Genomic DNA, 71,643 nt, shown 5'->3' on the forward strand with positions numbered 1-71,643 from the left:
ACTTTACTCATTACGCAACCAACCAGAGCACACAATGGAAGTGGAACATCATCTAGTGTAACTTACATGATGTGCTGGTAAACTGTACAAATTGATCAATAAAACCATGCAAAGTGTAATTCTTTCTGTATTGCCATGGAAGGGAAACATCTCTCCATCTGATTTCTTAATTCTGTGACTGTGCTGCACTCTCATGCACTAAAGTTATAGTTAGTGTCACACCTGATTGCAAATACTTTATTGCCTTCTGTTCAGCATCACAAATACCGTTAATGGCTGATCATATCCAATGTTTTTCTATATATATTTGCAGTAAAGCTTGAATTTACAGTGCTAATGACTGTCACAGCGGCACGGATGGTGCAGTGATTAGCACTGCCGCCTCACAGCAAGGAGGTCCTGGGTTCGAATCCCGGTCGAGTTTGCATGTTCTCCCTGTGTTTGTGTGGGTTTCTTCCGGGAACTCCGGTTTCCTCCCACAGTCCAAAGACATGCAGGTTAGGCTGATTGGAGAGTCCAAATTGCCTGTAGGTATGGTCACAAGGTATGGTATGTACTGTCACAAGGTGTGGAATGCTCTTTACCCTGTTGGTTACAGTGCAAAAATATGCTTATGTTGTAATAGATAAGATACAAAAAACAGTTGCAGTTGCACATCGAGGACCGGGGTTTTATTCCTGGTCCTGCCAAAAGTCAAGTTTTGCCGGCTCTTGTGGAGTGGCACAATTGGCTTGCTGCTCCAGAGGGAGGGACTTGGCAGGGTTAGCGGATCACCGCACACAACAGCACCCCGGGCGCCTTGGAAACATGGTCACGAGCATGAGACGAGATGGCTTGAAGAAGGCGTGTTGTTCTCGGATCGCCAGATACCTTCGGGCCGCCGAGGGACGGGGTGTGAGCGGTGTATCCCTCAGCTAACACTAATTGCATGAGATAGGGTAAAACTGGCTACCAAATTGGGAGAAAAATGGAAAAATCTATCCATCCATCCATCCATTATCTGAACCCGCTTATCCTGATCAGGGTCGCAGGGGGGCTGGAGCCTATCCCAGCATACATTGGGCGAAAGGCAGGAATACACCCTGGACAGGTCGCCAGTCCATCGCAGGGCACACACACCATTCACTCACACACTCATACCTACGGGCAATTTAGACTCTCCAATCAGCCTAACGTGCATGTCTTTGGACTGTGGGAGGAAACCGGAGTACCCGGAGGAAACCCACGCAGACACGGGGAGAACATGCAAACTCCGCACAGAGAGGCCCCGGCCGACGGGGATTCGAACCCAGGACCTCCTTGCTGTGAGGCGGCAGTGGCTTGAAGAAGGCGTGTTGTTCTCGGATCGCCAGATACCTTCGGGCCGCCGAGGGGCGGTGTATCCCTCAGCTAACACTAATTGCATAAGATAGGGTAAAACTGGCTACCAAATTGGGAGAAAAATGGAAAAATCTAAAATAACTTTATTTAAAAAAAATACCCAAAACAACACCGTTCCTTCGCTTGTGTGAAATCAGATTGTGTTTTCAAAGTCAAGAAGATAGGAAGCATCTGAGATTTACATGATTGTTCCAGCTGATGGAAACAATTACATTTGTTCTCCTGAATTTATCTGTGTATTAAATGAGATTCAAATATACTTAATGTGGTCTTCCCAGGAACATTAAAATAGTTGTTTCTTGGAAACCTTGTGACAGGTAAACAGTGGGGATGGTGTAAGCATAATGGGCTTAGGCTAGTAATAGAGAGGGAGAATTAGAAAGACAAAATAACCTATGCAGTTGAGTTAATTTTATATTTTTTTACATTACTATGCATATCCTTTGATGTTAGTTTGTACAGTGAGGTCCAGAATTTATAAAAACGACAAAAAAGGCTGCATTAATAATAATCTACGTCAAAGATAGTCAAATCACAGTTCTCGAGATCTGAGAACTGCTGGTTTTCCACCTTTCCTTTACCTAGGAATCAGGTGTGAAGTCTGGCCAATCAGTAGCATAATTTATTTTTTAATTACCATTGAGAATAGAAAACCAGGGACAGATTTGGAAGGTGCAGAATTGATGATGGCTGATCTATATGTTGCAGTATGTTCAAACATATGGGAAAAACTATATACTTTTATTTCAATAAATGTATTTTCATGTTTCAATGTTTTTCCCACGGCTCGCTTATGTGTCAGAAAGATACTAATTCAGTGCATGCAGGGACTCACTCACTCACTCACTCAGGAGTACTATATCATAATTCAATCATTAAATTAAATACATTGCTTAAAGGAACCACAGCTAATAGCAATGGAGGAATTGTGTGTATATTTGCATATTGCATCAAGGCATTATAATCCACGAATCACTGATCAGGATTCCTTTTTTTTAATATTCCCGCCACCACCCCCCCTTGGGAGGTCAACTTTATTTTTAATAATACAAAAACAAACATATATACAGGGAGAGAGAGACCGAAGTAAGAAAACAGTATGAAACCTTTGAGGGGAGGGTAAAACAAAACAGACAGAGTCACTAAAAATAACAATAAATGGAAAAAAAAGAAATAAAGAATAATAATAAAAAGAATTATAAAGTGTGGAAAGAGTGACTTGTGTATACATATGAACACGCAGACCAACGGGCAGATAGACAGGAAGATGAACAGACAAACAGACAGGTGGACAAGTGGGTGGTTGTTGATTGGAGCCTTGAATGGATAGTATGGAAAAAGGGAGGGAAGAGGAGAAAAAGTAATAAAAATAACGATTGGGAAAAAATAAAATAAAATAAAAATGGATGGGTTGGATTAGGATATGGCATTGCATGGATAGTGTTTCTAGAGTATGTGAGTATATGTTGGTTAGGTTGGGTGTTGGGGGGTTAGTCCACAGGCAAATTGAATGATTTTATGAAAGGACCCCAAATGTTTGCCATGTGTTAGCTTTGGCGCTGGTGTGAAATTAGTTCCATGGATATGTGTTCTTTGAGTAGATTAGACCAATGTGTTGTTTATTTTGTGTCTTCTTTTCCAGTTTAAGAGGATGGTTTTCTTGGCGATAGCTAGGGCAATGAGTACAGGTTTGGTATTTTGATTTGGTGGGTTGATTGTTGAGAGGTCTCCTAGCAGACAAAGGGATGGACAGAGTGGAATGCTACAGCTCATAATGAGAGATATTTGGTCTGTGACTTGTTTCCAGAAATGGTGAGTTGGTGGGCAGAGCCAGGTCGAGTGGAAGTAATTATCTGGGGTATTCAAAGAGCAGTGAGTGCAAGTGTCTGAGTCCACAAATCCCATTTTAAACATATTTTGGTGAGTGATACGAGTTCTGTGAATTACCTTGTATTGTATTAGTTGCAGGTTAGTATTGGTGGTCATCGTGAAGGTGTTCCTACAGATTTGAGTCCAGAAGTCTGAATTGTAGCTGATTTATAAGTCTTTTTCCCAGGCTTGGATGGGGAGGGATATTGTTAGGTCTGTGGTTGATATTAGTTTGTATAAATTGGAGATTATTTTTTTGGTGTTGATTATTTTATTGATTTCATCCATTAGCGGAGGTGGTTGTAAGTAGTTGTTCATTATTTTAATTTTATATTTTAAAACAGATTTTAATTGAAAGTACTGGCGGTATTGCTCTTTCCCAATATTATACTTATGGACCAAATCCTGATCAGGATTCCAATGGCTATCCTGTGGTGTGAAAAACACCTTCCTGAATAAATGGTGGGAGCCTACAGAGTGCACAACTTTGTTTTCTCCAATTAGTCTGCAACTCGCAGAATATACAGTTTTTTCAGATGGGCCTTCTGGCAAGAGAGATGTGAGAAACCACAGAAATGTTTCGGGGACAGTATTTATTTCAGGTAGAAGCATGGATTTTTACATACATTGCATGCAAAATCTGTCCTATTTTCAGCTTTGGAATGTTTACTAAAGGCATTTTAACGAAGGGAGGCACAGATGTTAAAAGGAACTGGAGTCAAGGTGGTTCCGATTTCACCTTCCAGGTTTAGCTCTACACCCTGGACAGGGGAGAAGCTGAATTTTTGGAAGATGATGACGAAGAAGAGAAAAAGCTCCATCTTAGCCAGCTGCTCCCCCAGGCACACTCTCTTACCTGATGAGAAGCACCATGTTAATTAACAAACGACTACTTGTCCTGCCTGCAATTCAGTGCATACAATTGTATTCCTGTTACCTGCTGAGAAGGGCATGAATGCATCCTGTCTCACAAACTTGCCATCAGAATCCAGGAAGTGTCCGGGGTTGAAAGTATGTGGTGTCTCCCACACGGTCTTGTCAAACATCACTGAGGTCAAGTTCGCCAATACCGACGTGCCCTAAACACCGAAAATACCGAGACTGCAGTTTCTAAAAAAACTTTGGATTTTTAGAATTGGCAAGCTGTATGCAAAGAAGTGTAAAATATTCATTTAGTTTAGTTTTCTTCACGTTATAAGGGCGTTTGTGCTTAGACAATGGACATTATTCTGTTTGTAGTTTCATAGATGTTACACTGTACACATTCCTCTGTAAATGAAGCAGATGGCAGCAGACATTATATTAAGGTATTTGACCAAATTATTTGGCTAGCAGTTACAAGAAATGTCCTCATTCAAGGGCTTGTACTTTGTGGGCCATTTATATTTTTGTGAAATTAATAGAATTGTTAAAAAAGAATAATTGTGACAAAGGAAGATTTATACCCCTACATTTCAAACATATAAAGTACCTGTTGAGCTTCTTACCTTTGGAAGAAAGTATCCTCCTAGTGTTGTGTCTTTGCTGGCCATTCTGAAGGGATTGAGGGGCACAATGTTGCCCATCCTCTGTATCTCATGTATCACAGCATCAGTGTAGGGCATGTTGGCTCTGTCTGCCATGGAGGGTAAGCGTGACTGCCCAATTACTCTGTCAATCTCCGCTTGGACCTTCTCTGTAGTGGGATAAGTCCAAAATGAATGACCACTTAAAGTAATAAAATTATTCATAAAGTTTTAGCCACAGGCTAAACTATAACTAATTGTGTGTTAAAGTAATAGTAATAAGCAGGTACAGTACAGTACAAGTTGGAACAGTAATTTTAGTTTCATTGTTTATTTTTGTTATTACATATCGACAAATTCTTCCTCCTCCTCCTCTATTTGATCTATTTTCCCTTCCATGATTGTGTGGGATTCACTTGCCTTGAAATGTTCATTGAGGATTCATTAGACCTTTGAATTTTTCGTCGAATTAAATATATATTTTTATCAAATAATTAATACAATTATAAAATCAAACTGTAAAGTAGGAGGGTTGCTTTAGGAAATCTGTTGGGAACCATGCACCTTGGATGTCAGGGTATTTCATCATGTAGAGCAAGGCCCAACGCAGTGTGGTGGAGGTGGTTTCAGTTCCAGCAAGAAACAGGTCCAAAGCACACATGATCAGGTTAAACTCATCAAAGCCGGCCTCAGGGTCATGCTTATTCTGACAAAAGAAATGTGAATCAGATTTTTCATTTTTAAGATTGCAGGTTATTTTCTGCAGCCCAGTTAAATATGATGTGCGCCTTATTTTAATGTAAGTCTATTGCAGAGAAGAGGATTAAATGGTTAAGGTTAACAATTGACTCAACATGGATTTTGCATCACCAGAAGCTTTTTGGTACTTTTGGATTGACGTTTCCCATGTGCTACAGTATGCTTCTTTCAGAAAAATCAGATGTCTATTATAAATATACACTCACCGAGCACTTTATTAGGAAATACTTATTACTTTATTACACCTACCTATTCATGTGATTGAGTGACTTTGACCATGGAATGATTGTTGGTGGCAGACAAGGTGGTTTGAGTATCTCAGAAACTGCTGATCAGCTGGGATTTACACACACTAGTCTCTAGAGTTTGCAAAGAACGGTGCAAAAAAGTGAGCAGCAGTTCTGCAGACAGAAACACCTTGTTAATGAGAGACGTCAGAGGAGAATAGCCAGACTAGTATAAGCTGACAGGAAGGTGACAGTAATGGAAATAACCACACATTACAACAGTGCTATGCAGAAGAGCATCGCTGAACACACAACGCATAATAACTCTAAGTAGACAGGCTACAGCAGTAGAAGTCTAAAAAGTAAGTCTAATAAATACCTAATAAAGTGCTCACTGAGTGTACAAGCAGCACAAAGGAACATGCCAATGTTCACAATTGTAATCCATGATTGATATGAATATGATCATTAGTGCAACAGGAAAAAAGAAACATTTACACGTTCTATCTCAGCAAGGAAGGAGTCCATATAGTCACGTGGGACACATGGGTCCCAGTCCTCCTTGTGCTTCTCCAGTTCCCCTCTCACAAATGTACAGAGTTCTTTGTAATGTGTGAAGATTTCATTATGTGGTCCTGGAAGAAACTTCATCACAGTGGGAAAAGCTTCATAGAGCTGAATAGGAAAATATGAATTCATAGTGAGGATTTACAGTTTCATAAGGAATGTCGCAGCTATTTACAGTAATCTCAGATATCAATATTGCATCTGAACGGGGCATTCAGTGTAGCTGTTATTGTTATTTTTATGACAAATATCCATATATTAACATTAAAGATACTATTATAAACCTTTCAGTGGAAACCGCTCCTACCTGTGCCCATATGGAACCTTCCAACTTAAGTATTTCTGACAACAGCTTCAGGAGAATTTGAAAATTTTGATCACTATAATCAAACCTGTGTCCAAAAACCATAAAGCAGATGATATTGGAGACTGAATTGTTGAGAAGCAAGTGGGGATCAAAGGGGTTACCTATGAATGAAGAGGAAGATAACTTTAATATTCAGATTTAATATTCAGATGTCATTGACATTTACACTATTGTTCGACATACTAAGCCTTTTAAAATTACAGCCTTGCATGAGATGTTGGCTAAGCATTTGTTTCTTCCATCCAACTTAATACATTTCCATGAAATTTCTAACACTCATTGATTTCTTCTTGAAAATGTAACATTAATCATCCTGTAAATTACTTGATCTGGAGACATGATGAACAGATGAGCATACAGAGTGAGTTTGTAACATATTGAGGGGAATCTGAGCCTTCCAATCCTCTCCCTTGTTTAGTTGATGCTTTACCTTGCTCCCGCTCAATCACTTCTTGGAGGAATTGGGCCTCCTCACAGATGACAGACTCCAAGGATTTCTTTCCCAATCCAAAATTCTTCAAGGTGGTGAGAGCGAATCGCCTCTGTTTCCTCCACTTGTAGCCATTGCTCATGAATATGCCTGGGCGGAATTTACATGTTCATTTTGCTTCTGTTTTCATTCTGATCAATAAGGTTCACTACTGTACTGTAGAGTACAGACAAAAAGCAAAATGTTTTGATGGTTGAGGTTTTGGACATCTTAGAACCTATACTGATGGAAATATAGTTCAGTTCATCAGTTCATTATTTGTACTGTTTATTTTATATAGCTTTTTTGCTCATAATTTTTAGAGGAAAATGAGAGATGTGATTGTAGACAGTGACACTTACCTGTTCCTGAATAGAGTCTGTCAGCCATTGGGCTTGGAGGCCGATCCACAAAGTTCTCTGCTTGAGTAACCAATGCTTCCTTCACCATTCTGTACCCTGTCACAAGTACGGTCTTATCTCTACCCAGGCGGATGCTGAAGATATTCCCGTAAACCTTGGCCAGCTTTGAAAATGAGACGAACAATTCATCACCAGTGGTTTAGCTTTCTACGTGTGGATTTAATTTAAGTTACACCAATTTCAAAGGGGATATTAACAGCTTAGAATGTAAACAGTTATCAGGACTTCTGCTTATGTTGGCAGCTTGCTGCAATTTATTTTCTCTGAACATTCCATGAATTTTCTGCTTTGCATAGTGTGAGAAATTACATTTACAGAACTGAGTCTGATATCTCTACAATAGGAAAGGGAAAGTGAAGCCACTGATATTTACAGTAGTGACCCATCTGATACACTACCAATAGATAATAGTTCACATTGGAACATGACATATTGGTATGGCAGGTATGTTATGAGTTGGTAGGAAATACCTCATACATAGCACAGACAGTTTAGCAGTTTTTCAGGGTTTCCCATTGTAATAACTACTACCAAGCATAAACTTATCCATGACTAAGATTACCTCATGTAAACAGTAAGATCAGATGCAACGTAACACAATAAAGCTCCCAACTTGGACTGTGTATATACAGTACGTACACCTAGAATATGAATACACTTACACTATGCATAGACACAAGAACACAGAAGCACAAGATCAGCAAAATTCAGTAAAAAGCTACTTTTAAAAGTTGGGACATAAATTAACATATAGAGCTTGCTGAACACATTTCAAAAGGCAAGTCATTCCAAAGTTTAGGTGCCCTGGTGGTGAAAGCCCAGTCTCCTTTTGGTACCAGTCTTGACTTGAACTGAAAGCAGAGCTTTATCTGAAGATTGAAGTTAACACCTCTGCAGGGCCGCCTTGTAATTAATAAAATAAAGTAAAATAAAATCAAATAAAATCCAAGGAGGCATTCCAGTTACGAGCCTAGCAGCTGCATTTTGGACAAATTGCAGAACAGTAATTAACCAGTTAATACTGAGTAAAGGGGAGTAAATCAGACAGGATGAAATAAAAGCTTGAATAATGTGTGGTCATCAAATGAGCAAAATGAACCAAAATGAACTTAATTTCAGAGATATTTTTTAACTGACCGAACAGTTCCTTGCACTTGTCTTTTGAAATCCGCCCCCTAACAGGACAAAACAAGGACACAACCCAAACCACATACCTGAAATCAAAACAAAAACCTCACATCAGCAACTGCCCAATGCCAGGCATCCAATCTCCTATCTGCATGATTGATGTTTCTATAGAAATAATTTGATAAAAGCTATTCACCCAGTGAAACTAGGAAAAGCATGCGATGGCTTCCACCTTTGTGCAAGCATCTTTTTAGCTGCCGTGAGGCCAACCAGCCAACCACACGCGATAAATCTAGTTTTGAATTGTCATTCGAAATGAGTACTCTAGGACAGCATGGAATATCTCTGCCAACAATATTGGATAAGTTACGGCCACTTCGTTCCAAAACTAATTTGCAGTGAGGCAATCGCAAAACATATGCATGAAGGTGCCAACAGACCCCTGAGGACACAACTCACAGATTTGAGAATGAGCAAGCTTCATGATGATGTGACGATGTTGATGTCACCACTTGAAGAGTGTTAAAGCGTACTTCAAATAGTGGCGTTTTGTATCATTTCTCATTTCTACCTACCACCCTGTAAACCTTACATTAATGGCATTTGGCATCTTATCCAGAGCGACGTACAACAGAGTGCATACCCATAACCAGGGATAAGTGCACTGAAAGATCCCAGAGGGAAGTACAATTTCAATTGCTACCTGCACAACAAAACCTTAACTGTTGTCTTTACCTGTGTTATTTACTTGTGTCATTAGGATGATACCTTTGCTAGCTTTGTTTTGCTAGGTAAGCAGTTTATTCATACATTTGTATTACTATTAATAAATAAAAACTGATGATCAACGCCCTAGTCCTTATCTTTGTTTTACAGGCAGCAGTTGAAATGGTACTTCCCTCTAAGGACTTTCAGCGCACTTATCCCTGGTTATGTGTATGCACTTTGCACTTTGTTGTGCAGTACTGTGCAAAAGGCAGGTGTGAAAAAATGCTGTAAAATAAGAATGTTTTCAAAAATAGAAATGCTAATAGTTTATTTTTATAAATTAACAAAATGCATGAACAGAAAAAGTGAATGAACAGAAGAAAAATCTAAATCAAATCAATATTTGGTGCGACCACCCTTTTTTGACTCATCACTCCAGAGAACCTGGACAAGTGTACCTAGAAGAATTGATTCTGGTTTGAAGGCAAAGGGTAGTCACGCCAAATATTGATTTGATTTAGATTTTTCTTCTGTTCACTCACTTTGCATTTTGTTAATTGGTAAAAATAAACTTTTAACATTACTATTTTTGAAAACATTCTTACTTTACAGCATTTTTTCACACCCACCTAAAACTTTTGCACAGGACTGTACGTCTGCCAAATGCCATTAATGTAATGCAACGTAATGTTATGTAACGTATCCCCACTGCAACGTCATTTGTCTTTGTTGTAACACTACACGTTTATCTTGACACTGCCAGATTACGTGCAGTTGTTGGTTTGTTGGTCTTGCTGGTATTTCTATCCGAGGATGTTGCCTTAGTTATATTATTTTCATTCCTACTCCTTTACAAATCCCCAAGAAGATCAAAGGACACTTTAGAATCACGTTTTAGTTTTGTACGTTACCACTGGCAAAATGATTTAATTTCAGTTACAAAGTAGATGACGGTGATCTACAAACGCGAAGTAATATTGATGTGTGAACATTCCATGTAGCGTATATTGTGGATATTGGCAGGGCTGAACGCAAACTGACTAATAGAGACAATGGACCAGACCCATCCGTTGTACAACCAGTTTCGAAAGCTTAAATCAGCTTTGAATCCCGGCTCTAATTATTATCAGGCATGATGAGTAGTTTAACTGAATTTATTCAATGGTAGATTGATATATGACGCATAACATTCTTACAGGTTATTCTTACCTTTGTCAGGTAAATGTGTGGTTGTTTGGCGTCTATATGGAAGACATTTCCCACGACAGGCAAGCTCCACGGTCCAGGAGGGAAGTTGGGGGGGTTTCTGTGTTTCAGAAAGTCTGTAATCAGAAGGAAGGCAATTAGGAAAACTAGAAGCCCTTTGATATCAAGCCCCTCTAGCAAGGAATACAGCAGCATTTTGAACAGAAAGCACCCCAAGCACAGCTGAAAAATATACTGAAGCCCTCTGTGCTGTAAATCTACTCCAATGGAGTTAACCGTGTCTACTTGCCTTTCGGACTTTACTCATTACGCAACCAACCAGAGCACACAATGGAAGTGGAACATCATCTAGTGTAACTTACATGATGTGCTGGTAAACTGTACAAATTGATCAATAAAACCATGCAAAGTGTAATTCTTTCTGTATTGCCATGGAAGGGAAACATCTCTCCATCTGATTTCTTAATTCTGTGACTGTGCTGCACTCTCATGCACTAAAGTTATAGTTAGTGTCACACCTGATTGCAAATACTTTATTGCCTTCTGTTCAGCATCACAAATACCGTTAATGGCTGATCATATCCAATGTTTTTCTATATATATTTGCAGTAAAGCTTGAATTTACAGTGCTAATGACTGTCACAGCGGCACGGATGGTGCAGTGATTAGCACTGCCGCCTCACAGCAAGGAGGTCCTGGGTTCGAATCCCATACCTACGGGCAATTTAGACTCTCCAATCAGCCTAACGTGCATGTCTTTGGACTGTGGGAGGAAACCGGAGTACCCGGAGGAAACCCACGCAGACACGGGGAGAACATGCAAACTCCGCACAGAGAGGCCCCGGCCGACGGGGATTCGAACCCAGGACCTCCTTGCTGTGAGGCGGCAGTGGCTTGAAGAAGGCGTGTTGTTCTCGGATCGCCAGATACCTTCGGGCCGCCGAGGGGCGGTGTATCCCTCAGCTAACACTAATTGCATAAGATAGGGTAAAACTGGCTACCAAATTGGGAGAAAAATGGAAAAATCTAAAATAACTTTATTTAAAAAAAATACCCAAAACAACACCGTTCCTTCGCTTGTGTGAAATCAGATTGTGTTTTCAAAGTCAAGAAGATAGGAAGCATCTGAGATTTACATGATTGTTCCAGCTGATGGAAACAATTACATTTGTTCTCCTGAATTTATCTGTGTATTAAATGAGATTCAAATATACTTAATGTGGTCTTCCCAGGGGCGGCACGGATGGTGCAGTGGGTAGCACTGCCGCCTCACAGCAAGGAGGTCCTGGGTTCGAATCCCCGTCGGCCGGGGCCTTTCTGTGCGGAGTTTGCATGTTCTCCCCGTGTCTGCGTGGGTTTCCTCCGGGTACTCCGGTTTCCTCCCACAGTCCAAAGACATGCACGTTAGGCTGATTGGAGAGTCTAAATTGCCCGTAGGTATGACTGTGTGAGTGAATGGTGTGTGTGCCCTGCGATAGACTGGCGACCTGTCCAGGGTGTATTCCTGCCTTTCGCCCAATGTATGCTGGGATAGGCTCCAGCCCCCTGCGACCCTGTTCAGGATAAGCGGGTTAAGATAATGGATGGATGGATGGATGGATGGTCTTCCCAGGAACATTAAAATAGTTGTTTCTTGGAAACCTTGTGACAGGTAAACAGTGGGGATGGTGTAAGCATAATGGGCTTAGGCTAATAATAGAGAGGGAGAATTAGAAAGACAAAATAACCTATGCAGTTGAGTTAATTTTATATTTTTTTACATTACTATGCATATCCTTTGATGTTAGTTTGTACAGTGAGGTCCAGAATTTATAAAAACGACAAAAAAGGCTGCATTAATAATAATCTACGTCAAAGATAGTCAAATCACAGTTCTCGAGATCTGAGAACTGCTGGTTTTCCACCTTTCCTTTACCTAGGAATCAGGTGTGAAGTCTGGCCAATCAGTAGCATAATTTATTTTTTAATTACCATTGAGAATAGAAAACCAGGGACAGATTTGGAAGGTGCAGAATTGATGATGGCTGATCTATATGTTGCAGTATGTTCAAACATATGGGAAAAACTATATACTTTTATTTCAATAAATGTATTTTCATGTTTCAATGTTTTTCCCACGGCTCGCTTATGTGTCAGAAAGATACTAATTCAGTGCATGCAGGGACTCACTCACTCACTCACTCAGGAGTACTATATCATAATTCAATCATTAAATTAAATACATTGCTTAAAGGAACCACAGCTAATAGCAATGGAGGAATTGTGTGTATATTTGCATATTGCATCAAGGCATTATAATCCACGAATCACTGATCAGGATTCCTTTTTTTTAATATTCCCGCCACCACCCCCCCTTGGGAGGTCAACTTTATTTTTAATAATACAAAAACAAACATATATACAGGGAGAGAGAGACCGAAGTAAGAAAACAGTATGAAACCTTTGAGGGGAGGGTAAAACAAAACAGACAGAGTCACTAAAAATAACAATAAATGGAAAAAAAAGAAATAAAGAATAATAATAAAAAGAATTATAAAGTGTGGAAAGAGTGACTTGTGTATACATATGAACACGCAGACCAACGGGCAGATAGACAGGAAGATGAACAGACAAACAGACAGGTGGACAAGTGGGTGGTTGTTGATTGGAGCCTTGAATGGATAGTATGGAAAAAGGGAGGGAAGAGGAGAAAAAGTAATAAAAATAACGATTGGGAAAAAATAAAATAAAATAAAAATGGATGGGTTGGATTAGGATATGGCATTGCATGGATAGTGTTTCTAGAGTATGTGAGTATATGTTGGTTAGGTTGGGTGTTGGGGGGTTAGTCCACAGGCAAATTGAATGATTTTATGAAAGGACCCCAAATGTTTGCCATGTGTTAGCTTTGGCGCTGGTGTGAAATTAGTTCCATGGATATGTGTTCTTTGAGTAGATTAGACCAATGTGTTGTTTATTTTGTGTCTTCTTTTCCAGTTTAAGAGGATGGTTTTCTTGGCGATAGCTAGGGCAATGAGTACAGGTTTGGTATTTTGATTTGGTGGGTTGATTGTTGAGAGGTCTCCTAGCAGACAAAGGGATGGACAGAGTGGAATGCTACAGCTCATAATGAGAGATATTTGGTCTGTGACTTGTTTCCAGAAATGGTGAGTTGGTGGGCAGAGCCAGGTCGAGTGGAAGTAATTATCTGGGGTATTCAAAGAGCAGTGAGTGCAAGTGTCTGAGTCCACAAATCCCATTTTAAACATATTTTGGTGAGTGATACGAGTTCTGTGAATTACCTTGTATTGTATTAGTTGCAGGTTAGTATTGGTGGTCATCGTGAAGGTGTTCCTACAGATTTGAGTCCAGAAGTCTGAATTGTAGCTGATTTATAAGTCTTTTTCCCAGGCTTGGATGGGGAGGGATATTGTTAGGTCTGTGGTTGATATTAGTTTGTATAAATTGGAGATTATTTTTTTGGTGTTGATTATTTTATTGATTTCATCCATTAGCGGAGGTGGTTGTAAGTAGTTGTTCATTATTTTAATTTTATATTTTAAAACAGATTTTAATTGAAAGTACTGGCGGTATTGCTCTTTCCCAATATTATACTTATGGACCAAATCCTGATCAGGATTCCAATGGCTATCCTGTGGTGTGAAAAACACCTTCCTGAATAAATGGTGGGAGCCTACAGAGTGCACAACTTTGTTTTCTCCAATTAGTCTGCAACTCGCAGAATATACAGTTTTTTCAGATGGGCCTTCTGGCAAGAGAGATGTGAGAAACCACAGAAATGTTTCGGGGACAGTATTTATTTCAGGTAGAAGCATGGATTTTTACATACATTGCATGCAAAATCTGTCCTATTTTCAGCTTTGGAATGTTTACTAAAGGCATTTTAACGAAGGGAGGCACAGATGTTAAAAGGAACTGGAGTCAAGGTGGTTCCGATTTCACCTTCCAGGTTTAGCTCTACACCCTGGACAGGGGAGAAGCTGAATTTTTGGAAGATGATGACGAAGAAGAGAAAAAGCTCCATCTTAGCCAGCTGCTCCCCCAGGCACACTCTCTTACCTGATGAGAAGCACCATGTTAATTAACAAACGACTACTTGTCCTGCCTGCAATTCAGTGCATACAATTGTATTCCTGTTACCTGCTGAGAAGGGCATGAATGCATCCTGTCTCACAAACTTGCCATCAGAATCCAGGAAGTGTCCGGGGTTGAAAGTATGTGGTGTCTCCCACACGGTCTTGTCAAACATCACTGAGGTCAAGTTCGCCAATACCGACGTGCCCTAAACACCGAAAATACCGAGACTGCAGTTTCTAAAAAAACTTTGGATTTTTAGAATTGGCAAGCTGTATGCAAAGAAGTGTAAAATATTCATTTAGTTTAGTTTTCTTCACGTTATAAGGGCGTTTGTGCTTAGACAATGGACATTATTCTGTTTGTAGTTTCATAGATGTTACACTGTACACATTCCTCTGTAAATGAAGCAGATGGCAGCAGACATTATATTAAGGTATTTGACCAAATTATTTGGCTAGCAGTTACAAGAAATGTCCTCATTCAAGGGCTTGTACTTTGTGGGCCATTTATATTTTTGTGAAATTAATAGAATTGTTAAAAAAGAATAATTGTGACAAAGGAAGATTTATACCCCTACATTTCAAACATATAAAGTACCTGTTGAGCTTCTTACCTTTGGAAGAAAGTATCCTCCTAGTGTTGTGTCTTTGCTGGCCATTCTGAAGGGATTGAGGGGCACAATGTTGCCCATCCTCTGTATCTCATGTATCACAGCATCAGTGTAGGGCATGTTGGCTCTGTCTGCCATGGAGGGTAAGCGTGACTGCCCAATTACTCTGTCAATCTCCGCTTGGACCTTCTCTGTAGTGGGATAAGTCCAAAATGAATGACCACTTAAAGTAATAAAATTATTCATAAAGTTTTAGCCACAGGCTAAACTATAACTAATTGTGTGTTAAAGTAATAGTAATAAGCAGGTACAGTACAGTACAAGTTGGAACAGTAATTTTAGTTTCATTGTTTATTTTTGTTATTACATATCGACAAATTCTTCCTCCTCCTCCTCTATTTGATCTATTTTCCCTTCCATGATTGTGTGGGATTCACTTGCCTTGAAATGTTCATTGAGGATTCATTAGACCTTTGAATTTTTCGTCGAATTAAATATATATTTTTATCAAATAATTAATACAATTATAAAATCAAACTGTAAAGTAGGAGGGTTGCTTTAGGAAATCTGTTGGGAACCATGCACCTTGGATGTCAGGGTATTTCATCATGTAGAGCAAGGCCCAACGCAGTGTGGTGGAGGTGGTTTCAGTTCCAGCAAGAAACAGGTCCAAAGCACACATGATCAGGTTAAACTCATCAAAGCCGGCCTCAGGGTCATGCTTATTCTGACAAAAGAAATGTGAATCAGATTTTTCATTTTTAAGATTGCAGGTTATTTTCTGCAGCCCAGTTAAATATGATGTGCGCCTTATTTTAATGTAAGTCTATTGCAGAGAAGAGGATTAAATGGTTAAGGTTAACAATTGACTCAACATGGATTTTGCATCACCAGAAGCTTTTTGGTACTTTTGGATTGACGTTTCCCATGTGCTACAGTATGCTTCTTTCAGAAAAATCAGATGTCTATTATAAATATACACTCACCGAGCACTTTATTAGGAAATACTTATTACTTTATTACACCTACCTATTCATGTGATTGAGTGACTTTGACCATGGAATGATTGTTGGTGGCAGACAAGGTGGTTTGAGTATCTCAGAAACTGCTGATCAGCTGGGATTTACACACACTAGTCTCTAGAGTTTGCAAAGAACGGTGCAAAAAAGTGAGCAGCAGTTCTGCAGACAGAAACACCTTGTTAATGAGAGACGTCAGAGGAGAATAGCCAGACTAGTATAAGCTGACAGGAAGGTGACAGTAATGGAAATAACCACACATTACAACAGTGCTATGCAGAAGAGCATCGCTGAACACACAACGCATAATAACTCTAAGTAGACAGGCTACAGCAGTAGAAGTCTAAAAAGTAAGTCTAATAAATACCTAATAAAGTGCTCACTGAGTGTACAAGCAGCACAAAGGAACATGCCAATGTTCACAATTGTAATCCATGATTGATATGAATATGATCATTAGTGCAACAGGAAAAAAGAAACATTTACACGTTCTATCTCAGCAAGGAAGGAGTCCATATAGTCACGTGGGACACATGGGTCCCAGTCCTCCTTGTGCTTCTCCAGTTCCCCTCTCACAAATGTACAGAGTTCTTTGTAATGTGTGAAGATTTCATTATGTGGTCCTGGAAGAAACTTCATCACAGTGGGAAAAGCTTCATAGAGCTGAATAGGAAAATATGAATTCATAGTGAGGATTTACAGTTTCATAAGGAATGTCGCAGCTATTTACAGTAATCTCAGATATCAATATTGCATCTGAACGGGGCATTCAGTGTAGCTGTTATTGTTATTTTTATGACAAATATCCATATATTAACATTAAAGATACTATTATAAACCTTTCAGTGGAAACCGCTCCTACCTGTGCCCATATGGAACCTTCCAACTTAAGTATTTCTGACAACAGCTTCAGGAGAATTTGAAAATTTTGATCACTATAATCAAACCTGTGTCCAAAAACCATAAAGCAGATGATATTGGAGACTGAATTGTTGAGAAGCAAGTGGGGATCAAAGGGGTTACCTATGAATGAAGAGGAAGATAACTTTAATATTCAGATTTAATATTCAGATGTCATTGACATTTACACTATTGTTCGACATACTAAGCCTTTTAAAATTACAGCCTTGCATGAGATGTTGGCTAAGCATTTGTTTCTTCCATCCAACTTAATACATTTCCATGAAATTTCTAACACTCATTGATTTCTTCTTGAAAATGTAACATTAATCATCCTGTAAATTACTTGATCTGGAGACATGATGAACAGATGAGCATACAGAGTGAGTTTGTAACATATTGAGGGGAATCTGAGCCTTCCAATCCTCTCCCTTGTTTAGTTGATGCTTTACCTTGCTCCCGCTCAATCACTTCTTGGAGGAATTGGGCCTCCTCACAGATGACAGACTCCAAGGATTTCTTTCCCAATCCAAAATTCTTCAAGGTGGTGAGAGCGAATCGCCTCTGTTTCCTCCACTTGTAGCCATTGCTCATGAATATGCCTGGGCGGAATTTACATGTTCATTTTGCTTCTGTTTTCATTCTGATCAATAAGGTTCACTACTGTACTGTAGAGTACAGACAAAAAGCAAAATGTTTTGATGGTTGAGGTTTTGGACATCTTAGAACCTATACTGATGGAAATATAGTTCAGTTCATCAGTTCATTATTTGTACTGTTTATTTTATATAGCTTTTTTGCTCATAATTTTTAGAGGAAAATGAGAGATGTGATTGTAGACAGTGACACTTACCTGTTCCTGAATAGAGTCTGTCAGCCATTGGGCTTGGAGGCCGATCCACAAAGTTCTCTGCTTGAGTAACCAATGCTTCCTTCACCATTCTGTACCCTGTCACAAGTACGGTCTTATCTCTACCCAGGCGGATGCTGAAGATATTCCCGTAAACCTTGGCCAGCTTTGAAAATGAGACGAACAATTCATCACCAGTGGTTTAGCTTTCTACGTGTGGATTTAATTTAAGTTACACCAATTTCAAAGGGGATATTAACAGCTTAGAATGTAAACAGTTATCAGGACTTCTGCTTATGTTGGCAGCTTGCTGCAATTTATTTTCTCTGAACATTCCATGAATTTTCTGCTTTGCATAGTGTGAGAAATTACATTTACAGAACTGAGTCTGATATCTCTACAATAGGAAAGGGAAAGTGAAGCCACTGATATTTACAGTAGTGACCCATCTGATACACTACCAATAGATAATAGTTCACATTGGAACATGAAATATTGGTATGGCAGGTATGTTATGAGTTGGTAGGAAATACCTCATACATAGCACAGACAGTTTAGCAGTTTTTCAGGGTTTCCCATTGTAATAACTACTACCAAGCATAAACTTATCCATGACTAAGATTACCTCATGTAAACAGTAAGATCAGATGCAACGTAACACAATAAAGCTCCCAACTTGGACTGTGTATATACAGTACGTACACCTAGAATATGAATACACTTACACTATGCATAGACACAAGAACACAGAAGCACAAGATCAGCAAAATTCAGTAAAAAGCTACTTTTAAAAGTTGGGACATAAATTAACATATAGAGCTTGCTGAACACATTTCAAAAGGCAAGTCATTCCAAAGTTTAGGTGCCCTGGTGGTGAAAGCCCAGTCTCCTTTTGGTACCAGTCTTGACTTGAACTGAAAGCAGAGCTTTATCTGAAGATTGAAGTTAACACCTCTGCAGGGCCGCCTTGTAATTAATAAAATAAAGTAAAATAAAATCAAATAAAATCCAAGGAGGCATTCCAGTTACGAGCCTAGCAGCTGCATTTTGGACAAATTGCAGAACAGTAATTAACCAGTTAATACTGAGTAAAGGGGAGTAAATCAGTCCAGACAGGATGAAATAAAAGCTTGAATAATGTGTGGTCATCAAATGAGCAAAATGAACCAAAATGAACTTAATTTCAGAGATATTTTTTAACTGACCGAACAGTTCCTTGCACTTGTCTTTTGAAATCCGCCCCCTAACAGGACAAAACAAGGACACAACCCAAACCACATACCTGAAATCAAAACAAAAACCTCACATCAGCAACTGCCCAATGCCAGGCATCCAATCTCCTATCTGCATGATTGATGTTTCTATAGAAATAATTTGATAAAAGCTATTCACCCAGTGAAACTAGGAAAAGCATGCGATGGCTTCCACCTTTGTGCAAGCATCTTTTTAGCTGCCGTGAGGCCAACCAGCCAACCACACGCGATAAATCTAGTTTTGAATTGTCATTCGAAATGAGTACTCTAGGACAGCATGGAATATCTCTGCCAACAATATTGGATAAGTTACGGCCACTTCGTTCCAAAACTAATTTGCAGTGAGGCAATCGCAAAACATATGCATGAAGGTGCCAACAGACCCCTGAGGACACAACTCACAGATTTGAGAATGAGCAAGCTTCATGATGATGTGACGATGTTGATGTCACCACTTGAAGAGTGTTAAAGCGTACTTCAAATAGTGGCGTTTTGTATCATTTCTCATTTCTACCTACCACCCTGTAAACCTTACATTAATGGCATTTGGCATCTTATCCAGAGCGACGTACAACAGAGTGCATACCCATAACCAGGGATAAGTGCACTGAAAGATCCCAGAGGGAAGTACAATTTCAATTGCTACCTGCACAACAAAACCTTAACTGTTGTCTTTACCTGTGTTATTTACTTGTGTCATTAGGATGATACCTTTGCTAGCTTTGTTTTGCTAGGTAAGCAGTTTATTCATACATTTGTATTACTATTAATAAATAAAAACTGATGATCAACGCCCTAGTCCTTATCTTTGTTTTACAGGCAGCAGTTGAAATGGTACTTCCCTCTAAGGACTTTCAGCGCACTTATCCCTGGTTATGTGTATGCACTTTGCACTTTGTTGTGCAGTACTGTGCAAAAGGCAGGTGTGAAAAAATGCTGTAAAATAAGAATGTTTTCAAAAATAGAAATGCTAATAGTTTATTTTTATAAATTAACAAAATGCATGAACAAAAAGTGAATGAACAGAAGAAAAATCTAAATCAAATCAATATTTGGTGCGACCACCCTTTTTTGACTCATCACTCCAGAGAACCTGGACAAGTGTACCTAGAAGAATTGATTCTGGTTTGAAGGCAAAGGGTAGTCACGCCAAATATTGATTTGATTTAGATTTTTCTTCTGTTCACTCACTTTGCATTTTGTTAATTGGTAAAAATAAACTTTTAACATTACTATTTTTGAAAACATTCTTACTTTACAGCATTTTTTCACACCCACCTAAAACTTTTGCACAGGACTGTACGTCTGCCAAATGCCATTAATGTAATGCAACGTAATGTTATGTAACGTATCCCCACTGCAACGTCATTTGTCTTTGTTGTAACACTACACGTTTATCTTGACACTGCCAGATTACGTGCAGTTGTTGGTTTGTTGGTCTTGCTGGTATTTCTATCCGAGGATGTTGCCTTAGTTATATTATTTTCATTCCTACTCCTTTACAAATCCCCAAGAAGATCAAAGGACACTTTAGAATCACGTTTTAGTTTTGTACGTTACCACTGGCAAAATGATTTAATTTCAGTTACAAAGTAGATGACGGTGATCTACAAACGCGAAGTAATATTGATGTGTGAACATTCCATGTAGCGTATATTGTGGATATTGGCAGGGCTGAACGCAAACTGACTAATAGAGACAATGGACCAGACCCATCCGTTGTACAACCAGTTTCGAAAGCTTAAATCAGCTTTGAATCCCGGCTCTAATTATTATCAGGCATGATGAGTAGTTTAACTGAATTTATTCAATGGTAGATTGATATATGACGCATAACATTCTTACAGGTTATTCTTACCTTTGTCAGGTAAATGTGTGGTTGTTTGGCGTCTATATGGAAGACATTTCCCACGACAGGCAAGCTCCACGGTCCAGGAGGGAAGTTGGGGGGGTTTCTGTGTTTCAGAAAGTCTGTAATCAGAAGGAAGGCAATTAGGAAAACTAGAAGCCCTTTGATATCAAGCCCCTCTAGCAAGGAATACAGCAGCATTTTGAACAGAAAGCACCCCAAGCACAGCTGAAAAATATACTGAAGCCCTCTGTGCTGTAAATCTACTCCAATGGAGTTAACCGTGTCTACTTGCCTTTCGGACTTTACTCATTACGCAACCAACCAGAGCACACAATGGAAGTGGAACATCATCTAGTGTAACTTACATGATGTGCTGGTAAACTGTACAAATTGATCAATAAAACCATGCAAAGTGTAATTCTTTCTGTATTGCCATGGAAGGGAAACATCTCTCCATCTGATTTCTTAATTCTGTGACTGTGCTGCACTCTCATGCACTAAAGTTATAGTTAGTGTCACACCTGATTGCAAATACTTTATTGCCTTCTGTTCAGCATCACAAATACCGTTAATGGCTGATCATATCCAATGTTTTTCTATATATATTTGCAGTAAAGCTTGAATTTACAGTGCTAATGACTGTCACAGCGGCACGGATGGTGCAGTGATTAGCACTGCCGCCTCACAGCAAGGAGGTCCTGGGTTCGAATCCCGGTCGAGTTTGCATGTTCTCCCTGTGTTTGTGTGGGTTTCTTCCGGGAACTCCGGTTTCCTCCCACAGTCCAAAGACATGCAGGTTAGGCTGATTGGAGAGTCCAAATTGCCTGTAGGTATGGTCACAAGGTATGGTATGTACTGTCACAAGGTGTGGAATGCTCTTTACCCTGTTGGTTACAGTGCAAAAATATGCTTATGTTGTAATAGATAAGATACAAAAAACAGTTGCAGTTGCACATCGAGGACCGGGGTTTTATTCCTGGTCCTGCCAAAAGTCAAGTTTGGCCGGCTCTTGTGGAGTGGCACAATTGGCTTGCTGCTCCAGAGGGAGGGACTTGGCAGGGTTAGCGGATCACCGCACACAACAGCACCCCGGGCGCCTTGGAAACATGGTCACGAGCATGAGACGAGATGGCTTGAAGAAGGCGTGTTGTTCTCGGATCGCCAGATACCTTCGGGCCGCCGAGGGACGGGGTGTGAGCGGTGTATCCCTCAGCTAACACTAATTGCATGAGATAGGGTAAAACTGGCTACCAAATTGGGAGAAAAATGGAAAAATCTATCCATCCATCCATCCATTATCTGAACCCGCTTATCCTGATCAGGGTCGCAGGGGGGCTGGAGCCTATCCCAGCATACATTGGGCGAAAGGCAGGAATACACCCTGGACAGGTCGCCAGTCCATCGCAGGGCACACACACCATTCACTCACACACTCATACCTACGGGCAATTTAGACTCTCCAATCAGCCTAACGTGCATGTCTTTGGACTGTGGGAGGAAACCGGAGTACCCGGAGGAAACCCACGCAGACACGGGGAGAACATGCAAACTCCGCACAGAGAGGCCCCGGCCGACGGGGATTCGAACCCAGGACCTCCTTGCTGTGAGGCGGCAGTGGCTTGAAGAAGGCGTGTTGTTCTCGGATCGCCAGATACCTTCGGGCCGCCGAGGGGCGGTGTATCCCTCAGCTAACACTAATTGCATAAGATAGGGTAAAACTGGCTACCAAATTGGGAGAAAAATGGAAAAATCTAAAATAACTTTATTTAAAAAAAATACCCAAAACAACACCGTTCCTTCGCTTGTGTGAAATCAGATTGTGTTTTCAAAGTCAAGAAGATAGGAAGCATCTGAGATTTACATGATTGTTCCAGCTGATGGAAACAATTACATTTGTTCTCCTGAATTTATCTGTGTATTAAATGAGATTCAAATATACTTAATGTGGTCTTCCCAGGAACATTAAAATAGTTGTTTCTTGGAAACCTTGTGACAGGTAAACAGTGGGGATGGTGTAAGCATAATGGGCTTAGGCTAATAATAGAGAGGGAGAATTAGAAAGACAAAATAACCTATGCAGTTGAGTTAATTTTATATTTTTTTACATTACTATGCATATCCTTTGATGTTAGTTTGTACAGTGAGCTCCAGAATTTTTAAAAACGACAAAAAAGGCTGCATTAATAATAATCTACGTCAAAGATAGTCAAATCACAGTTCTCGAGATCTGAGAACTGCTGGTTTTCCACCTTTCCTTTACCTAGGAATCAGGTGTGAAGCCTGGCCAATCAGTAGCATAATTTATTTTTTAATTACCATTGAGAATAGAAAACCAGGGACAGATTCGGAAGGTGCAGAATTGATGATGGCTGATCTATATGTTGCAGTATGTTCAAACATATGGGAAAAACTATATACTTTTATTTCAATAAATGTATTTTCATGTTTCAATGTTTTTCCCACGGCTCGCTTATGTGTCAGAAAGATACTAATTCAGTGCATGCAGGGACTCACTCACTCACTCACTCAGGAGTACTATATCATAATTCAATCATTAAATTAAATACATTGCTTAAAGGAACCACAGCTAATAGCAATGGAGGAATTGTGTGTATATTTGCATATTGCATCAAGGCATTATAATCCACGAATCACTGATCAGGATTCCTTTTTTTTAATATTCCCGCCACCACCCCCCCTTGGGAGGTCAACTTTATTTTTAATAATACAAAAACAAACATATATACAGGGAGAGAGAGACCGAAGTAAGAAAACAGTATGAAACCTTTGAGGGGAGGGTAAAACAAAACAGACAGAGTCACTAAAAATAACAATAAATGGAAAAAAAAGAAATAAAGAATAATAATAAAAAGAATTATAAAGTGTGGAAAGAGTGACTTGTGTATACATATGAACACGCAGACCAACGGGCAGATAGACAGGAAGATGAACAGACAAACAGACAGGTGGACAAGTGGGTGGTTGTTGATTGGAGCCTTGAATGGATAGTATGGAAAAAGGGAGGGAAGAGGAGAAAAAGTAATAAAAATAACGATTGGGAAAAAATAAAATAAAATAAAAATGGATGGGTTGGATTAGGATATGGCATTGCATGGATAGTGTTTCTAGAGTATGTGAGTATATGTTGGTTAGGTTGGGTGTTGGGGGGTTAGTCCACAGGCAAATTGAATGATTTTATGAAAGGACCCCAAATGTTTGCCATGTGTTAGCTTTGGCGCTGGTGTGAAATTAGTTCCATGGATATGTGTTCTTTGAGTAGATTAGACCAATGTGTTGTTTATTTTGTGTCTTCTTTTCCAGTTTAAGAGGATGGTTTTCTTGGCGATAGCTAGGGCAATGAGTACAGGTTTGGTATTTTGATTTGGTGGGTTGATTGTTGAGAGGTCTCCTAGCAGACAAAGGGATGGACAGAGTGGAATGCTACAGCTCATAATGAGAGATATTTGGTCTGTGACTTGTTTCCAGAAATGGTGAGTTGGTGGGCAGAGCCAGGTCGAGTGGAAGTAATTATCTGGTGTATTCAAAGAGCAGTAGAGTGCAAGTGTCCGAGTCCACAAATCCCATTTTAAACATCTTTTGGTGAGTGATATGAGTTCTGTGAATTACCTTGTATTGTATTAGTTGCAGGTTAGTATTGGTGGTCATCGCGAAGGTGTTGCTACAGATTTGAGTCCAGAAGTCTGAATTGTAGCTGAGTGATAAGTCTTTTTCCCAGGCTTGGATGGGGAGGGATATTGTTAGGTCTGTGGTTGATATTAGTTTGTATAATTTGGAGATTATTTTTTTGGTGTTGATTATTTTATTGATTTCATCCATTAGCGGAGATGGTTGTAAGTAGTTGTTCATTATTTTAATTTTATATTTTAAAACAGATTTTAATTGAAAGTACTGGAGGTATTGCTCTTTCCCAATATTATACTTATGGACCAAATCCTGATCAGGATTCCAATGGCTATCCTGTGGTGTGAAAAACACCTTCCTGAATAAATGGTGGGAGCCTACAGAGTGCGCAACTTTGTTTTCTCCAATTAGTCTGCAACTCGCAGAATATACAGTTTTTTCAGATGGGCCTTCTGGCAAGAGAGATGTGAGAAACCACAGAAATGTTTCGGGGACAGTATTTATTTCAGGTAGAAGCATGGATTTTTTACATACATTGCATGCAAAATCTGTCCTATTTTCAGCTTTGGAATGTTTACTAAAGGCATTTTAACGAAGGGAGGCACAGATGTTGAAAGGAACTGGAGTCAGGGTGGTTCCGATTTCACCTTCCAGGTTTAGCTCTACACCCTGGACAGGGGAGAAGCTGAATTTTTGGAAGATGATGACGAAGAAGAGAAAAAGCTCCATCTTAGCCAGCTGCTCCCCCAGGCACACTCTCTTACCTGATGAGAAGCACCATGTTAATTAACAAACGACTACTTGTCCTGCCTGCAATTCAGTGCATACAATTGTATTCCCGTTACCTGCTGAGAAGGGCATGAATGCATCCTGTCTCACAAACTTGCCATCAGAATCCAGGAAGTGTCCGGGGTTGAAAGTATGTGGTGTCTCCCACACGGTCTTGTCAAACATCACTGAGGTCAAGTTCGTCAATACCGACGTGCCCTAAACACCGAAAATACTGAGACTGCAGTTTCCAAAAAAACTTTGGATTTTTAGAATTGGCAAGCTATGCAAAGAAGTGTAAAATATTCATTTAGTTTAGTTTTCTTCACGTTGTAAGGGCGTTTGTGCTTAGACAATGGACATTATTCTGTTTGTAGTTTCATAGATGTTACACTGTACATGAAGCAGATGGCAGCAGACATTATATTGAGGTATTCAATTATTTGGCTAGCAGGACAAGAAATGTCCTCATTCAAGGGTTTGTACTTTGTGGGCCATTTTGATTTTTGTGAAATCAATAGAATTGTTAAAAAAGAATAATTGTGACAAAGGAAGATTTATACCCCTACATTTCAAACATATAAAGTACCTGTTGAGCTTCTTACCTTTGGAAGAAAGTATCCTCCTAGTGTTGTGTCCTTGCTGGCCATTCTGAAGGCATTGAGGGGCACAATGTTGCCCATCCTCTGTATCTCATGTATCACAGCATCAGTGTAGGGCATGTTGGCTCTGTCTGCCATGGAGGGTAAGCGTGACTGCCCAATTACTCTGTCAATCTCCGCTTGGACCTTCTCTGTAGTGGGATAAGTCCAAAATGAATGACCACTTAAAGTAATAAAATTATTCATAAAGTTTTAGCCACAGGCTAAACTATAACTAATTGTGTGTTAAAGTAATAGTAATAAGCAGGTACAGTACAGTACAAGTTGGAACAGTAATTTTAGTTTCATTGTTTATTTTTGTTATTACATATCGACAAATTCTTCCTCCTCCTCCTCTATTTGATCTATTTTCCCTTCCATGATTGTGTGGGATTCACTTGCCTTGAAATGTTCATTGAGGATTCATTAGACCTTTGAATTCTTTGTCAAATTAAATATATATTTTTATCAAATAATACAATTATAAAATCCAACTGTAAAGTAGGAGGGTTGCTTTAGGAAATCTGTTGGGAACCATGCACCTTGGATGTCAGGGTATTTCATCATGTAGAGCAAGGCCCAACGCAGTGTGGTGGAGGTGGTTTCAGTTCCAGCAAGAAACAGGTCCAAAGCACACATGATCAGGTTCAACTCATCAAAGCCAGCCTCAGGGTCATGCTTATTCTGACAAAAGAAATGTCAATCAGATTTTTCATTTTTAAGATTGCAGGTTATTTTCTGCAGCCCAGTTAAATATGATGTGCGCCTTATTTTAATGTAAGTCTATTGCAGAGAATAGGATTAAATGGTTTAGGTTAACAATTGACTCAACATGGATTTTGCATTACCAGAAGCTTTTTGGTACTTTTGGATTGACGTTTCCCATGTGCTACAGTATGCTTTCACCAAACTCAGATGTCTGTATTATGAATATACACTCACCGAGCACTTTATTAGGAACTACTTATTACTTTATTACACCTACCTATTCATGTGATTGAGTGACTTTGACCATGGAATGATTGTTGGTGGCAGACAAGGTGGTTTCTGAGTATCTCAGCTGGGATTTACACACACTAGTCTCTAGTTTGCAAAGAATGGTGCAAAAAACAAAAGAAGTGAGCAGCAGTTCTGCAGACAGAAACACCTTGTTAATGAGAGACGTCAAAGGAGAATAGCCAGACTAGTAAAAGCTGACAGGAAGGTGACAGTAATGGATATAACCACACATTACAACAGTGCTATGCAGAAGAGCATCTCTGAACACACAACGCATAATAACTCTAAGTAGACAGGCTACAGCAGTAGAAGTCTAAAAAGTAAGTCTAATAAATACCTAATAAAGTGCTCACTGAGTGTACAAGCAGCACAAAGGAACATGCCAATGTTCACAATTGTAATCCATGATTGATATGAATATGATCATTCGTGCAACAGGAAAAAAGAAACATTTACACGTTCTATCTCAGCAAGGAAGGAGTCCATATAGTCACGTGGGACACATGGGTCCCAGTCCTCCTTGTGCTTCTCCAGCTCCCCTCTCACAAATGTACAGAGTTCTTTGTAATGTGTGAAGATTTCATTATGTGGTCCTGGAAGAAACTTCATCACAGTGGGAAAAGCTTCATAGAGCTGAATAGGAAAATATGAATTCATAGTGAGGATTTACAGTTTCATAAGGAATGTTGCAGCTATTTACAGTAATCTCAGATATCACTATTGCATCTGAACGGGGCATTCAGTGTAGCTGTTATTGTTATTTTTATGACAAATATCCATATATTAACATTAAAGATACTATTATAAACCTTTCAGTGGAAACCGCTCCTACCTGTGCCCATATGGAACCTTCCAACTTAAGTGTTTCTGACAACAGCTTCAGGAGAATTTGAAAATTTTGATCACTATAATCAAACCTGTGTCCAAAAACCATAAAGCAGATGATATTGGAGACTGAATTGTTGAGAAGCAAGTGGGGATCAAAGGGGTTACCTATGAATGAAGAGGAAGATAACTTTAATATTCAGATTTAATATTCAGATGTCATTGACATTTACACTATTGTTCGACATACTAAGCCTTTTAAAATTACAGCCTTGCATGAGCTGTTGGTTAAGCATTTGTTTCTTCCATCCAACTTAATACATTTCCATGAAATTTCTAACACTCATTGATTTCTTCTTGAAAATGTAACATTAATAGGACTGTAGATTACTTGATCTGGAGACATGATGAACAGATAAGCATACAGAGTGAGTTTGTAACATATTGAGGGGAATCTGAGCCTTCCAATCCTCTCCCTTGTTTAGTTGATGCTTTACCTTGCTCCCGCTCAATCTCTTCTTGGAGGAATTGGGCCTCCTCACAGATGACAGACTCCAAGGATTTCTTTCCCAATCCAAAATTCTTCAAGGTGGTGAGAGCGAATCGCCTCTGTTTCCTCCACTTGTAGCCATTGCTCATGAATATGCCTGGGCGGAATTTACATGTTCATTTTGCTTCTGTTTTCATTCTGATCAATAAGGTTCACTACTGTACTGTAGAGTACAGACAAAAAGCATTTTACAAATGTTTTGATGGTTGAGGTTTTGAACATCTTAGAACCTATACTGATGGAAATATAGTTCAGTTCATCAGTTCATTATTTGTACTGTTTATTTTATATAGCTTTTTTTGCTCATCATTTTTAGAGGAAAATGAGAGATGTGATTGTAGACAGTGACACTTGCCTGTTCCTGAATAGAGTCTGTCAGTCATTGGGCTTGGAGGCCGATCCACAAAGTTCTCTGCTTGAGTAACCAATGCTTCCTTCACCATTCTGTACCCTGTCACAAGTACGGTCTTATCTCTACCCAGGCGGATGCTGAAGATATTCCCGTAAACCTTGGCCAGCTTTGAAAATGAGACGAACAATTCATCACCAGTGGTTTAACTTTCTACGTGTGGATTTAATTTAAGTTACACCAATTTCAATGGGGATATTAACAGCTTAGAATGTAAACAGTTATCAGGACTTCTGCTTATGTTGGCAATTTTACTTCTAGAATTAATTTTCTCTGAACATTCCATGAATTTTCTGCTGTTCAGAGTGTCAGAAATTACATTTACAGAATTGAGTCTGATATCTCTACAATTGGAAAGGGAAAGTGAAGCCACTGATATTTACAGTAGTGTTACATCTGATACACTACCAAGAGATAATAGTTCACATTGCAACATGAAATACTGGTATGGCAGGTATGTTATGAGTTGGTTGGAAATACCTCATACGTAGCACAGTTTAACATTTTTCCCGTAGTAATAACTACTACCAAGCATAAACTTATCCATGACTAAGATGACCTCATGTAAACAGTAAGATCAGTTGCAACGTCACACAACAAAGCTCCCAACTTGGACTGTGTATACACATACAGTAGGTACACCTAGAATATAAATACACAAAGCAGACACAAGAACGTACTGTAAATTACCAAACACATTTAGAAAACACAGAAGCACAAGATCAGTAAAATTCAGTAAAGAGCTCATTTTAAAAGTTGGGACTTAAAGTAACATAACACATTTAAAAAGGCTTGCTGAACACATTTAAAAAGGCGAGTCATTCCAAAGTTTAGGTGCCCTGGTGGTGAAGGCCAAATCTCCTTTTGGTACCAGCCTTGACTTTGGAACCGAAAGCAAAGCTTTATCTGAAGATTGAAGTTTACACCTCTGCAGGGCCGCCTTGTAATTAATATAATAAAATAAAATAAAATAATATGCAAGGAGGCTACTGAAATGATATCTTCTCTTCGTTCCAGTTACGAACCTAGCAGCTGCACTTTGGAGCAATTGCAGAACAGTAATTAACCAGTTAATACTGAGAAAAGGGGAGTACAGACAGGATTAAATAAAAGCATGAATAATGTGTGGTAGTCAAAATGTCTTCATTTTAGAGATATTTCTTAACTGACCGAACAATTCCTTGCACTTGTCTTTGGAAATCCACCCCCTAACAGGACACAACAAGGACACAACCCAAACCACATACCTGAAATCAAAACAAACATCAGCAACTGCCCAATGCCAGGCATCCAATCTCCTATGGCCAGCCCCATAAATCTGCATGATTGATGTTACTATACAAATAATTTGATAAAAGCTATTCACCCAATGAGACCAGGAAAAGAATGCGGTAGCTTCCATCTTTGTGCAAGCATCTTTTTAGCTGCCGTGAGGCCAGCCAGCCAACCATACACATTTCTGAGGTAGAGATAAATCAAGTTTTGATTTGTCATTCAAAATTAGTACAGCGTGGGAGTATCTTTGCCAACAATATTGGATACGGTTACGGCCAATGCGTTCCAAAACTTATTTTAAAGTGTTCCAGAACACTTTTAAATCACTCTGTGTTTTACTTTGGTAACGTTCGGGTACTTGCGGCGAAATTATTACAATGTTAATTCCGGTTCCAAAGTGGATACCAGTCATCTACAAACGCGGAGTAATATTAAAAGATGTGTGAACATTCCAAACTGACCAATAGAGAAAAAGTAGCGGACGTATATAATTAACGTATATAACGTTGTATAATTAAGGAACGAGAACCCGTGGTATATCATGGATATTGGGCACAGCTGGCAGGGTGTTTCGCGGAGTGCCGTAACACCCCCCAAGCTGTGCCAATATTCACGACATACCACAGGTTCGAGTTCAATAACGCTATTATAAAACGGTTACCACATGAACCTTTAAAATTTTCCCAAAAGAAATACAAGACAAACGAATGAATGTATTGCAATGGAACTATGTTTTATGGTTAATGTATTCTTCCGCTGAACAGTTGTTTACTGGTTGCTAAGCAACGGTATTGCTAACGTTCGCTAGCAATAATGTGTCCCCACTGCACTATTTAAGCAACGTTAGCTAGCAATAATGTTTCCCCAATGCACTAGCTAAGCAACGGTATTAACGTTAGCTACTAGCAATAGTGTATCCCACGGTACTAACGTAACGTGCAACGCTATTGCAATAATGTATCCCGACTGCACTAACCTTAGCAAACTTAAACTTGCTAGTTTACGTTATACCTGACGACACTGACACACAAGTCATTTGTCTTTGTTGTAACAATAGACGTTTATCTTGACACTGCCATATTACATGCACTTATTGGTTTGTTGGTCTTGCTGGTATTTCTATCCGAGGATGGATCACTCGTTCCTACTCCTTTCCAAATCCCCAAGAAGGTATAAGCACACTTTATAATAACTTATTTTGTTTTAGCAAAATGATTTAATTTCGTTTACAAAGTAGATGACGGTGATCTACAAACGCGGAGTAATATTGAAATATGTGTGAACATTCCATGTTGTGGTGAGTATATCGTGGATATTGGCACGGCTGGAACGCAAACTGACCAATAGAGACAATGGACCAGACCTATCCGTTGTACAACCAGTGTCGAAAGCTTAAATCAGCTTTGAATCCCTGCTGTAATTGTTAGCAGGGATGATGAGTAGTTTAACTGAATTTATTCAATGGCAGATTGATATATGACGCATAATATTCTTACGGGTTATTCTTACCTTTGTCAGGTAAATATGTGGTTGTTTGGCGTCTATATGGAAGACATTTCCCACGACAGGCAAGCTCCACGGTCCAGGAGGGAAGTTGGGGGGGTTTCTGTGTTTTAGAAAGTCAGTAATCAGAAGAAAGGCAATTAGGAAAACTAGAAGCCCTTTGATATCAAGCCCCTCTAGCAAGGAATACAGCATCATTTTGAACAGAAAAGCACCCCCAAGCACTGCTGAAAAATATGCTAAAGCCCTCTGTGCTGTGAATCTACTCCAACGAAGTTAAGTGTCTACTTGCCTTCCGGACTTTACGCACAACGGATGCTGTGTATTACGCAACCAACCACAGCACACAATGGAAGCTTGTAACGTCATTGGCCGTTTTCAGTTTTATTTGTGCTTCACAGAGGAGAATATACAAAATTGCTATACATGAAATAAAATTCATGTCTCAGCAAGGACTGTTGCTACATTAGGCTAAGGTACACTCACTACGCAATCACTGTATTAAATAATATTCAAATATACTTAATGTGGCCTTCCCAGGAGCATTAAAATAGTTGTTTCTTGGAAACATTGTGACAGGTAAACAGTGGGGATGGTGTAAGGAAAAGGGGCTTAGGCTAATAATGGAGAGGGAGAATTAGAAAGACAAAATAACCTATGCAGTTGAGTTGATTTAATAATTTTTTTGCATTACTATGCATATCCTTTGATGTTAGTTTGTACAGTGAGCTCCAGAATTATTGCCACCCTTAATAAAAATGACAAAAAAGGCTGCATAATAAACAACACTAATAATAATCAATGTCAGGGATAGTCAAATCATGGTTCTCGAGGTCTGAGGACTGCTGGTTTTCCACCTTCCCTTTACCTGGGAGTCAGGTGTGAAATCTGGCCAGTCAGTAGAATTATTTCTTTTTTAATTACCATTGAGAAAAGAAAACCAGGGATGGATTTGGATTCAAGGTGCAGAATTGATGATGGCTGATCTATATGTTATGGTATGTTCGAACATAAGGGAAAAACTTTATACTTTTATTTCAATAAATGTACTTTCATGTTTCAATGTTTTTCCCACGGCACACTTATGTGGCAGAAAGCTACTAATTCAGTGCATGCAGGCACTCACTCACTCACTCACTCACTCAGGGCCACTGTGTCATAAGCTGTTGTAACCCATGTGACACTGCTCACAAGTGCCTATTACGGATCCGGCATGTCCATGGGGAGGGGGCGGGTCACGGGGGCGTCACGGAAGGTAACAAAATTAATATTTACAGTAATGGTTAGGGGTGCCTAAAAAAAAAAATGATTACACTAAAAGAAACTATTAAAACATTAGACAAAATGTGTGGAAATAAAAGTATACACAGTGCGGTCCAAAAATATTTCGACAGTGCTACAATTTCTGTTTTTTTGGAGTCTCTCATTGGAGTTTGCCAACATGAGGACCAGAGTTCTGTCAATGAAAGTCAAGGAAGCTATTATGCTTCTGTTAATTTCTTAATTCATTCTGCTGCTGCCAACAGCAGTTACTTTGAGCATCTTTTACCAGGAACTTTAAGATTCAAAATGTATTTTTTGTCCATGCCTAAATTGTATTCCTATTACCTACTGAGAAGGGCATGAATGCACCCTCCCTCACAAAATTGTCATCAGAATCCAAAAAGTGTTAAAATACTGTTAATATACTGTTAAAATTGTTCTTCAACAAGTGCTTTGGAGTTTTAGAATTAGCTGAAATATGCATAGATGCATAAAACACAGACATATTGTTTCCTTCACATTGTAGGAGTGTTTGTGCTTAGCACTCATTACCTTGTTAGGTTACTGCAGTACAAATTCCACCCTTAATGTAATTTACGTTGTTCTGAGAAAGACAGTCGAAACACCATTGACAACACAATAGAGGGCATTTTCTGTGATGTGACCCCATTTTATCTACCGGTGAGTCTAAATACATTATCAAAATATGTTATTACCACCATGTTAATACCAGTATGCCAGCATGCTATTGATACTAGATAGCATGTGAAATTATGGAATGTGTTTGACTTGTTGATGGGAGTTGGCTATTTGACAAAAACTTAAATCAATGAACCTCAATGAATATATTAGTATACAAGATAGTATTATGGCAATGATTTACTTATTTTTTAAGGAAATTTTGTACTTATTTAGGAGGAAGTGCAAACCCTTTTTTTCAGGATAAAAGGTGTTTTATAGTTTACTAAGCAAAATGCAGCATTTTATACCTCATAAGACCCATAATACAATTTAGTTCTCCCTTTTGGAGAACTACATGGACATAGATTAGAAAGACCTATGCAGAATGCGCATTGTTGGTGATATTTTCCAAGGTGATTTGTCAAGTGTTGTGATTTGGCTCCATTGTGTTTCTTAGTGCACTACAATAATCTGTACCCATTCAAAAACAGAAAATCATTTAACTGTTAAATATTGTGATACAATTATCCTGCATATGTTTTATTGATGTAAACCAGGGGTGTCCAATCTTATCCAGAAAGGGCCGGTGTGTGTGCAGGTTGTTGTTTTAGCACAGGACTAAGACAGCTGATTCTACTCATCAAGGTCTTGGTTAAAGACCACGATTAGTTCATTAGTATAATCAGGTAGGTTACTGCTGGGTTAAAACAAAAACCTGCACCCAGGCCGGCCCTTTTAGGATAAGATTGGACACCACTGATGTAAACAATAGAACAAGGGACTAATATTACCATGGGAGATGGATAATTCTAAAGGTAAACCTATTGAAGAGTTCATTTAATAATGTATTAAATTACAGTGTGTACGTTTTCATGATGTAGCCCAGGAAGAAAGGACAGCTGGTGCACTGTAGAGGGAATATAAATAATCACTGGGAGCATGTGCTGGACAGGATTGTATAGCAATGGGTTGGGTTATTTAGGATTCCAAATTTGGAGAAAATTAAAGACGGGGGAATGAAACACAATAAAACACCATACATTTCTTTCCAGCATTAGTCAATTTCTAGACTGTCTGACCCAATGCTGAAGTTGGCTCCAGATTCACAGCTGGGATTATTTCAGGCACTGCAGTACATTTTTACACAAATAGGCTGACTAGATCAGGGCCTCTTCTTTCATAATCAATTTCAGGAGAAATTGCTGTTCAAAATGTCTTTTTTTCAATAGGCCTATATTACTGGACTGGATTATATAGAATGTTTGCAGTGTTATTATTTGAAAATGGCACAGTAGCCTAATTTGTAATCCACAGCATTTTAGCATTAGTCCTGGTCTCTCACATCCATGTGATGGAATGTTCATACAATTAGTTTTTGTGGAGAAAACAATGCGTGTGACACTTGGGTATCTGACCTTTCAATATTACAGCCTTTAAAATATATGCAAAGTGAACATAAATAATATAAAGATCTATTTTTTCCCTATTCCCATCAAAATCCAGCCCTGGTTTTGTTTTCTCCTGGGTAATTAATGCTACTGATTGGCCAGACTTGTCTTCACACATGTTCCCCAGGTAAAGGGAGGGTGGAAAACCAGCAGGTCTCAAACCTTGAAAAAGTTGCTTATCCCTTCAATAAAGCTTCTGATTGGAGTTTAAGAAATTGAAATTGCCTTTTAATATTTTTTGTAATCATGTGATTGTCTTTGTTGACACACATTGTCAATTGATAATCTATTAAGAATCAATCAAGAAAATTACCCTTACACTAACTAGTTAGTTTAAAAAAAACTTGTAAAAATCCACTTGCAATGGCACAAGCCAAAAGTTATCTGAAAGTTTATCAAAATCAGCCATTTTTTGCTTCTAGACAATTACCATAACTGCAACTATTTCATTTTTGACTCCGGAAAAGGCGGAAAAAAAGAATGTGGTTCAATGGGTTCAAGGCTTGTTGGCTACTTCATTGAAGCTCTCACTGCTGTCACGTACCACAATTATCAGCAGACACTGCAGCCCTCCAGGACTGGACTTTGACACCCCTGGTCTATATGACGATCACTTCTGCTCTAGAACAGAACACTTAGAATTAAAAAGATAATCATAATTACGAAATACATAGCCTACTCTTCAAAGGCTTATGGGTAAGTTGCCCGCCCCCTCAATTTTCAGCTCAAAGGTCACCATTAATTTAACTTTCGCTACATTTCAGTATACAGATCAGTTTGTGCCTGTACTGTTCTCTCAGTGCTCCTGAACTACCATGATTCTGCTGTACTTATTATTGGCATGGTTTAATATCAGGGACTGCCTGCTATTCCTCCTTGTGTTCCTACTTATTTCTGATATCCTGAAGAATAGAAATCAACCAAATTTTCCACCAGGACCCTGGCCATTGCCATTCTTGGGGAATGTCCACAGTACTCTTGACTTTAGGACCATTGCAAAGGTGAGAGATTTGACTTGGCAAAGGTGAAAAATTCAGATAGATGCGTAATATCTGCTGTTGAACTGCAGAAATCCATATACATTTTATACATATTAACTTTTTATTCATAGCTTGCTGGAGAGTATGGCAATGTCTTCAGTCTGAGGAAGGGCAGTGAGAAGATTGTTTTTGTATCAGGCTATAAGATGGTGAAGGAGGCTTTGGTTACACAGGGAGAAAACCTGGTTGACCGCCCACTACTTCCTCTTTTTCATGAAATCTTTAAAGGGCTTGGTAAGTGACTTTAATTTGTTAGGAAACTAGAAAACGGAAAGTTACTTCAATAAAGTTGGTGATATATTATGGAAGGCAGTGAATTATAATTGCTGAAGTACAATTTGTTTTATGAATATGCAGTACTGTATATAAAATGTTAGTTACAGTATTTTAGTTGTCCTGCATAGGGGTTTCTGCTGCAGAAATACATTTTTTAAATGTTTGGGCATGCATCTTTGTTTATGGACAGCTGCACAGTAGCTGCTGAACACTAATATATAATCCTTTTTTGGTTATTGCTTACCTTCCAACAGAACCTTATGTTATGCTTTTTTAACCAGATAATTCATTTAGTGGTATTCACATTGCACAGACCTTCAACAGGTTTATTTGGTCATGGAATTGACAAAATGGGATGCTATTTCAATCACTAGTAATCACTAGGTGTGTGTATGTGTGTGTGTCTGTGGGTTTGTGTCAAGTAGCAGTGTCTCCTTGTAAAACCTCTCTCTTTTTGATCAAGGTATAATTCTAAGCAATGGTCAGCTGTGGAAGAGCCAGAGGAAGTTTGCAAATATCCACTTGAAGTATTTTGGAGAAGGCAAGAAAACCCTGATGACGTACATTCAACAGGAGTGCCAGTACATCTGTCAGGCTATGAAAGAGGAGCAGGGTAATTTATTTGCAGCACAAAAACTCCACCTCACTAAACAATAATTCATGAATACGCAGTATAATTCCTCTAGTTTCTTTTTTATTACAAAATGGGAATTCCATATGAAAATGCAACTCTGAAAGCCACATGAATACTGAATCTCACCAAGTCCATTCTATCCTGGTCAAAAAATATAAACTATATTTTCTTTACTATATTTTATTTCATTCAATTGGGTAGAACCCTAGACTATATTAGTGGTTATCACACGTTCTAGTGGTAACTTGAAGATTCCCTTTTGGTGGCGTCTGGTCCTCCATCCCCATGCCCTAACAGAGCGGTCTCCTTCCATCACCAACCAACTGCTTTTAATAGGGAGGAAAGGTTGCAGAGAAATTGCAATTAGAGAACCTTCCAAATCAGGCAAGTGAAATGCATTAAATAAGTGCAGTAGTTTTTAAGCACAATGAGAGGCACATGAAACACGCCTGTACAAGTCAAGCGCTCACAATCATTCAGTCATTCATTCATTCATTCATTATCCTAACCCGCTTATCCTGAACAGGGTCGCAGGGGGGCTGGAGCCTATCCCAGCATACATTGGGCAAGGCAGGAATACACCCTGGACAGGTCGCCAGTCCATCGCAGGGCACTCACACACTCACATACCTATGGGCAATTTAGACTCTCCAATCAGCCTAACCTGCATGTATTTGGACTGTGGGAGGAAACCCATGCAAACACGGGGAGAACATGCAAACTCCGCACAGAGAGGCTCCGGCCAACGGGGATTCGAACCCAGGACCTCTTTGCTGTGAGGCGGCAGTGCTACCCACTGCACCATCCGTGCCACCCTTGCTCAAAATCACTCAACAGCAATAAAGCCATGATGTATAATTGATCACACAGCATAGGCATTATAACAAACATTTCTGTGTGTATTTGGAGGCATGCTTTGGGTCATTTTCTTGCTGGAAAGTCCACCAACAGCCATGTTTCAGCCTTGTGATAGAGGCAACCAGATTGTCAGTCAAAATTGTCTGATACTTGATGGAATCCATTATACCATTGATTTTAACCAGTGCCCCTGGGCCTCTGGAATTAAAATAGCCCCAAAACATCACTGACCCACCACTATATTTCACAGTGGGTATGAGGTGCATACTTTTATACATCTCTCTTTCAGTGCCAAACATACAAATGCTGTATCTGATTGAAACATTCAATTTTGGTCTCAATTTGTTATTTAATGTATGATTGAACAAAGGTGCTGTGGTCAGATGAGACCAAATGTAACATTTAAACAACTGTATTACCATATTAATAAACTGCCCCATGGGTTTAACTCTTCATACTAGCCCACCAGATCTTATTTGTTTATTGCTTTTGACCTCAGGGAGACCATTTGATCCCCAGTTTACAATGAGCAATGCAGTTTCCAATGTCATCTCTTCTGTGGTGTTTGGACATCGTTTTGACTACAGTGACACACGCTTTCAGACTGTCCTACGTTTGAATGCAGAAGCCATTTTTTTATTTGGAAGTCTACACGCTCAGGTTAGTAAGCACTTTCATTTTTTTCCCCCACAAATTCAGCAGGTAGAACTAGAGTTTATCTAAGGCAGGGAATACAAGCCAACGGAGGTCTGATAGTCATCTGACTATGGCCGACAACAGGGGTCCCATCAGAACTGGTCGGGAGTAATCTGTCCTAACTGTCTGATAAAGGTTTTGCACTACCCTGGCTGTCTCCTCCTCATTTGCATCTATTTATATTCTTTGCCTTGAGAACGTAAGTCATCATTAGCCTATAGCACATGTATTGGGTTCCGAGGGAGTTCCACAGCTTTTGAATCTCCTTCACTGGAAATAGAAGATATACAGTACAAGTACAGTATAAGGGCTGTTGATGTGGTACATACTTTTAACAGTGTAAGGTGTAGGCTACTAGGAGTTCATTCAGGTATTGAAAACTGTAGCCTACCAACAGTAAGTGGAAAATGGGAAGTGGTGGTAGGCTATGCATTTGAGTAAAATCTAGAAGTTCCAGTAGTCTACTTTCAAAGCCTATTTACTTTCAAAACAGCACTGCTAATGTGAAGAGATCTGAGCAATTAATTAGTGTACCTGGGTTTGAATCAGAGAATAATCAAACTATTGGTAATATTATAAACAAAAAGTTTGGCGAGATTTCATATGCTCAAGCACTACTCAATACCAACCAGCTTATTTTAGTAAAGTTAGCAAATACAAAGTCACAGTGTAACCAATAGCCCTATTGTGGTAAGTAACTTAAGCATGCGTGCCCAGATCCACCAAGTAACGGTGCACAAAGTAACGAAAGCATATGAGAAAAGCAAACAAACAAACGTAGGCTATACAAGTATTGGCCCAGTATTGGCCAGTATTGGTAGCTGTTTCTACTACTGCACCACGCCCTATCAAAACTTGCTGATTGGCTTGAAGGGTAGACCAATCAGGTAGACCAATCAAATTGGGATCCAATTTTTTGAAAAATTGGATACCAATGGGATCCCCCAAATGCCACAAGGTCTGAGAACAGCTGATGGTCGGCTTGGTGTATTCCCTGCTTTACTTATGAACTGATGTGAGCAAACCATGATCCATGACTGTATTTTCAGCTTAATCATTTTGCTTGAATCTTGACCTGGACATCAAAATGGCATGTGTGGTAACAAGCAATAAAAAAGCCAACAGATGTAACGTTGGTGCTGTTGTTCTTCATTTTCAGTTGTACGATGTTCTTCCAGGACTTCTAAAGTACTTGCCAGGATCCCACCAAACCATTCTTTCAAACTATGATAAAATCATTGCTTTCATAAACGAAGAAATAGAGAAGCACAAGGAAGACTGGGATCCCTCTGACCCCCGAGACTACATTGACACCTATTTGAGAGAAATTAAGACGGTAAGGTGAAATCATTTCAGTCCAACCTGAGAATTTAGATCTTGTTGTTATGTAAGTCCTTCCAGTAGGACCATAGGTGGTTTTCATTGTAGTCTCCTGGATTTGTGATTGTCTGCCTTGTCTAAACCTGTGTTGATGTAGGTTTAAACTTTTCCCCCTTTTTTTATTTATTTGTTCAATTAAATTAGGTCAATTGTTTTCTGCAACCTCTCTTATGAAATCTCCAATCTCTTAGAAAAAAGATGATGTTGAAGCTGGCTTCAATATTGAGACCTTGACATATTGCATTCTGGACATGTTTGAGGCTGGGACAGACACAAGTGCGACTACCCTGCGCTGGGGTTTTGTCTTCATGATGAAGAACCCAGAGATTCAGAGTATGTGTTTGCCAATCTTTTTTTCCAGAGCTCTGGAATATAATGACTTCATAAATATAAATATATAAATGTGTATAAACAATATGAATAAATATAGTATGACTTTGCACAATTCATTTGCAACTGATTATTAGCATATTTCCAACTGAAGCACTGAAACTTGTAGAAAGAACTGATCCCTTTTCAACATGGCTGCAATTCAGCTGTGTGAAAAAAGCAATCTACAGCATGGAACTGGCCAGAAGATCTTTTTAAATCAAATTACATGTTCCCTCATTCATGCAGATAATCTGATCAATCATAATTATCAAGGTATTTAAATCAGGAAATCTACTTGTCTTGTGTAAAATATGTGTTGTATCTTCATGACACCTTATACCTGTTTTTGCAGTCCAGTGCTTGCTCTGATAGTGGTATGATTCTGATAGCTTGCACAGTGAATGGTTCACTCAGCTATAACTATTACTATTTTCACTGCTTGCTCTCACAGGGAAGGTCCAGGATGAAATAGACAGTGTGATTGGCCGGTCACGACAGCCTATCATGGCAGACAGAGCCAACATGCCCTACACTGATGCTGTTATACATGAGATACAGAGGATGGGCAACATTGTGCCAATGGGCTTCCCCAAAATGACCAGTAAAGATGCAAAGTTAGGAGAACATTTTATACCAAAGGTGAATGAAAGAAAATACTGAAATACTGTAGGAACCCATTTCTCACCACTTGGAGGAATACATTTCTGGCTCAATCAATATTTTCACTCATACATTTTTAGTAGTCAACAAATGTAATATTTTTATGTGTATTGTTACATTTATTGCAATGTATTTTTCTTTGAAACTATGGAGATACACCTTGTGTTCATGTGTTCATATTGTGCTGAACTACTTGTTTCAATATTTTCCAAAATTGTAATGGGGGGGCACCTGGGCAGAATTTGCATTCAATTTCAGTGAAGCTTTTGCTCATGTTGAGGCGCTTTCACAGTACGGACAATGGGCCTCCTTTCGACAAACATTCTTAACTTCAGAAAACTGTTCTAAATTAAGATTATCCATTATTGTAGTAGTATATACGGTACTGTAGGTGGGTTCAGTCGGATAGATGGCCAATGGGATTTGGAGGAACAAGAGATGTAGTAACTGATTGTGTAGACTGCTGTTCTTATATCAATTGATATAAGATAAAAAAATCAAAACATGGAGCATCAATAAAAAAAACACAGATGGAAAAAATTGTCACAAATTGTCACATTGTAAAAAAATAATAATAATAAAAATAAAAAAAAAACAGCAAAGGAAAGATTCACAGGGAGAGGAAAATGTGTTGTCATTGGAGTGTGAACGCCCCCACTCCCCCCATCACTCAAAACTTCAGTGAATAGCCTTTCAAATTTGGCAGTATTTTCCCCATACCTTTTTAATGGAACACTTGAGGTGCCCCTCTGACATCAACTGTCCCTCCCTGGTCAGTATGGAAGGCACCTTTGTTCCCCCTGAGCACAACAAAGAGAAGAAGTGTTTGTGTTGTGACACTGTTTCTTGTTTCTCCTCTGTGCAGGGTACAACCGTGCTCATTAGTCTCTCTTCAGTGCTGAATGATGAACATGAGTGGGAGACACCAGACACCTTCAACCCTGAGCACTTTCTGGATTCTCTGGGCCAGTTTCGGAGAAGGAAAGCTTTCCTTCCTTTTTCAGCAGGTGGCTGCTACTCTTTTATTTCTGCCTTTGACCTGTAGGCATATGTCATAATTAGTAATATATACATTATCTTACTTTTCTTTCATGCTCTCTTGTAATGATGTTAATAATGCCGACTGACGAAAATCCAATCCTACTTAAATACAGTAGAAACTCAGTTATGGATAGACCTAAACAAATGGGGTATGTACCCAGAAGCTTTTCATGCCTTTCGTGCTTGTCAAGCTCTTTATTTTAAAACATAGATTTCTTACAACTATCACTGGTATAAAAAGGCAAGCATTAAACAGAATGTTTAGTTGCACTTTCAATTGTAGTCCAGTACAAATTTAATTACAAATTTAATTCAATTTAGAAAATGTACAGGAATGTTATTTGCTGTTAAGTCAGCAAGGTCTGATAATCAGAATTATTATCACAAAGAACCTTATCAAGTTGTTCACAAGAGACCAAAGACATTCATCATTTGTAAAAGGCTAAAATGCAGAGGACACCAGGATTATTAGCACTGCTGCCTTTTCTTTCATTGGGAAACAAACGTCACTGTCACAAAATATCAAAAAACATGTGAAACCATTTGGAAATATAGAATTTACTGACTTTTGCAGATTAGCTACCAATGTACCTAGACTGAAGCACAGTTACATTACATTATTGGCATTTTGGCAGACACTCTTATCCAGAGTGACATACAGTTGATTAGACTTAGCAGGAGACAATCCTCCCCTGGAGCAACACAGGGTTAAGGGCCTTGCTCAAGGCCCCAACGGCTGTGCGGATTTTATTGTGGCTACACTGGGATTAGAACCACCGACCTTGCGTGTCCCAGTCATTTACCTAAAGCACTATGCTACAGGCCGCCCCAATAACAAGTGGTATATTTTTGCCATTGGATCAGTGCAGAATGCTGTTATAGATGTCCTTTTAAGTGAGTGAGCAGCATTTTTGCTTTTTTCCATGAAGCCATTGTTAGTCAGAAAGAGTAATATAATATTGCAATGTTGTCTTCTATGTGTTAGTAGCATTTCTGCTATCTGTTAGGAGGACTGGCTGGCGCTTATCCCTGAGCTTTGTCTTCTGTCTTTGGTTCTGAATGTCGGAATGTTATTGGAGTATAATTTCCACCGGGGCCCGACAGGTCTCAGTTACGCCACTGTGTAAGATGTATGCCAAAATTCAACAGGAAGTCATGAGTTGTAGATGATAAAGAGCAAAGGACCTGTATCTCTCGGTTTTATTCCTAACTGCCACTTTCATTCTTCAGGTAAGAGGGTGTGTCTGGGGGAGCAGTTGGCTGAAATGGAGCTGTTCCTCTTCTTCACCTCTCTCCTCCAGAGGTTCACCTTCTCTCCTCCCCCTGGAGTGGAGCCCAGCCTGGAGGGTCAGCTTGGGATCACTTACACTCCAGGATCTTTCCAGATGTGCGCCTTGGATCGCTAACCCTCTATACAGCAACAAACAGCAGCAGCAGCCAAGGAATCAATTGCATGTAATGTTGAGTTGAGAACATCTTGACAACAATGTAAAGTGCAGGCTCAAGTTCTATTTTTATGCTCTATAATTTTAGTCGATCATATATTGCATGTAAATGTCACTTTAACATATTGCCCATTGACTTCAAGGTTTGACATGGTGTGTGTTCAAAGATCTCTTCTGCTTACCACTATCTTCTGCTTACCACTATTGTAACGTGTGGTTATTTCAAGCTCAGCTTGAACCAGTCTGGCCATTCTCTTCTGACTTCGCTCATTGACATGTTTTTGAGGGGTTTCTTTCCACACCATACTCACTAAACAAGTTGTTCACTAAAATCCTAGGAGATCTGCAGTTTCTCAGACACTCAACCAACCCTCCCTGGCACCAACAATCATTCTATGGTCAAGTCACTTTCTGGAGATCACATTTCTTCCCCATCCTGAGACCATGTCTCCATGCTTTTATGCATTTAATTGCTGCCACATTATTGGCTGATAGATATTTGCCTTAACAAGCTGGTGTATAGGTCTTCCTAATAAATAGTCACTGAAAGTACTAACTTCTTCTGTTTGCCATAGTGTTAATAAACAACTTCATACCAGAAAGAATTAAGTACTTGCCCAATTTTTGTATTAATCATTCTGCTAAGAAAACTTCTCAAGTTATCATTCCCTCACAGTTTTCATCTAAAATGATTTTGAATGGGCAAATTGGCACCAAATCAAATATGACTATTACACAAGCATATACTGTACTTAATAAACAGAATTATGTCGTATTAATTTTAGACAATTTTAGTCCATGTCTATGTTAATAATGACTTGCCCATGCCTAAATATAAACACAAATGCTGGCCCATAATGGCATGGATCATTTATTTTAATACATTTTCAAGCATTTTGATTCATAATGACAAGAAGCAATAAATGTTCTTGTAACTGTTATGACCTCAAACTTGGCTTGTTTACTTTCGAGGGGTTACGCTTGTGGCCAGAAACCTAGACGCAGACAACAGTATTCCAAGAAACTTTGTCTTTATTCAGTCAAAGGGTCAAAGTCAGGTAATCAGATAGACACAGTGCCAAATCGAGAGGCAAAAGGGAAGTCACAAAAACAGTCCACAGGTCAAAATCCAGGAGTTCAGAACAGAGGAGTAGGCACAAGGAGAGTAGTAAAAAATCTCAGGCAACCAAAACAGAAGGGAATAATCAAAACTCAATGTCCGGTAAAAGGGTGTCTCAGGAATCTCAAAAATTACAGGCTTACACAAAATCCATCCATCCATTTTCACCCGCTTATCCAGATTCGGGTCGCGGTGGCAGTAGGCTAAGCTGGGTATTCCAGGCGTCCCTCTCCCCAGCAACGCATTCCAGCTCCTCCTGGGGGATCCCGAGGTGTTCCCAGGCCAGGAGAGGTATATAATCTGGATGGGCAAACTCCCTTGTCCCCGCCAGCAACCCCGCCAAAGTAAAGAGCTGGTCCACTGTTCCACGACCAGGACGAAAGCCACATTGCTCCTCCTGAATCCGAGGTTCGACCGCCTTTCCAGCACCCTAGAGTAAACTTTCCCGGGGAGGCTGAGGAGTGCGATACCCCGATAATTGGAGCACACCCTCCGGTCCCCCTTCTTGAAAATGGGGACCACCACCCCGGTCTGTCACTCTGCTGGTACTGTCCCCGACCTCCACACAACACTGAAGAGGCGTGTCAGCGAAGACAGCCCAACAATGTCCAGAGCCTTCAGCATCTCAGGGCGAATCTCATCCACACCCGGCAACTTGCCGCTGAGGAGCTTTTTGACTACCTCAGCAACTTCCATCAGGGATATAGGTGCAGATTCCCCCGAGTCTTCGGTCTCTGCCTCTTCCACAGAGGATGTGTTGTTCGGGTTCAGGAGCTCCTCAAAATGCTCTTTCCACCGCCCAACAACATTCCCAGTCCAGGTAAGCAGTTCTCCTCCCCTGCTGAAAACAGCCTGAGACAAGCCCTGCTTTCCCTTTCTGAGTCGTCAGATGGTTTTCCAGAACTTCCTCGAGGCCAACCGAAGGTCCTTTTCGATAGCCTCCCTGAACCGGGCCAGCCAAACCCGAAAGGCCTCCTTCTTCAATTTGACGGTCTCCCTCACCGCTGGTGTCCTCACTACACGTTTGGGTTTACCGGGTCTGTCCGGCAGCCTCCCCGGCCACTTGATCCAACTCACCACCAGGTGGTGATCAGTTGACAGCTCTGCTCCTCTCTTCACCCGAGTGTCCAAGACATACAGCCGCAGGTCTGATGATACGACCACAAAGTCGATCATCGATCTTTGGCCAAAGGTGCTCTGGTACCAAGTACACTTATGAGCTACCCTATGCTCGAACATGGTGTTTGTTATCGACAATCCATGACCAGCACAGAAGTCCAATAACAAGACACCACTCGGGTTAAGATCGGGCAGGCCATTCCTCCCAATCACCCCCTTCCAGGTTTCTCCGTCATTGCCCACGTGAGCGTTGAAGTCGCCCAGCAGAACTATGGAATCTCCGGGTGGCACCCTTACCAGGATGCCGCCCAGTGACTCCAAGAAGGCTGGATAGTCTGAACTGCTGTTTGGTGCATAAGCACAAACGACAGTCAGAGCTTTCCCCCCAGCAAGGATTAGCACGCCCGGATCTCCGCCTTTGCCTACTGTCCATTGGGCAAAGCACCCGACTCCGATGCCGACCCCTGCAGGTGGTGAGTCCACAGCGCGGCTACCCCACGTGACCAATTCGGGCTGTGCCCGGCCGGGCCCCATGGGATAAGGTCCGGCCACCAGACGCTCGCTGACGAGCTCCCCTCCCAGGTCTGGCTCCAGAAGGGGGCCCCGGTTTCCCTTTTCCGGGCCAGGTATCTTGGTCCTTGTGAGGTCGTGTCATGGAGTCTTTGAATCGCTCTTAGTCTGGCCCAATTTGCCTTGGGAGACCCTACTGGGGGCTAAGGCTAGTGCCCCCGACAACATAGCGCCCGGGATCACCGGGACACACGAACCCCTCCACCACGTTAAGGTGGCGATTCCTTGGAGAGGCTTACACAAAATCGTCTCTGAAATTAAGATCAACGTTCTGACAAATGTCAGGACTGGGCCTTCTATACACAGAGGAAAGGGACAACCTGGGCTGGGCGGGGGGAGTGAGGGCTGTCTAACAAATAGACATCAAGTGAGGCAATCATACAATAATGATGGAGGAATGAAGACACGGGACTGGATTCAGAAAGACTCACATGTAGTGCAAACATCTCCGGATTAGGGAGTAGAATTAGGGCAGGCAAGCAGAGATAGAAAAGGGGGGTGGAGCTGCAGAGCAGTGCAGAAAATAGGGAGAATTTTAATATGTTAGTTTAGTTAGATTAAACTATAAATACCCAAAACTAGTGAATGTTAGTCAGTTTTTTAGTTAGACAAATATATTAGTGCGTTCGTTAATTAATACTGTACAAATTCTATGTTCGTCAGGATTAGTAGATCAGTGCTATCTACAAACATGAATGGAGGGTAAGCCGGAAGCAATAAAGTGAGACGGAGAATTGTGGGAAACAGGAAAATTCCAAAAACACCCAAATAATGAATCATGCAGACAGGGTAAAACTGCATAAAGACACAGACATCACAGGGGAAGACGAGTGTAATGAACAATGACTGTAAACAGAAACCAGACATGAATATGAAAAATAATAAACTTCCAAAAACAGAATAAACAGACAGAATACAGGATATCACATGAGGCTTATGACAAAACACGGAAATGATAACCACTTAGGTTCTGTGTTTTTCATTGTTGTTGTCTGACACATTTTAGGTAAATCCATGTAAGTAAAGATTGAGTTTAAGTAATTAATTATGAATGTCTTTGTAATACAATACGGAATGAGCTTCATAGCAAGTCTGTTGTTATCTATTATCAGTAGAGTACTGAGTAGGCTGTTGCTCTAAGCAGAATGGGTCATCCAAGGTAAGAAAACACGTTACCTACAGTAATCTTTAAACATGCCAGCATAGCTCTGCATTGTTTCTCAATGGGGCTGTGCACACAGACGGATGGTCATGATAATCCAGATTACAATACCTAGAAATGTGTACATAAAATAAAGGGGTAGTGTGCCTGTTTTTTGTTCAAGCCATACAGTTGTCATTATGAAAATACAGCTTTCTTTTTAAAGTAAATAATATTGAAAACATTATCTCCCCAGATGCTCTATAAAGCCAAAAACAATGTGTCTTCTAGCAGACTGTAGAGAGGAATTTGTTAAAATTGAAAAATATATTTATGTTTTTATTTACATTTTACAATTTAGTAATTTGGCAGATGCTTTTAATCCAAAGCCATTTACAAGTGCATAGGTTCTTCCACAAAGTAAAATACACATGTCAGTGCTGCTCAAAACATACAGTCATCATAAGTGCAATTTATTTTTATTAATTTATTTTTGTTTGGTTTAGACAAGAGGGATATCGGAAAGGGGGAGGATCAGGAGGGAGGACTAAGGTACAGTTTGAAGTTGTTTTTAGTCTGCGTTGAAATAGGGGGACGGATTCTGCTGTCCTGACAGTGGTAGGCAGAGCTTGTCCACAAGTGCAAGTACACAATGAGCTCGACATTTCGTTTTAGTTCTACTTCATGAACAACATTTTAATTGCTTCACACACTGAAATAACTTATGTAATGTTTAAGCCTCTGTGAGCTAGCCAGCTAAATTATTTGTAATTACGTATCACGTAATCCCTTTACTTTCACTCTGACATCTTCCTGACTTCATAGTGCGTCTCAATCGCGTGCTGTGAAGACCCATCCGAAGTCGCCTTTTCTTGAAGGACATATTACTAATCAGGCAATGAGGCATCAAGTCAACTGATTTTGGTTTCGGACACAGCACAAGCAAATGAAACCGATCAATGGCGGAGCAGCCGGAAATGCATAATGCAGTGCTATGCCGTAGCCTCCGTGTAGACTTGACGCATAAGTATAAATCAGGCTTAACACCGCTCACTGAATCCTTGCCCTTGATAGCAAACTCCTTGATTCCATTAGCATAACTCACGTAGCCTTTCCTGTTCAGTTGCAGACCACCCCTGGCTCAGAGAATACAACCCTCATATCGACTGAACTACTGATTGTGGATCTAACTGTTTTAAATACTGTCTAACTGCTTCTACTTTGCCTTGTAGCTCCTCAAGCTCAGAGTCTTAGCAGCCAGTGGAAGGTGAGGAGGAGACTGACCTGTCATTGGTACCATCAGAATATTGGGAACTTTGCCGGTTATTCAGCAAACAGTGTGCATGGGGTCTTCTCCCTCACCGTTCATTGATTTGCTGCCAGGTAGTGCACCCCCTGATGGGCGCATCGGTTCACTGCCTGCCCCTGAAAATTATTACATGAAGGACTCTGTCAAGTGTGTAGAGACAGGGCATAGTAGGCCGTCCAGCTCTCCTGCTGGTGCAGGGTTGTTTTTTTTTGTGGGGAAAAAGGACGGGTCATTGAGGCCATTCACTGACTATCTCAATAGGATCACTATTAAGGACTGTTATTCCCTTCCCATTATGAACTCGTGAATGCCTTCGAGTCCTTCCTGGAGGTGAACATATTTACCAAGCTCCACTTGTGTAGTGCGTATCACCTGGGCACAGCATTCAAAAACTTTTTTGGATAGGGTTTCAGTAATCAGATAGGAGTAAATCTCAAAATTGGGTATTTTAAAACAAGAAGCTGTGATCCTGATCCTAAAAATTAAGAAAATGACTTTGTAATCAAATCTTACCTAGAATCAGGGGCGTAGCTAGGATTTGAGGTTTAGTGGCTAAGCTTCCTAAAAAGAAAACATTTGAGATGTTTTTTGGGGGGGGGCTGGGGGTGGAATGTTAGCGATTGTTGGGAAACGGTACCGTGCAGATGCCAGATAATGGATTATACATGCAACGGCACTGTACTGATTTCTTTAAAGGAGCACTGTCACGCTTTTTTTAGTTTAATTTATTTGGATGAAATGCTTAAATTATGTGTGTAGGCATTTTTAAAATCATCGTCAGTGTAGCTATTTCCTAAATATGGGGCAAAATGTCTCAAAACCAACACGTGACATCACTGGACATGATTTGCTTGAATCTCCAGCTGTGTTTCCCAGATGGTAATGGGCGCTGAAACTCCACCCTTGAACACAAAGACTGGTTCATGATTTTTTTATTTCTCATTTTCGGTAGCCAATTGTTCCCTATCTAATTCAATTAGTGTTAGCTGGGGATACATCGCTTGCAACCCTGTCCCTCGGTGGCCCAGATGGACCTGCCGATCCTGAGAACAACATGACTTCTTCAAGCTGCCTCATCTCATAGTGCGACATGGCTCAGGCAGTAAGAGCAGTCGCCTGGCAGTTGGAGGGTTGCCGGTTTGATCCCCCGCCCGGGCTGTGTCGAAGTGTCCCTGAGCAAGACACCTAACCCCCAAATGCTCCTGATGAGCTGGTCGGCGCCTTGCATGGCAGCCAATTGCCGTTGGTGTGTTGGTGTGTGTGTGTGTGTGTGTGTGTTGGTGTGTGTGTGTGTGTGTGTGTGCGCGCGCATGAATGGGTGAATGAGAAGCATCAATTGTACAGCACTTTGGATAAAGGCATTATGTAAATGCCAACCTTTTACCATATATATGCCAACCATTCATAGCCTGTGACTGTGATTCCGAGGTGACTGCAGTGCTGTTGATTCCGAGGCAACCGGGGTGCTGTTGTACGATCCTACTAGTCCCTGCTGAGTCCCTCCCTCGGAGCAGTGAGCCAATTATGCTACTCCATGAGAGCCGGCCAAATCGAACGCCAACTAGGAATCGAACCCCGGTCCTCGGTGTGCAACTGTAAGGAACTGATTCCTGCATCAAGGTCAGTTACTTTAGCTGTGCGCAACCGTGGCCCCCCTTGATACAGCTTGTTAGCTCGATATTTGTTACCCTCCTGGATTCTGTGTCTCTCTTGCTCACAAAATTCTTGCTCTGTAAATTCTGGTTCAAAACTGTAAGGTTATATTTCTTCGTCCAAATCGAAAAGCTTGTCCTCTAAGGGCATGGCTCCACTGCAGCCATCAATGTCAGCAAGCGCCATCAGTCATCAAACGGTGAGGGAACAAATCCATTGTAATTAATGACAGCGGCTCGATGGCAGCGTCAAAGTTAGAGAATCGCCGAGGTTCATTTCGGGATGGTTTATGCACGCATTACTAGGATCTGCTTTTATATTGTATTTTTTTATATTTCCCCCTTTTGTTTATTTCTATTTCTCTTCAAAAAAGAAATTTAAAAAGTCATAGTTATTGATCAATCTGTATGACTTCATTTATACACTTAAAAAATAACTACTAGAAGAAATATTTAGAAATATGTGAAAAGTCCAGACTTCATGGGTAACCAGTATGGGTGTAACAGTACACAACAATATTGGCAACGCCGAAGCTGTCTTATTTACACAAGGTATCATGTGTATTTTATTTGGTACAGTGGGTAGCACTGCCGCATCACAGCATCATGTGTTCGAATCCCGGTCGGCCAGGGCCTCTCTGTGTGGAGTTTGCATGTTCTCCCCATGTTCGCGTAGGTTTCCTCCGGGTAGAGAGTCTGAATTGCCCATAGGTATGAGTGTGAGTGAATGCCCTGTGATGGACTGGCGACCTCCAGGGTGTATTCCTGCCTTTCACCCAATGTATGCTGGGATAGGCTCCAGCCCCCCTGTGACACTGTTCAGGATAAGCGGGTTAAAGATAATGGATGGATGGATGGAAAAAATGATAATAATGATAATGATAATTTTACATGATATTGTTCCATAGAATATTGTATAAGTGAAGGTAACACCACAGACACAAATTATTTTGAATGTGCAACAGTTAACAAAGAATCACCCATCATTATTCAGCATGCATATAGACAAGGAGCAAGTCTAAAATAAGTATCATGTGAAATTGTGGAATGACGGGGTTGGGCATTAAACAAAAACGTCGATCAATAGACCTCAATGAATATAATATTATACATGATCTTATTATTGTGATTATTGTAGTTTTTCAACCTGTTGCTATCTGAGGAGCACAAGGAGAGGTAGGGGGAAGTGCAGACACTTTTTTCAGAATAAAAATGGCTGTATACTTTAGTAAGCAAAATACAGTATTTTACACGTCATAAGACCCATAACATGATTTTGTCCTTTTTGCAAACTGCCGAGACATAGCTCCGAGGCTATGCAGAATACACATTTGTGGTGATATTGTCATTAAATCTGAAAGAGTATTTGTCCAGTATTTTCACTGGACATTTTCATTTTCACATAAAAGTTATTCACCCAATGAGACCAGGAAAAAAAATGCAGTGGCTTTCATCTTTGTGCAAGCATCTTTTTAGCTGCCGTGAGGCCAACCAGCCAACCACACACATTTCTGAGGTAGAGATAAATCTAGTTTTGAATTGCCATTCAAAATTGGTACTCTAGGACAGCATGGAGTATCTCTGCCAACAATATTGGATAAGGTTACGGCCACTTCGTTACAAAACTAATTTGCAGTGTGGTAATCGCAAAACAAATGCATGAAGGTGCAGACGGACCCCTGAGGACACAACTCACAGATCTGAGAATGAGCAAGCTTCATGATGATGTGACGATGTTGATGTCACCACTTGAAGAGTGTTAAAGCGTCCTTCAAATAGTGGAGTTTTGTATAATTTTTCTCAATGTGCCTATAATATGTCTCATTTACTTTAGCTTTTAAGTTTACTTTTAATAGGCAACGTATTATTTGTTTCAGCGAGCATTATGGGAGTCTCTTGTGGTATTGTTCGCAACCCCAACTGTTCCATACTGACACAATATTTTTTACGGCACAAATGAGCATAAGCACAAACGAATGACACCTCTTTGGGCCCATTCGGAGCTTGCTGGGGTGGAAGATGGCGTCATGGCTAATAATAAAACGCTTCATATCTAAATAAACATAACAGCACTTTACAAAACAAATACAGCACAAACCAGCACAAACTAGTCTACTTCGGAGCGATTTCGACAATGATGGGGCTGAAAAATATGTCACTTGAAAAAATAATTACGTTTAATATCTAAAGAATAAAAATGAGCACAAACGTAGAACAAACGACCGAGACTACTTTGGAGCGATTTGGAGTTACTTGGGGTGGAAATTACATCACAGCTAATAACATAAAATGTGAAATATATCAATAACCATACAGGCACAAATAATTATTTTTACCTCACAAATCGGCAGCACAAACAAATTATAATATTTTTATTCATATTCTGAGCACATGGGGTGCCAACGTCACGGAGGTCGAGTACATGACTGGCTTTATTGTACACACGAACGAGGTGCTAGCATGAATATCTGTGAATCAGCTGCAGTTCCTGGAATCAACTGTAGTAAAGTTCCAATAAGATGTGCGTGCTCGCGTACAACTATTTTTTTGTATCCTTAAAGACGGAAGAAAATCATAGGGGAAAGACTGTATTCAGTTGTTTGTTTTGTTTTTGTCATTGTCCTGCTGCAGATTAAATTTGGGGCCAAACAGATGCCTCCCTGATGGTATTGCATGATAGATAAGTATCTTCCTGTACTTCTCAGCATTGAGGAGATTCATTCTGACCAAATCCCAAACTCCATTTGCAGAAATGCAGTCCCAAACTTGCAAGGAACCTCCACCATGCTTCACTGTTGCCTGCAGACACTCATTCTTGTACTGCTCTCCTGCCCTTCGGCGAACAAACTGCCTTCTGCTGCAGCCAAATATTTCACATTTTGACTCATCAGTCCAGAGAACCTGCTGCCATATTTCTGCACCCCAGTTCCTGTGTTTTCGTGCATAGTTGAGTTGCTTGGCCTTGTTTCCACGTCAGAGGTATGGCATTTTGGCCGCAATTCTTCCATGAAGAATTCTGACCAGACTTCTGCGCCCAGTAGATGGGTGTACCTGGGTCCCACTGGTTTCTGCCAATTCTGAGCTGATGGCACTGCTGGACATCTTCCGATTGTGAAGGGAAGGAAGCATGATGTGGTCTTTGAATTTGAATTTAGAATTTATTTGTTTATAATGTCGTGGACAGTCCCCATTAATTAACTGTAAACAGTAAATGGAGCAGCTTTAGCCTACATGACTAATTTCCAGCTGTAGTCCCCGGCCAGTTGACAATAGGCTCCCTAAAATACATTAGTTAAAAAAATAATAAAATTACAGTTGCAGCAAGCACAAACTAATGGAGCAAGACATACAAACATATCAAGCACAATTGGGGCAAGCACAAACATGCGGGGAGACAAGACATGCAAGCACAAATGGCAGCAACATCAATGCAGTACATGAGATAAAACAGTACAAGGGGACAAGGGAAGAGCAAATAGTCATAGCAGACATACAGACACAGCAACATACAGACATAGTAGCATACAGACACAGCAGCATACAGGCACAGTAGCATCCAGACATTGAAACACACACAGACATATGCAGGTGGGTAGCAAAGATGGAGGTGTACATAACACACGTCACATCTGACAGAGATTAATGTATGCAGTTGTAGTTATCGCAAAGCCTTGTTTTAAGGTGTGTTGTAAAGGTGGAGTATGTATGTATATTTTTTATGTAGGTAGGTATTGAGTTCCAGTTTTGTATTGCTATAACAGAGAATGATAATTGACCAAATGTACTTTTCCTAAATGGGACTAAGAAGTCGCCTCGTGTGGTGCTTCTGGTGATCTGACTGGTATTTTTACATTGGATTATGAATGAGTTAAGAGGAGGAGGAGCAGTGTTATGCAAGACTTTGTAGACCAGGCAGATGTTTTTGTATTTGATCACATCTTCCCAGCTCAGAAGTTTACAGTTATTTAGGATGACACAATGAGGAGAGCTGTTAGGCTTCTGGTCCAGGACTTTAAGGGTTTGCTTGTAGAGAATTGCTAGTGGTTTGAGTGACGAGCTGTTAGTTTGTCCCCAACTTGTCAAACAGTATGTCAGATGTGACATAATCATGGCGTTCATGTATAATTTGGCAGCATTAAAAGGCATTACATTTCTGATGTATTTAAAATTAGTTAGGCTAAACTTGACTCTTTGGCATACTTTCTTAATGTGTGCTTTGAATGACAGATTGGAGTCAATAATGATACCCAGATATTTAAATTGTGGCACAATGCTAATATTTTTACCTGAGATTGATATATTGGACATGGTGTTACATTGTCTTTTAGTGAAAAACATTCCTACAGTTTTATTTACGTTAAGTTGAAGGCATGAACGGTTCAGCCAATTTGTGATCTGATCCATAGCTGTGATGAGTTTGGCAGCAGCCAGATGTTTGGTCTTGGCATGCACATATATTACAGTGTCATCTGCATATAATTGTGTTTCAACATCAGGGCAGACAGATGGCAGATCATTAATATATAGGCTAAACAGAAGCGGGCCAAGTATTGATCCTTGAGGTACACCGGTGCATAGGTTAAGAGATGATGAACGGTGGTTGTTCACAGAAACATGTTGGCTCCTACCAGTTAGGTATGACTCAATCCATTTGAGTGCTAACGAGGAGAAGTTAAAAACAGACAGTTTGGCAATAAGGACCTTATGGTTGACTGTGTCGAAAGCTTTGCGAAGGTCTAAGAACACAGCACCGACAACACCTCCTTTGTCGACCATTGCGCGGACCTTCTCTAAGAAGAAACAAGATTACCTGTTTCAGTGGAGTGATGGGCCCTGAAGCCAAACTGCATGGGATGGAGATTAAATGGACCATTATTTAAGAAAGAAACAAGCTGCTCTGATACCCACTTCTCAGCAACCTTGGAAATCACAGGTAAAATGCTGATTGGGCGATAGTTGCATATGTTCTGGGGATCATCTGACTTGAATATGGGAGATACAATTGCAGTCTTCCAGGTACTTGGGAATGTCCCCTGTGATACTGACAGGTTAATAGTTTGTGTGATAGGGGGGACTATGTATTCTTTCAGAGATTTAAGCATTATAGAATCCATACCATATATATCCTTCGCCGTTGAGGTTCTAAGAGAATTAATGATTGCTTGAGTCTTAAGTTCAGAGATGGGTTGAATGCTGAAGGAAGGCTTGCTTTCGTCAACCTTAATAATATTTTCTGTTGTTAAGGGGAAATTCTGTGCGATTTCGGCTACAGAATTGATAAAATATTCATTAAAGGCTACAGCTATTTGTGCTGGGTCTTGCATTAGCTTATCATTCAGTTTCAGCTCTAACTGGTTCCTAGGCCTGTGGTTGATCCCCATTACATTCTTAATCTGTTCCCAGATCAGCTTTGTGTTACCCTTTGCCTCATTGATAATTGTTATAAAAAAGTTGGCTTTGGCCTTTCTGATTGCTTTGGTTACTTTGTTACGTAATGAGGTGAACCTCTGCCTATCACTATTTAATTTAGTCTTCAGAGCTCTTTTCAATGCAGAGTCTCTTTCCTTCATCAGGTTAAATATTTCAGTATTGAGCCAAGGAAGTGCATTGTTTTTTTTCTTTCCTTTCACTTTTCTAGTGAACTCCTCAACTAAACTATGTAACTTGGTTGTAAGCGTTTTGAAATCTGCTTCTACGTTGCTCCCAGTAAGTATATTTTTCCAATCAGTCTGCTGAACTGCTCTTTCAAAATTGACCATTTCATTTTTTGGAATCCTAAGTTGCTCCACAGGTTTATGAGAATGATGAAAGCGCTTCTTTGTGAGTTTTCTTGACATTAATGTCAAGTTATGGTCGGACAGTCCAGTAATAAAATTGAATGTCTTAACAATTCTTTCAGGCTTGTTGCTGAATATTAAGTCTATCTGTGTCTGGGAGGATGCAGTTATTCTAGTTGGTCCTTCCATCAGTTGCGTAAAATCCAAACTATCTGTGACCTGCTTAAGGGCTTTCCTATTAGTCTTATCTAGCCAGTTACAATTGAGATCACCAAGTAGTATTACCTCAGTTTTAAAATCACATGCTTGAAGCAGCTTTTTAAATGTGATGTAAAAATCATTATTGGAAGAAGGTGGACGATATACAACAATGAGCACAAAGGACATTTCAGGTGAGAGCATTATATTCAGTCCAATACATTCTAAATCATGATTAAAAGGCCAGCATATTTGATGACAGTTGATATGGTCTTTGATATAGATCATGACCCCACCCCCTCTTCCCTTAGATCTGTCCTGTCTAAAGGTGTTATAGCCTGGTACATGTAATGCAGCAGATGGAGAGTTGCTATGTAACCACGACTCTGACAGGCATAGAAAATCTAAGTTAGAGTTACTAAGAAGATGATGCACTTGTTCAGCCTTTGGGGTGAGGCTACGGATGTTAATATGTCCTCCAAAAATACCCCTGGGTTTGAGCCGTGGGTCCCAGATCACCTGAGAGTGATTAACAGTTTTAAAAAAGTTCAGTCTGCGATGTTTTTTAAAAACAGGGTTAATGTTGCTTCTGTAAGCACTGTGGGCCGTACAGAACGGATCTCAACTCTCTGCGACAGGTACGCCGGTGGCCGCCGCTCCCGCACTCCGCCCGAAGTCGCCCTTGCGTCTGGTACCGAACCCCGCCACACCAACTCCTTTTCCCAATACACCATGCTCGGTCCGCCTGGCATCGTCTCCCCCGACCCTCGACGCAGCCCCCGGACAGCAAAGAGGTGGAGACGGATCAGTAAGGATGTCACAGGTAAAACCAGCAGGTTCACTGTTTACCATGCTTACCTGAGAGAAGGTGTTATTGCTCTCCAGTAGATCCGCCAGGTTGTTGACTTCCTCATTCGCATTAACCGGACCAGGGCACTGATGAATATCTCCAGATAAAAGCAGGCAAATGGCTATGATAAGCTTGCATGTGTCTAAATTTCTTTTGATTGTTTTGGATTTGTATCTGACGCGGTTGAGCCCAAGATGACACGCAAAAGTACTCATCAAAACGGCTTTGCCAAATCCAAAATGTTTGACGTTCATTCCGATCAAAACTTCACCTTCTGATTGTGTTTTACAAACATTTAAAAACCCGCAATTAAAATTATGGGGGGTAAAACCAAAAAGACCTGTAAAGTTTAAAAACATCACAAAAGTGAGAAGGGCTGCTGACGCACCAACCCTGCCCGATGCCATATCGGATCGCTGTCCGACCCATTTCATCTGCTGCACTAAGTTTCCTTGGCCGACCACTGTGTCTACGGTCCTCAATGTTGCCTGTTTCTTTCCTCTTCAACAGAGCTTGTACAGCACATCTGGAAACCCCTGTCTGCCTTGAAATTTCTGCCTGGGAGAGACCTTGCTGATGCAGTATAACTAACTTGTGTCTTGTTGCTGTGCTCAATCTTGCCATGGTGTATGACTTCTGGCATTAAACTGTCTTCAGCAACCTCACCTTGGCTGTTCCTCACCCAGTTTTAACCCTCCTACACAGCTGTTTCTGTTTCAGTTAATGATTGTGTTTCAACCTACATATTAAATTGATGATCATTAGCTCCTGTTTGTTATAATTGGTTAATCACACACCTGACTATATGCCTACAAAATCATAACCCGACTGAGCTAACATTAGCAAGCTAGTTTGCGTTATACCTGATGACACTGACGCACAAGTCATTTGTCTTTGTTGTACCACTACATGTTTATCTTGACACTGCCAGATTACGTGCAGTTATTGGTTTGTTGGTCTTGCTGGTATTTCTATCCGAGGATGTTACCTTAGTTCTATTTTTTTTGGTCCTATTCCTTTACAAATTTCCAAGAAGGTCTAAAGAAGGACACTTTAGAATCACGTTTTAGTTTTGTAGGTTACCAGATTTAATTTTGGTTACAAAGTAGATGACGGTGATCTACAAATGCAGAGTAATATAAAAAGATGTGTGAACATTCCATGTAGCGGTGTGTATATCGTGGATATTGGCATGGCTGAATGCAAACTGACCAATAGAGACAATGGACCAGACCTATCCGTTGTACAACCAGTGTCGAAAGCTTAAATCATCTTAGAATCCCAGCTGTAATTTTTAGCCGGGATGATGAGTAGTTTAACTGAATTTATTCAATGGCAGATTGATATATGACACATAATATTCTTAGAGGCAAGCTCCACGGTCCAGGAGGGAAGTTGGGGGGGTTTCTGTGTTTCAGAAAGTCAGTACTCAGAAGAAAGGCAATTAGGAAAACTAGAAGCTCTTTGATATGAAGCCCCTCTAGCAAGGAATACAGCAGCATTTTGAACAGAAAAGCACCCCAAGCACAGCTGAAAAAGATGCTAAAGCCCTCAATTCTATTCTAGCACTGCAATTCTACTCCAACGGAGTTAACAGTGTCTACTTGCCTTTCGTACTTTACTCACAACGGACGCTGTTTATTAGGCGACCAACCACAACACACAATGGAAGCTTGTAACATCATCTAACTTACATGATGTGCTGGTAAACTGTAGAAATTAATCAATAAAACCATGCAAGGTGTAATTCTTTCTGTATTGCCATGGAAGGGGAACTCTCCATCTGATTTCATAATTCTGTGACTGTGCTGCACTGTAACTCTCATGCACTAAATTGTTAGTGTCACACCTTATTGCAAATACTTTATTGCCTTCTGTTTATCATCACAAATACCGTTAATGGCTGATCATATCTAATGTTTTTTATATATATATTTGCAGTACCGCTGGAATTTACAGTGCTAATGATTGTCACAAGGTGCGGAGTGCTCTTTACCCTGTTGGTAACAGTCCAAAAATATGCTTATGTTGTAATAGTTAAGATACAAAAAACAGTTGCAGTTGCACACCGAGGACCGATTCCTGGTCCTGCCAAAAGTCATGAGCATGAGACGAGACGGCTTGAAGAAGGCGCGTTGTTTTCAGATCGCCAGATCCCTTTGGGCTGCCGAGGGATGGGGTGTAGGCGGTGTATAACCCAGCTAACACTAATTGGCTACCACACAGGGAGAAAAATAGAAAAATCTGAAATAAATGTATTTAAAAGAAAAAAGATACCCAAAAAACAGTTCCTTCGCTTGTGTTCAATCACATTGTGTTATCAAAGTCAGGAAGATAGGAAGCACCTGAGATTTACATGATTGTTCCAGCTGATGGAAACTATTACATTCTCCTGAATTTATCTGTGTATTAAATGAGATTCAAATATACTTAATGTGGCCTTCCCAGGAACATTAAAATAGTTGTTTCTTGGAAACCTTGTGACAGGTAACAGTGGGGATGGTGTAAGCAAAAGGGGGTACTAACGGAGAGGGAAAATTAGAAAGACAAAATAACCTATGCAGTTGAGTTGATTTAATGTTTTGCATTACTATACATATCCTTTGGTATTAGTTTGTACAGTGAGATCCAGAATTATTGCCACCCTTAATAAAAATGTCGAAAAATGGCTGCATAATAAAGAACACTGATAATAATCTATTTCAGGGATAGTCAAATCATGGTTCTCGAGGTCCAAGAACCGCTGGTTTTCCATCTTCCTTTTACCAAGGAGTCAGGTGTAAAGTCTGGCCAATCAGTAGCATTACTTATTTTCTAATTACCATTAAGTAAAGAAAATGGCAAAAAAAAAGGTAAAATTGGATTCAAGGTGCAGAATTGATGATGGCTGATCTATATGTTACAGTATGTTTGAACATATGGGAAAAACAATATGCTTTTATTTCAATACATTTACTTTCATGTTTCAATGTTTTTCCCTCTTCGAGCTTATGTGGCAGAAAGCTACTAATTCACTGCATTCAGGGCACTCACTCACTCACTCACTCACTCACTCACTCATTCACTCACTCACTCACTCACTCACACACTCACTCACTCACTCACTCACTCACTCACTCACTCACACACTCACTCACTCACTCACTCACTCACTCACACACTCACTCACTCACTCACTCACTCACTCACTCACTCACTCACTCACTCAGGGCCACTGTATCATACACTGTTGTAACCCATGTGACACTGCTCACAAGCCCCTGTTACGGATCCAGCATGTCCATGGGGAGGGGGCGGGTCACGGAAGGTAATAAAATAAATATTTACAGTGATTGTTAGGGGTGCCAATATCTATGGTTAAAAAAAAAAAATCACACAACAAAAAAATTTTTTAAACGTTAGGCAAAATCTGTGGAAATAAGAGTATATACAGCGCGCTCCAAAAGATTTTGGACAGTGGTACAACTGCTATCTCTCATTGGAGTCTCAATGAGGACCAGAGTCAAGGCAGTTATTATGCTTCTGTTCATTTCTTAATTCATTCTGCTGCTGCGAACAGCAGTTACTTTGAGCACCTTTTACCAGGACGTTCCATTGAGATTCTAAATTTCTTTTCTATGTTTCACAGATGTTACGCATTTGATTTCTTGTCCGTTCTGCAATTTAATGCCTAAAATTGTATTCCTATTACCTTCTGAGAGGGCATGAATGCACCCTCCCTCGCAAACTTGCCATCAGAATCCAAAAAGTGTTAAAATACTGTTAAAATAGTGAGACTGCAGTTTTCTTCAACAAGTGCTTTGGAGTTTTAGAATTAGCTGAAATATGCATAGATGCATAAAACACAGACATATTGTCTCCTTCACATTGTAGGAGTGTTTGTGCTTAGCACTCATTACCTTGTTAGGTTGCACAGAGTTACTGCAGTACAAATTCCACCCTTAATGTAATTTACGTTGTCATCTGCTTCATTACTTAAGTTATTTGCTCAAATGAGTTGATGAACAGAATTACAAGAAATGACCTCGCTCAAGGGTTTTTACTGTGTGGAGGCTGTGTGGCATTTAGATTTTAAATAAACATATAAGAAAATAATCATTGTGACAAAGGAAGATGTATACAGTACCTTCATTTTTCGAAGCATATCAAGTGCCTGTTGAGCTTCTTACTTTTGGTTGAGCTTCTATCCACCAAATATTGTGTCTTTGCTGGCAATCATGGGCATTCTCAGGGGCACAATGTTGGCCATCCTCTATATCTCATGTGTAACAGCATCAGTGTAGGGCATGTTGGCTCTATCTGCCATGGTTGGCTGCCATGACTGGCCAATTACTGTGTCAATGTCAGCTTGGGCCTTCTCTGTAGTGGGACACATGCAACATGAATTATCGCTTAAAGTAAGGGCTTATTCGTAAACACTAGGCTAAACTATAACTAATCAGTTATTATTTAGCCCCCTTATGTAGTAAACAAGCTAACCCAGATAAACATTGATAGAATGTCCATTGCTTACTCCAATTTCTATGGAGCAATTATCATTGTTGTCCATTTCGCCATTGTATAGGGTAAAACAGGCTTTGCTGTAATACAAGTCAAAGGTTGGTGAATCCAGCATATTCTACCATTCACATTTTTCATCTGATAATTGTCCTGTAGAAATGGTCTATATTCTGTCTATACTGCTGCATTTATAATAGGTGGGGGCATGTTGGAACACACTGTACTCCTGCAAGGCTCACGCAGCTTACTAGTGAAATTTGCTATTACACTATACTGCTTAATGCATGGTTGGTGGTTCGATCCCCGGTGTAGCTGTCACGTTTCAGGTCTGTGTTGCCATGTTTTATGTTTATTCATTTTGTCTTAGTCTCGTATTGTCTTATCATGTATTATGTTAGTCTAGGTTCGTCATGTTGTTAAGTTTATTTCTTGTTACGATTTATTTTTTCGTCATGTCTAGTTATGTTTCGTTACGATTATATTACCTTGTTATGTTGAGTGGTTATCGTCTTATCGTCGCTCTGGATAAAAGCGTCTGCCAAATTCCGTTGATGTAAATTTTATTTATAACCCACAAGACAGTGATTTAAATGACATATATTTGGAGTCTGAGGTGTTCTCACATCATTAGTTAATAGAAAAACACTTTGATGAAAAAACATTGCTTTCAGGGTGCTTAAAACAGATTTAAGTTTTCAAACTGCCCAGCCACTCACAAACAAGAAGCAGGTTGCTGTAATAAGTGAAAACAAGCCCATCATTCAAGTAAAAACAGCGAGACAGAAGTCATTGTGGGAAACCAGAAAATTCCAAAACCACCGGAATAGTGAAGCACGCCGACAGGGGAGTGACTCGGGATCAGAATTATTCAGACACAGACATCACAGGGGAAGACGAGTGCAAAGACTAATGTAAAAGAAAACCAGACATGAATATGAAAACGTATACATTTACAAAAATATCAAATGGACTAACAGACAGAAATCAGGATCATAACAAATGAAACTCTAGCATTTTCTATAAGCATGTGGAGTCTGTTGGCAAAAAAGGTTGATGTTTTACAACCAAAATCTTTTTTTGCGATGCCTACGTCTAAATAGAGTTCCTTTGGAGGAGTTCCAAGGCATCTCTCGTCTGAGTGAATATTTCTGAGAAAGACAGTCGAAACACCATTGACAACACAATAGAGGGCATTTTCTGTGATGTGACCCCATTTTATCTACCGGTGAGTTTAAATACATTATCAAAATATGTTATTGTTATCCAGTACATTTACATTCTATTGATAATAGATAGCATGTGAAATTATGGAATGTGTTTGACTTATTGATGGGAGTTGGATATTTGACAAAAACTTCAATCAATGAACCTCAATGAATATATTAGTATACAAGATAGTATTATGGCAATGATTGACTTATTTTTTAAGGAAATTTTGTACTTATTTAGGAAGAAGTGCAAACCCTTTTTTTCAGGATAAAAGGTCTTTTATAGTTTACTAAGCAAAAAGCTGCATTTTATACCTCATAAGACCCATAATATAATTTTGTTCTCCCTTTTGGAGAACTACATGGACATAGATTAGAATGACCTATGCAGAATGCTCATTGTTGGTGATATTCAAGTGTTGTGATTTGGCTCCATTGTGTTTCTTAGTGCACTACAATAATCTGTATCCATTCAAAAACAGAAAATCATTTAACTGTGTTTGAGTTCTGTAAGTTTTTTTTGTTGTTGTAATATTGGTAGCAATTGGAGAACAAACCCCAAAGGGTTAACTTTCAGAAGAGACCAGGATTATGCCTATAGTCAGAAGTGTCCAAGAAAAGTAATAATTTTAGTAATAATATAGTAATAGTAATAATGTCATTTTTAAGTCTGTGTCAAGAAAAGGGGCAATACTTAATGGGTTAAGTAATAGTAATAAACATCTACAAACTGGAATAGATTTTCTGTAAATCAGTTTAAAAATGAAGATGGCAATTGACGCATGATCCTTTTAGATTTTTAGTTATTGACATTTAGTGATGCAGTGATTTATGATTGCTAAAGAACAAGTTTCAGGCAGACTCGTCTGCCATCTGGTGGTAAGTTTGTGAAGGGGTGTAGAGAAAGAATATTATATATTGTGAAACAATTATCCTGATTCTCCTGGACAGTCATTTACCTGCGTATGTTTTATTGATGTAAACCAGGGGTGTCCAATCTTATCCAGAAAGGGCCGGTGTGTGTGCAGGTTGTTGTTTTAGCACAGGACTAAGACAGCTGATTCTACTCATCAAGGTCTTGATTAAAGACCACGATTAGTTCATTAGTATAATCAGGTAGGTTACTGCTGGGATAAAACAAAAACCTGCACCCACGCCGGCCCTTTTAGGATAAGATTGGACACCACTAATGTAAACAATAGAACAAGGGACTAATATTACCATGGGAGATGGAGAATTCTAAAGGTAAACCTATTGAAGAGTTCATTTAATAATGTATTAAATTACAGTGTGTACGTTTTCATGATGTAGCCCAGGAAGAACGGACAGCTGGTGCACTGTAGAGGGAATATAAATAATCACTGGGAGCATGTGCTGAACAGGATTTTATAGCAATGGGTTGGGTTATTTAGGATTCCAAATTTGGAGAAAATTAAAGACGGGGGAATGAAACACAATAAAACACCATACATTTCTTTCCAGCATTAGTCAATTTCTAGACTGTATGACCCAATGCTGAAGTTGGCTCCAGATTCACAGCTGGGATTATTTCAGGCACTGCAGTACATTTTTACACAAATAGGCTGACTAGATCAGGGCCTCTTCTTTCATAATCAATTTCAGGAGAAATTGCTGTTCAATATGTGTTATTATTTGAAAATGGCACAGTAGCCTAGTTTGTAATCCACAGCATTTTAGCATTAGTCCTGGTCTCTCACATCCATGTGATGGAATGTTCATACAATTAGATTTTGTGGAGAAAACAATGCGTGTGACACTTGGGTATCTGACCTTTCAATATTACAGCCTTTAAAATATATGCAGAGTGAACATAAATAAAAATATAAAGATCTATTTTTTCCCTATTCCCATCAAAATCCAGCCCTGGTTTTGTTTTCTTCTGGGTAATTAATGCTACTGATTGGCCAGACTTGTCTTCACACATGTTCCCCAGGTAAAGGGAGGGTGGAAAACCAGCAGGTCTCAAACCTTGAAAAAGTTGCTTATCCTTTCAATAAAGCTTTAGATTGGAGTTTAAGAAATTGAAATTGCCTTTTAATATTTTTTGGGATTTTAATTCCCATGTAAAATAACTTAAAATAACAATCAATTAAAAGATGTGTAGCTCTGAGCTACATTATTTTCTGTTTTCTGCCTTGTTACTTGTCTCTTGTCCTTGTGCACTTTCCATGGCGCTTCACTCACATGTGTCTTCCCTGCACTTACACCTGTTCATCATTTCAGTTCATTTGTCAGTGTTTTTATACCTACCTGTTTGCTATGATTCTTTACCTGGTTGCTATGTGTCCCAACCACACCCTCCAGGATGAGAAGCTCCATGGTCGGGACACGAGAGAATCATTCACATCCTGTCCTGGGTAGCAAGTTACAGAAAGTACAGCACATGCATCTCTTTCATCTCTTCTCTTTTTGCACTAGCTTAGTGACCAAGGTAATGTTAGGGAAAAATGCTAGGTCATGTCACAGGTGAGCATTGTCTGATGAAACAGATCCCAGTAAAAACAACAATAGCTATACGTGATTTTAACTTTTGTATTTATTTGCAAAAAAATAACAGAAAGTGAGAAAGCTTACTGGCTTTCTGATTTGAATCAGACATAGTAAGACTCTTATACACACTATTCCAGAAGGGTGGGGGGGCTTTACCAGACAGAGACAGAGAAAGACTCCTAGTAAGCACTTAATTCAGAAAGTGGTCTAATAGTAATAATGATTAACGGTTTAAAAGGTTATTTGTAATCATGTGATTGTCTTCATGTTAACACACATTGTAAGTTAATAATCTATTGAGAATCAATTAAGCAAATTACCCTTACACTAACTAGTTAGTTTTAAAAAAAACTTTTTAAAATCCACTTGCAATAGCACAAGCCAAAAGGTATCTGAAAGTTTAGCTAAATCAGCCATTTCTTGCTTCTAGACAATTACCATAACAACTTCAACTATTTCATTTTTGAGTCTGGAAAAGGCGGAAAAAAAGAATGTGGTTCAATGGGTTCAAGGCTTGTTGGCTACTTCATTGAAGCTCTCACTGTGACATACCACAAATACCAGCAGACACTGCGGCCCTCCAGGACTGGACTTTGACACGCCTGGCCTATATGACGTAACAATCACTTCTGCTCTAAAAAAGAACACTTGAATGAAAAAGATAATCATAATTACGAAATACATAGCCTATCCTTCAAAGGCTTACGGGTAAGTTGCCCGCCCCCTCAATTTTCAGATCAAAGGTCACCATTCATTTAGCTTTCACTGCATTTCTTTTTCTCAGTATACAGATCAGTTTGTTCCTGTACTGTTCTCTCAGTGCTCCTGAACTACCATGATTCTACTGCACTTATTATTGGCATGGTTTAATATCAGGGACTGCCTACTATTCCTCCTTGTGTTCCTACTTATTTCTGATATCCTGAAGAATAGAAATCCACCAAATTTTCCACCAGGACCCTGGCCATTGCCATTCTTGGGGAATGTCTACAGCACTCTTGACTTTAGGACCATTGCAAAGGTGAGAGATTTGACTTGGCAAAGGTGAAAAAATTCAGATAGATGTGTAATATCTGCTGTTGAACTGCAGAAATCCATACATTTTATACACTTTTTATTCATAGCTTGCTGGAGAGTATGGCAATGTCTTCAGTCTGAGGAAGGGCAATGAGAAGATTGTTTTTATATCAGGCTATAAGATGGCGAAGGATGCTTTGGTTACACAGGGAGAAAACCTGGTTGACCGCCCAGTACTTCCTCTTTTTCATGAAATCTTTAAAGGGCTTGGTAAGTGACTTTCATTTGTTAGGAAACTAGAAAACAGAAAGTTACTTCATTAAAATTGGTGGTATATTATGGAATGCAGTGAACTATAATTGCTGAAGTACAATTTGTTTTATGAATTGGCAGTACTGTATAGAAAATGTTAGTTACAGTATTTTAGTTGTCCTGCATACATTTACATTACATTTTAGTCATTTGGCAGACGCTTTTAATCCAAAGCGACTTACAAGTGCATAGGTTCTAACACAAGTCAAAGCATCACATCCAGAACTAGAAAAATACACCTGGACTGCTGTTCTAAACATATAGTCGTCATCATAAGAGCAATTTTTTTTTTTTTTTTTTTTTTTTTTTTTGGGGGGGGGGGGGTTAGACAGGGATAGGGGTATCAGAAGGGGGGGGCGGGGTAAATCAGGAGGGGGGACTAAGGTAGAGTTTGAAGAGGTGTGTTTTGAGTCTGCGTCGAAATAGGGGGAGGGATTCTGCTGTCCTGACAGTGGTAGGCAAGTCATTCCACCACTGAGGAACCAGAACGGAAAACAGGCGTGAACGTGCAGCTCGACCGCCAGGTGCCCGTAGAGAGGGAATCGTAAGGCGACCAGAGCTGGCAGACCGGAGTGGTCTAGCTGGGGAGTAGGGAGTGATCAGGGATTGTATGTAATGTGGGGCAGTCCCCTTAGCAGCCTGAAATGCCAACACTAGGGCCTTGAATCGGATGCGTGCGGCAATAGGAAGCCAGTGGAGGCCAATGAGAAGCGGGGTGACATGAGCCGACCTGGGCTGACTGGTGATCAAGCGGGCTGCAGCATTCTGGACCAGCTGGAGGGGCTTGATGGCGCACGCTGGGAGACCGGCTAGGAGGGAGTTGCAGTAATCCAGGCGGGAAATGACGAGCGCCTGGACTAGGAGCTGGGTGGCTTTCTCCGTCAGGAGATGACGGATGCGGCGTATATTAAACAGAAAGAACCTGCAGGTTCTGGCAGTGGAGGATACTTGTGGAGCCAGGGAGAGGCAGTTATCAAGAGTCACCCCAAGATTCTTTGCCGTACGGGAGGAGGAAACTACAAAGTCCTCCACAGTCAGTGAGAGGTCGATTGACGGAGAGGACTTAGCAGGGATGTAGAGAAGCTCAGTTTTGGCAAGGTTGAGCTTCAGGTGATGGGAAGTCATCCATGCAGAGATATCAGCCAAGCAGGCAGAGATCTGTGTGGTGATTTGGGTGTCAGGGGGGAAGGAAATGAAGAGTTGGGTGTCATCAGCGTAGGAGTGATAAGAGAAGCCGTGGGAAGAGATAACAGAGCCAAGAGACATGGTTGGCATAGGGGTTTCTGCTGCAGAAATACATTTTTTAAATGTTTGGGCATGCATCTTTGTTTATGGACAGCTGCACAGTAGCTGTTGAACTGTAATATATATATTTTTTGGGGGTTATTGCTTACTTTCCAACAGAACCATATGTAATGCTTTTTTAACCAGATAATTCATGTAGTGGTATTCACATTGCACAGATTTTCAACAGGTTTATTTGCTTATGGAACTGACAAAATGGGATGCTATTTCAATCACTAGTAATTACTAGATGTGTGTGTCTGTGGGTTTGTGTCAAGTAGCAGTGTCTCCTTGTAAAACCTGTCTCTTTTTGATCAAGGTATAGCTCTAAGCAATGGACACCTGTGGAAGAGCCAGAGGAAGTTTGCAAATATCCACTTGAAGTATTTTGGAGAAGGCAAGAAAACCCTGATGACATACATTCAACAGGAGTGCCAGTACATCTGCCAGGCTATGAAAGAGGAGCAGGGTAATTAAAGCACTGAACATACACATTTTTCCATTCAGTTTATTTTGTGTAGTGCTTTTACAGAGTACAGTACTACTGCGGCAATAATAAGAACCCAAAACAAACTAAACATCAAACCCACATTCGTTTTTTATTTGCAGCAATAGAAACTCCATCTCACTAAACAATATTTCATGAATACGCAGTATAATTCCTCTAGTTTCTCTTTTATTACAAAAAATGGGAATTCCATATGAAAATGCAATTCTGAAAGCCACATGAATACTGAATCTCATCAAATCCATTCTATCCTGGTCAAAAAATATATCCTATATTTTCTTTCCTATATTTTATCTCGTTCAATTAGGTAGAACCCTAGACTATATTAGTCGTTATCACATGTTCTGGTGGTAACTTGAAGATTCCCTTTTTGGCATCTGGTCCTCCATCCCCATGCCCTAACAGAGCGGTCTCCTTCCGTCACCAACCAACTGCTTTTAGCAGGGAGGAAAGGTTGCAGAGAAATTGCAATTAGAGAACCTTCCAAATCAGGCGAGTGAAATTCATTTAATAAGTGCAGTAGTTTTTAAGCACAATGAGAGGCACATGAAACACGCCTGTACAAGTCAAGTGCTCACAATCATTCATTCATTCATTCATTCATTCATTATCCTAACCCGCTTATCCTGAACAGGGTTGCAGGGGGGCTGGAGCCTATCCCAGCATACATTGGGCGAAAGGCAGGAATACACCCTGGACAGGTCGCCAGTTCATCGCAGGGCACTCACACACTCATACCTATAGGCAATTTAGACTCTCCAATCAGCCTAACCTGCATGTCTTTTGACTGTGGGAGGAAACCCATGCAAACACGGGGAGAACATGCAAACTCCGCACAGAGAGGCCCCGGCCAACGGGGATTCAAACCCAGGACCTCTTTACTGTGAGGCGGCAGTGCTACCCACTGCACCATCCGTGCCGCCCTTGCTCACAATCACTCAACAGCAATAAAGCCATGATGTATAATTGATCACACAGCATAGGCATTATAACAGAACCATTTCTGTGTGTATTTTGAGGCATGCTTTGGGTCATTTTCTTGCTGGAAAGTCCACCAACAGCCATGTTTCAGCCTTGTGATAGAGGCAACCAGATTGTCAGTCAAAATTGTCTGATACTTGATGGAATCCATTATACCATTGAATTTAACCCCCCCTGGGCCTCTGGAATTAAAATAGCCCCAAAACATCACTGACCCACCACTATATTTCACAGTGGGTATGAGGTGCATACTTTTATACATCTCTCTTTCAGTGCCAAACATACAAATGCTGTATCTGATTCATTCAATTTTGGTTTCATTTTGTTATTTAATGTATGATTGAACAAAGGTGCTGTGGTCAGATGAGACCAAATGTAACATTTAAACAACTGTATTACCATATTAATAAACTGCCCCTTGGGTTTAACTCTTCATACTAGCCCACCAGATCTTATTTGTTTATTGCTTTTGACCTCAGGGAGACCATTTGATCCCCAGTTTACAATGAGCAATGCAGTTTCCAATGTCATCTCTTCTGTGGTGTTTGGACATCGTTTTGACTACAGTGACACACGTTTTCAGACTGTCCTACGTTTGGATGCAGAAGCCATTTTTTTATTTGGAAGTCTACACGCGCAGGTTAGTAAGCACTTTCATTTTTTTTTTCACAAATTCAGCAAGTAGAAGTAGAGTTTATCTAAGGCAGGGAATACAAGCCAACGGAGGTCTGATAGTCATCTGACTATGGCCGACAACAGGGGTCCCATCAGAACTGGTCGGGAGTAATCTGTCCTAACTGTCTGATAAAGGTTTTGCACTACCCTGGCTGTCTCCTCCTCATTTGCATCTATTTATATTCTTTGCCTCGAGAACGTAAGTCATCATTAGCCTATAGCACATGTATTGGGTTCAGAGGGAGTCCCACAACTTTTGAATCTCCTTCACTGGAAATAGAAGATATGCAGTACAAGTACAGTATAAGGGCTGTTGATGTGGTATATACTTTTAACAGTGTAAGGTGTAGGCTACTAGGAGTTCATTCAGGTATTGAAAACTGTAGCCTACCAACAGTAAGTGGAAAATGGGAAGTGTTGGTAGGCTACGCATTTGAGAAAAATCTAGAAGTTCCAGTAGTCTACTTTCAAAGCCTATTTACTTTCAAAACAGCGCTGCTAATGTGAAGAGATCTGAGCAATTAATTAGCGTATCTGGATTTGAATCGGAGAATAATCAAACTATTGGTAATATTATAAACAAAAAGTTTGGCGAGATTTCATACCCTCAAGCACTACTCAATACCAACCAGCTTATTTTAGTAAAGTTAGCCAATACAAACTGACAGTGCAACCAATAGCCCTATTGTGGTAACAAAAAGTAGGCTATACAAGTATTGGCCCAATTCAAGCACTGAGTACCTGTTTCTTCTACTGCACCACACCCTATCAAAACTTGCTGATTGGCTTGAAGGGTAGACCAATTTCAAATCAAAATTTTCAGATCAAATTGCGATCCCCCAAATCCCACAAGATCTGATAACAGCTGATGGTCGGCTTGGTGTATTCCCTGCTTTACTTATGAACTGCTGTGAGCAAACCATGATCCTTGGCTGTATTTTCAGCTGAATAATTTTGCTTGAATCTTGACCTGGACATCAAAATGGCATGTGTGGTAACATGCAGTAAAAAGCCAACAGATAACTTTGGTGCTGTTTTCTTCATTTTCAGCTGTACGATGCCCTTCCACGACTTCTAAAGTACTTGCCAGGATCCCACCAAACCATTCTTTCAAACTATGATAAAATCATTGCTTTCATAAACGAAGAAATAGAGAAGCACAAGGAAGACTGGGATCCCTCTGACCCCCGAGACTACATTGACACCTATTTGAGAGAAATTAAGACGGTAAGGTGAAATCATTTCTGTCCAACCTGAGAATTTAGTTTGTTGTTATGTAAGTCCTTCCAGTAGGACCATAGGTGTTTTTCATCGGATTTGTGATACCCTTGTCTAAA

General features: G+C 40.0%; 5 protein-coding genes across 5 annotated transcripts in view; 2 read left to right on the forward strand and 3 right to left on the reverse strand.

Annotated features, from left to right (window-relative positions):
• Positions 1-3,827: 3,827 nt before the first annotated feature.
• Positions 3,828-10,877, reverse strand: LOC133126489 (cytochrome P450 2J2-like). Its single transcript, XM_061238765.1, has 9 exons — positions 10,611-10,877; positions 7,506-7,668; positions 7,105-7,254; positions 6,615-6,775; positions 6,239-6,415; positions 5,319-5,460; positions 4,737-4,924; positions 4,187-4,328; positions 3,828-4,105 (listed from the first exon to the last, which is right to left on the reverse strand). Exons 1-9 carry the CDS (start codon positions 10,800-10,802, stop codon positions 3,930-3,932), a joined length of 1,491 nt encoding a protein of 496 aa, XP_061094749.1. The 5' UTR covers positions 10,803-10,877; the 3' UTR covers positions 3,828-3,929.
• A 3,511-nt stretch (positions 10,878-14,388) lies between these two features.
• LOC133126488 (cytochrome P450 2J2-like) lies at positions 14,389-21,441 on the reverse strand. The gene is made up of 9 exons (XM_061238764.1): positions 21,175-21,441; positions 18,067-18,229; positions 17,666-17,815; positions 17,176-17,336; positions 16,800-16,976; positions 15,880-16,021; positions 15,298-15,485; positions 14,748-14,889; positions 14,389-14,666 (listed from the first exon to the last, which is right to left on the reverse strand). Exons 1-9 carry the CDS (start codon positions 21,364-21,366, stop codon positions 14,491-14,493), a joined length of 1,491 nt encoding a protein of 496 aa, XP_061094748.1. The 5' UTR covers positions 21,367-21,441; the 3' UTR covers positions 14,389-14,490.
• Positions 21,442-25,293: 3,852 nt separating this feature from the next.
• On the reverse strand, positions 25,294-32,065 carry LOC133126974 (cytochrome P450 2J2-like). Its single transcript, XM_061239536.1, has 9 exons — positions 31,787-32,065; positions 28,949-29,111; positions 28,541-28,690; positions 28,051-28,211; positions 27,675-27,851; positions 26,762-26,903; positions 26,184-26,371; positions 25,656-25,797; positions 25,294-25,574 (listed from the first exon to the last, which is right to left on the reverse strand). Exons 1-9 carry the CDS (start codon positions 31,976-31,978, stop codon positions 25,399-25,401), a joined length of 1,491 nt encoding a protein of 496 aa, XP_061095520.1. The 5' UTR covers positions 31,979-32,065; the 3' UTR covers positions 25,294-25,398.
• A 3,922-nt stretch (positions 32,066-35,987) lies between these two features.
• LOC133126975 (cytochrome P450 2J2-like) lies at positions 35,988-43,535 on the forward strand. Its single transcript, XM_061239537.1, has 9 exons — positions 35,988-36,173; positions 36,284-36,446; positions 36,952-37,101; positions 38,480-38,640; positions 39,836-40,012; positions 40,248-40,389; positions 40,880-41,067; positions 41,954-42,095; positions 43,360-43,535. The coding sequence occupies exons 1-9, from the start codon at positions 35,988-35,990 to the stop codon at positions 43,533-43,535; spliced, it is 1,485 nt and encodes a 494-aa protein (XP_061095521.1).
• A 22,789-nt stretch (positions 43,536-66,324) lies between these two features.
• The window catches only part of LOC133126279 (cytochrome P450 2J2-like), a 9,184-nt gene continuing 3,865 nt past the window's right edge, over positions 66,325-71,643 (forward strand). The window contains exons 1-5 of the mRNA XM_061238318.1: positions 66,325-66,550; positions 66,654-66,816; positions 68,462-68,611; positions 70,111-70,271; positions 71,357-71,533. Of these exons, the coding sequence (XP_061094302.1) occupies positions 66,365-66,550; positions 66,654-66,816; positions 68,462-68,611; positions 70,111-70,271; positions 71,357-71,533 (837 nt within the window). The 5' untranslated portion in view covers positions 66,325-66,364. The remainder of the gene's footprint in view (positions 66,551-66,653; positions 66,817-68,461; positions 68,612-70,110; positions 70,272-71,356; positions 71,534-71,643) is intronic.

Source organism: Conger conger, chromosome 4, assembly GCF_963514075.1.
Source record: "Conger conger chromosome 4, fConCon1.1, whole genome shotgun sequence".
Classification (NCBI taxonomy): Eukaryota; Metazoa; Chordata; class Actinopteri; order Anguilliformes; family Congridae; genus Conger; species Conger conger.

Coding starts and splice junctions, on each gene's coding strand:
- LOC133126489 (XM_061238765.1), bottom strand. CDS start 10,802: ATGCTGCTGTATTCCTTGCTAGAGGGGCTTGATATCAAAGGGCTTCTA. Junction 7,255..7,505: donor CAGACTCTATTCAGGAACAG/GTAAGTGTCACT, acceptor AATTCCGCCCAG/GCATATTCATGAGCAATGGC. Junction 4,106..4,186: donor ATTCATGCCCTTCTCAGCAG/GTAACAGGAATA, acceptor GCTTCTCATCAG/GTAAGAGAGTGTGCCTGGGG.
- LOC133126488 (XM_061238764.1), bottom strand. CDS start 21,366: ATGCTGCTGTATTCCTTGCTAGAGGGGCTTGATATCAAAGGGCTTCTA. Junction 14,890..15,297: donor GAGGATACTTTCTTCCAAAG/GTAAGAAGCTCA, acceptor TTCGGTGTTTAG/GGCACGTCGGTATTGGCGAA. Junction 14,667..14,747: donor ATTCATGCCCTTCTCAGCAG/GTAACAGGAATA, acceptor GCTTCTCATCAG/GTAAGAGAGTGTGCCTGGGG.
- LOC133126974 (XM_061239536.1), bottom strand. CDS start 31,978: ATGATGCTGTATTCCTTGCTAGAGGGGCTTGATATCAAAGGGCTTCTA. Junction 26,904..27,674: donor TCCTTGCTGAGATAGAACGT/GTAAATGTTTCT, acceptor TTCTTTTGTCAG/AATAAGCATGACCCTGAGGC. Junction 25,798..26,183: donor GAGGATACTTTCTTCCAAAG/GTAAGAAGCTCA, acceptor TTCGGTGTTTAG/GGCACGTCGGTATTGACGAA.
- LOC133126975 (XM_061239537.1), top strand. CDS start 35,988: ATGATTCTGCTGTACTTATTATTGGCATGGTTTAATATCAGGGACTGC. Junction 38,641..39,835: donor TTGGAAGTCTACACGCTCAG/GTTAGTAAGCAC, acceptor CTTCATTTTCAG/TTGTACGATGTTCTTCCAGG. Junction 40,390..40,879: donor GAAGAACCCAGAGATTCAGA/GTATGTGTTTGC, acceptor TTGCTCTCACAG/GGAAGGTCCAGGATGAAATA.